This window comes from Arachis hypogaea, chromosome 2 (assembly GCF_003086295.3).
Source record: "Arachis hypogaea cultivar Tifrunner chromosome 2, arahy.Tifrunner.gnm2.J5K5, whole genome shotgun sequence".
Classification (NCBI taxonomy): domain Eukaryota; kingdom Viridiplantae; phylum Streptophyta; class Magnoliopsida; order Fabales; family Fabaceae; genus Arachis; species Arachis hypogaea.
Genome location: NC_092037.1, coordinates 68,772,866 through 68,844,954, shown reverse-complemented (window position 1 = coordinate 68,844,954; position 72,089 = coordinate 68,772,866). Strand labels below are relative to the sequence as shown.

The 72,089-nt window shown below is 32.9% G+C and overlaps 3 protein-coding genes and 1 long non-coding RNA gene across 17 annotated transcripts; 1 reads left to right on the top strand and 3 right to left on the bottom strand.

The window, feature by feature from the left end:
- Window positions 1–26,131: 26,131 nt before the first annotated feature.
- On the bottom strand, window positions 26,132–30,831 carry LOC112747303 (E3 ubiquitin-protein ligase MBR2). Of its 2 annotated transcripts, XM_029292389.2 has the most exons (9): window positions 30,591–30,831; window positions 29,315–29,430; window positions 28,837–28,937; window positions 28,662–28,750; window positions 28,029–28,096; window positions 27,374–27,424; window positions 27,098–27,196; window positions 26,652–27,020; window positions 26,132–26,573 (listed from the first exon to the last, which is right to left on the bottom strand). In XM_029292389.2, exons 3-8 carry the CDS (start codon window positions 28,911–28,913, stop codon window positions 26,850–26,852), a joined length of 555 nt encoding a protein of 184 aa, XP_029148222.1. In that variant the 5' UTR covers window positions 28,914–28,937; window positions 29,315–29,430; window positions 30,591–30,831; the 3' UTR covers window positions 26,132–26,573; window positions 26,652–26,849. The 2 variants fall into 2 exon arrangements, with proteins under 2 accessions (XP_029148222.1, XP_029148217.1); XM_029292384.2 differs by having other exon boundaries at window positions 28,837–29,430.
- A 1,545-nt stretch (window positions 30,832–32,376) lies between these two features.
- LOC112719563 (fatty acyl-CoA reductase 3-like) lies at window positions 32,377–47,505 on the top strand. Its single transcript, XM_025770248.2, is given in 11 exon segments — window positions 32,377–32,455; window positions 32,588–32,691; window positions 33,188–33,390; window positions 33,501–33,601; window positions 33,949–33,962; window positions 33,965–34,131; window positions 45,880–46,041; window positions 46,589–46,670; window positions 46,758–47,024; window positions 47,122–47,249; window positions 47,352–47,505. Coding segments are annotated over 11 exon segments (1,461 nt in total).
- LOC140177896 (uncharacterized) lies at window positions 33,799–40,897 on the bottom strand. The gene is made up of 2 exons (XR_011869485.1): window positions 40,432–40,897; window positions 33,799–34,031 (listed from the first exon to the last, which is right to left on the bottom strand). It is a non-coding gene; the product is annotated as an uncharacterized lncRNA (long non-coding RNA).
- Window positions 47,506–50,456: 2,951 nt separating the features above from the next.
- LOC112747282 (uncharacterized) lies at window positions 50,457–54,811 on the bottom strand. 13 transcript variants are annotated; one of them, XR_011873117.1, is made up of 12 exons: window positions 54,407–54,695; window positions 53,953–54,008; window positions 53,666–53,771; window positions 53,210–53,281; window positions 52,981–53,122; window positions 52,815–52,868; window positions 52,513–52,633; window positions 52,362–52,418; window positions 52,208–52,266; window positions 51,878–52,021; window positions 51,248–51,390; window positions 50,457–50,682 (listed from the first exon to the last, which is right to left on the bottom strand). XR_011873117.1 is itself a non-coding variant. In XM_072218533.1 (12 exons), the coding sequence occupies exons 6-9, from the start codon at window positions 52,831–52,833 to the stop codon at window positions 52,240–52,242; spliced, it is 330 nt and encodes a 109-aa protein (XP_072074634.1). In that variant the 5' UTR covers window positions 52,834–52,868; window positions 52,981–53,122; window positions 53,210–53,281; window positions 53,666–53,771; window positions 53,953–54,008; window positions 54,407–54,695; the 3' UTR covers window positions 50,457–50,682; window positions 51,248–51,390; window positions 51,878–52,021; window positions 52,208–52,239. The 13 variants fall into 13 exon arrangements, 12 of the variants coding, with proteins under 12 accessions (XP_072074634.1, XP_072074639.1, XP_072074645.1 ...); XM_072218533.1 differs by having other exon boundaries at window positions 52,513–52,739; XM_072218538.1 differs by having other exon boundaries at window positions 51,248–51,377; window positions 52,513–52,739.
- Window positions 54,812–72,089: the final 17,278 nt, after the last annotated feature.

Sequence of the window (72,089 nt, the reverse complement as noted above, 5' to 3'; positions counted from 1 at the left end):
GTCACCCAGCATCCTCCTTGCATTATTATTATTTTCGGCTGCCATCTCCTTCTCTTGTTCAAAAATCTCTGAAAGGTTGTTTCTGGATTGTTGTAATTTAGCTTCTCTCAGTTTCCTCTTCAGAGTCCTTTCAGGTTCTGGATCAGCTTCAACAAGAGTGTCTTTTTCCTTGTTCCTGCTCATATAGGGAAGAAGAGAACAAGAAAAGAAAGAGGAATCCTCTATGTCACAGTAAAGAGGATCCTTATTATTAGTAGAAGAAGAAAGGGAAGAAGAGTGAAGAAGAATGGGTAAGGATAGAAGTAGTGATTTGAGATGAAGAGAAGTGTTAGTAAATAAATAAATAAATAGAAGAAGAGAAGAGAGAGAGAATTTCGAAAATAATTTTGAAAAAGTAGTTAGTGATTTTCGAAAATTAAAGATAAGATATAATTAAAATTAAAATTTAAAAGAAATTTTGAAAAAGAGAGAGGTATTTTCGAAAATTAGAGAGGGATAGGTAGTTAGTTGGTTTTGAAAAAGATAAGAAACAAACAAAAAGTCAAGTAGTTAGTTGAAAAAGATATTAAAATTAAAATTGAAAAAATAAGAAGATAAGAAATTTAGATAAGATATTTTTAAATCAAATTTTGAAAAAAATAAAATTTTGAAAAAGATAAGATAAAAAGATAAGATAAATAGATAAGATAAAAAGATGAGATTTTTAAGAAAAAGATATTTTGAAGAGATTTAATTTTTAAAATTAAAATTAATTACTTAACTAACAAGAAACTAAAAGATAGGATTCTAAAATTTTAAAGATTGAACCTTTCTTAACAAGAAAGTAACAAACTTCAAATTTTTGAATCAATCACATTAATTGTTTGTGTAATTTTCGAAAATTTGAAATAAAATTAAGAAAACGATTTTGAAAAATATTTTAAAAAATTTTCGAAAATTAATAAGAAAAAAGAAGGAAAAGAATTAATTTTTGAAAAAGTTTTGAAAAGATAAGGTTTTTAAAATTGAAAATTTGACTTGACTTGTAAGAAACAACTAATTTTTAAAAATTTTTGATCAAGTCAACCCAAAATTTCGAAAATTTGGAGGGAAATAAGGAAAAGATATTTTTTTATTTTTGAATTTTTAAAGATGAGAAAGAAAAACATAAAAATGACCCAAAATATGAAAATTTTGGATCAAAACACAAGATGCATGCAAGAACACTATGAATGTCAAGATGAACACCAAGAACACTTTAAAGATCATGATGAACATCAAGAACATAATTTTGAAAAATTTTTGATGCAAAAAAAATATGCAGGACACCAAACTTAGAAAATTTTCATGTTTAGACACTATGAATGCAAGAATGCACATGAAAAACAAGAAAAGACACAAAACAAGAAAATATCAAGATCAAACAAGAAGACTTGTCAAGAACAACTTGAAGATCATGAAGAACACTATGAATGCATGAAATTTTCGAAAAAATGCAAGAAAAATTTTTAAAGCATGCAATTGACACCAAACTTAAAAATTGACTCAAGACTCAAACAAGAAACATAAAATATTTTTGATTTTTTTATGATTTTATGATTTTTTTTGAATTTTTATTAAATTTTTTTCGAAAATATTTTTTGGAAAAAACGAAAAAGAAAAGAAAAATTTTGAAAAAGATTTTTGAAAAGTTTTGAAAAGAAAATTACCTAATCTGAGCAACAAGATGAACCGTCAGTTGTTCAAACTCAACAATCCCCGGCAACGGCGCCAAAAACTTGGTGGACGAAATTGTGATCATCAATGTTGTATTCTTTGTTGTTGTATGGAATAATTATAATAGCTCTTTACTATGTGTGGTCACAACTCCGTTCAACTAACCAGCAAGTGTACTGGGTCGTCCAAGTAATAAACCTTACGTGAGTAAGGGTCGATCCCACAGAGATTGTTGGTATGAAGCAAGCTATGGTCATCTTGTAAATCTCAGTCAAGCAGATAATAATTGATTATGGATTTTTGAATATTAATAAATAATAAATAGTAAGCGTATATAATAAAATAGAGTGAAAGGTCCACCCCGAAAGGGGGTACTAACTAACAGCTGAGTCCTCTCCGAACCGCAGGAGATAGTTGCCCATCATACGGCTCACCAACTTCACTTGCCTCTATGGGAGACTCACTCCGGGCAGGTTCGGATCACTTACAATACACGGCTCTACGAAGGAAGGGGTTGGTGGGTTAGGAACTAATAAAGATAATTAAAATAGGATAGAAATACTTATGTAAATTAATGGTGGGAATTCCAGATAAGCGTATGGAGATACTGTGCCCTTTCTTTTTCTACTTTCCTACTTCTTCCTTCAATCCTTCTTACTCCTTTCCATGGCAAGCTGTATGTAGGGCATCACCGTTGTCAATGGCTACATCCCATCCTCTCAGTGAAAAAGGTCCAAATGCTCTGTCACAGCACGGCTAATCATCTGTCGGTTCTCAATCAGGTTGGAATAGAATCCCTTGATTCTTTTGCGTCTATCACTAACGCCCAGCCTTCAGGAGTTTGAAGCTCATCACAGTCATTCAATCCTGGAATCCTACTCGAAATACCACAGACAAGGTTAGACTTTCTGGATTCCCATGAATGCCGCCATCAATCTAGCTTATACCACAAAGATTCTATTTAAGGAATCCAAGAGATATGCGCCCGGTCTAAGGTAGAACGGAAGTGGTTGTCAGTCACGCACGTTCATATGTGAGAATAATGATGAGTGTCACAGATCATCACATTCATCAAGTTGAAGTGCAACGAATATCTTAGAATAGGAATAAAGAGAATTGAATAGAAACAGTAGTAATTGTATTAAAACTTGAGGTACAGCAGAACTCCACACCCTTAATCTATGGTGTGTAAAAACTCCACCGTTGAAAATACATAAGTGAAAGGTCCAGGCATGGCTGAGTGGCCAGCCCCCATGATCTGAGAACTAAACGTCCCAAGATTACTAATACAATAGTAAACTATCCTATTTATACTAGACTAGCTACTAGGGTTTACATGAGTAAGTAATTGATGCATAAATCCACTTTCGGGGCCCACTTGGTGTATGTTTGGGCTGAGCTTGATCTATCCACGAGCTGAGACTTCTCTTGGAGTTGAACGCCAAGTTGTAACGTGTTTTGGGCGTTCAACTCCGGGTCGTGACGTATTTCTGGCGTTTTACTCCAGATAGCAGCATGGAACTGGCGTTGAGCGCCAGTTTACATCGTCAATTCTCAAATAAAGTATAGACTATTATATATTTCTGGAAATCTCTGGATGTCTACTTTCCAACGCCATTGAGAACGCGCCATTTGGAGTTCTGTAGCTCCAGATTCATTTCGAATGCAGGGAGGTCAGATTCCAACAGCATCAGCAGTCCTTTGTCAGCTTCCTATCAGAGTTTTGCTCAAGTCCCTCAATTTCATCCAGAAATTACCTGAAATCACAGAAAAACACACAAACTCATAGTAAAGTCCAGAAATGTGAATTTAACATAAAAACTAATGAAAACATCCCTAAAAGTAGCTTGAACTTACTAAAAACTACCTAAAAATAATGCCAAAAAGCGTATAAATTATTCGCTCATCACAACGCCAAACTTAAATTGTTGCTTGTCCCCAAGCAACTGAAAATTAAATAAGATAAAAAGAAGAGAATATGCAATTAATTCCAAAAACATTTATGAAGATTAGTATTAATTAGATGAGCGGGGCTTGTAGCTTTTTGCCTCTGAACAGTTTTGACATCTCACTCTATCCTTTGAAATTCAGAATGATTGGCTTCTATAGGAACTCAGAATCCAGATAGTGTTATTGATTCTCCTAGTTAAGTATGATGATTCTTGAACGCAGCTACTTTATGAGTCTTGGCCGTGGCCCAAAGCACGCTGTCTTCCAGTATTACCACCGGATACATACATGCCACAAACACATAACTGTGTGAACCTTTTCAGATTGTGACTCAGCTTTGCTAGAGTCCCCAATTAGAGGTGTCCAGGGTTCTTAAGCACACTCTTTTTGCCTTGGATCATGACTTTTTTTTGTATTCACTGCTTTTTCTTGCTTCAAGAATCATTCTTATGGTTTTTCAGATCCTCAGTAACATGTCTCCTTTTTCATCATTCTTTCAAGAGCCAACATTCATGAACAACAAATTCAAAAGACATATGCACTGTTCAAGTATACATTCAGAAACCAAAAGTATTGCCACCACATCAAAATAATTAATCTGTTATAAAATTCAAAATTCATGCAATTCTTCTCTTTTTCAATTAAGAACATTTTTCATTTAAGAAAGGTGATGGATTCATAGGACATTCATAACTTTAAGGCATAGACACTAAGACACTAATGATCATGTAATAAGACACAAACATAGATAAACATAAGCATAAAAATTTGAAAAACAGAATAATAAAGAACAAGGAGATTAAAGAACTGGTCCACCTTAGTGATGGTGGCTTGTTCTTCCTCTTGAAGATCTTATGGAGTGCTTGAGCTCCTCAATGTCTCTTCCTTGCCTTTGTTGCTCCTCTCTCATGATTCTTTGATCTTCTCTATCTTCATGGAGGAGAATGGAATGTTCTTGGTGCTCCACCCTTAGTTGTCTCATGTTGGAACTCAATTCTCCTAGGGAGGTGTTGATTTGCTCCCAATAGTTTTGTGGAGGAAAGTGCATCCCTTGAGGCATCTCAGGGATTTCATGATGAGGAATCTCCTCATGTCCATGAGTGGGATCTCTTGTTTGCTCCATCCTCTTCTTAGTGATGGGCTTGTCTTCATCAATGAGGATGTCTCCCTCTATGTCAATTCTGACTGAATAACAGAGGTGACAAATGAGATGAGGGAAGGCTAACCTTGCCAAGGTAGAGGACTTGTCCGCCACCTTATAAAGTTCTTGGGATATAACCTCATGAATTTCTACTTCCTCTCCAATCATGATGCTATGAATCATGATAGCCCGGTCTATAGTGACTTTGGACCGGTTGCTAGTGGGAATGATTGAGCGTTGGATAAACTCCAACCATCCCCTAGCCACGGGCTTGAGGTCATGCCTTCTCAGTTGAACCAGCTTCCCTCTTGAATCTCTCTTTCATTGAGCGCCCTCTTCACAAATGTCTATGAGGACTTGGTCCAACCTTTGATCAAAGTTGACCCTTCTAGTGTAAGGGTGTTCATCTCCTTGCATCATGGGCAAGTTGAATGCCAACCTTACATTTTCCGGACTAAAATCTAAGCATTTCCCCCAAACCATTGTAAGCCAATTCTTTGGGTCCGGGTTCACACTTTGATCATGGTTCTTAGTGATCCATGCATTGGCATAGAACTCTTAAACCATTAAGATTCCGACTTGTTGAATGGGATTGGTAAAAACTTCCCAACCTCTTCTTCGGATCTCATGTCGGATCTCTGGATATTCACTCTTTTTGAGTTTGAAAGGGACCTCGGAGATCACCTTCTTCATGGCCACAACTTCATAGAAGTGGTCTTGATGCACCCTTGAGATGAATCTCTCCATCTCCCATGACTCGAAGGTGGAAGCTTTTGCCTTCCCTTTCCTCTTTCTAGAGGTTTCTCCGGCCTTAGATGCCATAAATGGTTATGAAAAAACAAAAAGCAATGCTTTTACCACACCAAACTTAGAAGGTTTGCTCGTCCTTGAGCAAAAGAAGGAAGAAGAGAGTAGAAGAAGAAGAAATAGAGGAGATGTAGGTGGCTTTGTGGTTCGGCCAAGGGAGAGAAGTAGTGTTTAGGTTGTGTGAAAAAGAAGGAGTGAAGAAGGGTTTATATAGGGGTGGAGAGAGGGGTAGGGTTTGGTCATGTATGGGTAGGTTTGGGAGGGAAAGTGGTTTGAATTTGAATGGTGAGGTAGGTGGGGTTTTATGAAGGATGGATGTGAGTGGTGAAGAGAATAGTGGGATTTGATAGGTGAGGGGTTTTTGGGAAAGAGGTGTTGAGGTGATTGGTGAATAGGTGAAGAAGAGAAAGAGTGGTGGGGTAGGTGGGGATCCTGTGGGGTCCACAGATCCTGAGGTGTCAAGGAAAATTCATCCCTGCACCAAGTGGCGAGCAAAAATGCTCCTTCTGCCAATTCTGGCGTTAAACGCCAGGCTGGTGCCCATTTCTGGCGTTTAACGCCAGCTTCTTTCCCCTTCCTGGCGTTTAACGCCAGTCTGGTGCCCCTTTCTGGCGTTAAACACCCAGAATGGTGCCAGACTGGGCGTTAAACGCCCATTTGCTGCCCTTACTGGCGTTTAAACGCCAGCAAGTTTTCCTCCAGGGTGTGATGTTTTTTTTTTCTGTTTTTCATGCTGTTTTTGCTTTTTCAATTGATTTTGTGACTTCCCATTATCATCAACCTATAAAAAAAACATAAAATAACAAAGGAAAATAGATAAATATAACATTGGGTTGCCTCCCAACAAGCGCTTCTTTAATGTCAGTAGCTTGACAGTGGGCTCTCATGGAGCCTCACAGATACTCAGAGCAATGTTGGAACCTCCCAACACCAAACTTAGAGTTTGAATGTGGGGGTTCAACACCAAACTTTGAGTTTGACTGTGAGGGCTCTGTTTGACTCTGTTTTGAGGGAAGCTCTTCATGCTTCCTCTCCATGGTTACAGAGGGATATCCTTGAGCCTTAAACACAAAGAATTCTTCATTCACTTGAATGATCAATTCTCCTCTGTCAACATCAATCACAGCCTTTGCTGTGGCTAGGAAGGGTCTGCCAAGGATGATGGATTCATCCATGCACTTCCCATTCTCTAGGACTATGAAATCAGCAGGGATGTAATGGTCTTCTACTTTTACCAGAACATCCTCTACAAGTCCATAAGCTTGTTTTCTTGAATTGTCTGCCATCTCTAGTGAGATTCTTGCAGCTTGCACCTCAAAGATCCCTAGCTTCTCCATTACAAAGAGAGGCATGAGGTTTATGCTTGACCCTAGGTCACATAGAGCCTTCTTGAAGGTCATCGTGCCTACTGTACAAGGTATTGAGAACTTTCCAGGGTCCTGTCTCTTTTGAGGTAATCTCTGCCTAGTCAAGTTATCTAGTTCTTTGGTGAGCGAAGGGGGTTTATCCTCCCAAGTCTCATTACCAAATAACTTGTCATTTAGCTTCATGATTGCTCCAAGGTACTTAGCAACTTGCTCTTCAGTGACATCTTCGTCCTCTTCAGAGGAAGAATACTCATCAGAGCTCATGAATGGCAGAAGTAAATCCAATGGAATCTCTATGGTCTCAGTGTGAGCCTCAGATTCCCATGGTTCCTCATTATGGAACTCATTGGAGGCCAGTGGACGTCCATTGAGGTCTTCCTCAGTGGCGATCACTGCCTCTTTCTCCTCTCCAAATTCGGCCATGTTGATGGCCTTACACTCTCCTTTTGGATTCTCTTCTGTATTGCTTGGAAGAGTACTAGGAGGGAATTCAGTAACTTTCTTACTCAGCTGACCCACTTATGCCTCCAAGTTTCTAATAGAGGACCTTGTTTCAGTCATGAAACTTTGAGTGGTTTTGATTAGATCAGAGACCATGGTTGCTAAGTCAGAGTGGCTCTGCTTAGAATTCTCTGTCTGTTGCTGAGAAGATGATGGAAAAGGCTTGCCATTGCTAAACCTGTTTCTTCCACCATTATTGTTGTTAAAACCTTGTTGAGGTCTCTGTTGATCTTTCCATGAGAGATTTGGGTGATTTCTCCATGAAGGATTATAGGTGTTTCCATAGGTTCTCCTATGTAATTCACCTCTTCCATTGAAGGGTTCTCAGGATCATAAACTTCTTCTTCAGATGAAGCATCCTTAGTACTGCCTGGTGCAGCTTGCATTCCAGACAGACTTTGAGAAATCATATTGACTTGCTGAGTCAATATTTTGTTTTGAGCTAGTATGGCATTCAAAGTATCAATCTCAAGAACTCCTTTCTTCTGATTCGTCCCATTGTTCACAGGATTCCTTTCAGAAGTGTACATGAATTGGTTATTTGCAACCATTTCAACGAGTTCTTGAGCTTCTGCAGGCGTCTTCTTCAGATGAAGAGATCCTCCAGCAGAGCTGTCCAATGACATCTTGGACAGTTCAGACAAACCATCATAGAAGATACCTATGATGCTCCACTCAGAAAGCATGTCAGAGGGACACTTTCTGATCAATTGTTTGTATCTTTTCCAAGCTTCATAGAGGGATTCACCTTCCTTCTGTCTAAAGGTTTGGACTTCCACTCTAAGCTTACTCAATTTTTGAGGTGGAAAAAACTTTGCCAAGAAGGCATTGACTAGCTTTTCCCAAGAGTTCAGGCTTTCTTTAGGTTGTGAGTCTAACCATATCCTAGCTCTGTCTCTTACAGCAAAAGGGAATAGCATAAGTCTGTAGACCTCAGGGTTAACCCCATTGGTCTTGACAGTGTCACAAATTTGCAAGAATTCAGCTAAAAACTAATGAGGATCTTCCAATGGAAGTCCATGGAACTTGCAATTCTATTGCATTAGAGAAACTAATTGAAGCTTAAGCTCAAAGTTGTTTGCTCCAATGGCAGGGATAGAGATGCTTCTCCCATAGAAGTCGGGAGTAGGTGCAGTAAAGTCACCCAGCACCTTCCTTGCATTGTTGGCATTGTTGTTGTTTTCGGCTGCCAAGTCTTCTTCTTGTTTGAATATTTCTGTTAGGTCCTCTACAGAGAGTTGTGCTTTAGCTTCTCTTAGCTTTCGCTTCAAGGTCCTTTCAGGTTCAGGGTCAGCCTCAACAAGAATGCTTTTGTCTTTGCTCCTACTCATATGAAAGAGAAGAGAACAAGAAAATATGGAATCCTCTATGTCACAGTATAGAGATTCCTTGAGGTGTCAGAGAAAAAGAAAAATAGAAGGAAGAGGTAGAAGAATTCGAACTTATCACGAAAGACAGAGTTCGAATTGTGCATTGAGGAGGAGTGTTAGTCCATAAATAGAAGGATGTGAGAAGAGGGGAAGAAATTTTCAAAAATTAAAGTGAATTAATTAAAAGAAATTTTGAAAAAAAATGGTAATTGATTTTTGAAAACTAAGATTGAGAAAGAAATAAAGTGATTTTTGAAAAAGAATTTGAAATTAGAAATTAAAAAGATATGATTGAAAATTAATTTTGAAAAAGATGTGATTGAAAAGATATGATTTAAAAAACAATTTAAAAAAAAGATTTGATTTTGAAAATTAATGACTTGGCTAACAAGAAATTTGAAAGATATGATTCAGATATTAAACCTTTCTCAACAGAAAAGGCAACATACTTGAAATGTTGAATCAAATCATTAATTATTAGCAAGTATTTTTGAAAATGGAAAAAAATTGATTTTGAAAATATATGATTGGAAAGATATGATTTGAAAAAGATTTGATTTTGAAAAATTATGGAAACTTGAAAAAAATTTGAATTAAAAACAAAATCTTCCCTCTTGTGCCATCCTGGCGTTAAACACCCAGAATGCTATCCATTCTGGCATTTAACGCCCAAAATGTTACCCTTTTGGGCATTAAACGCCCAGCCAGGCACCCTGGCTGGCGTTTTAATGCCAGTTTTCCTTCTTCACTGGGCGTTTTGAATGCCCAGCTTTTTCTGTGTAGTTCCTCTGCTAAATGTTCTGAATCTTCAATTCTCTGTATTATTGACTTGAAAAAACACAAATTAAATTTTTTTTTGGATTTTTAATAATGAGGAATAATCAAAATGCAACTAAAATCAAATAAACAATGCATGCAAGACACCAAACTTAGAAGTTTGTATACTACTGACACTAACAAATTGAGAATGCATATGAGAAACAACAAAACACTCAAGACAAGAGAATTTAAAGATCAGAGCAATGAAATCATCAAGAACAACTTCAAGATCAATGAAGACACATGATTGATTTCAAAGAATGCATGCAATTGACACCAAACATAAAATGACACACTAGACTCAACAAGAAACATATAATATTTTTGGTTTTTTTTTGTAATTTTTTTTTTGGTTTTTTTGAAAATTATGTGGAAAAAGAAAATAAAGAGATTCAAAATTTTTAATAAGAATTCCAGGAATCATGCAATGTTAGTCTAAAGCTTTAGTCTAAAGAAATTAGACATGGCTAGCCAAGCTTCAGCAGGACATTGCATTCAAGAGCTAAATTGATGAGAATCAATCAGCTTTGGTGATGATAAGAACATCACCTTGAAACTCTAGAATTCATTCTTAAAAATTCTGAAAAATACCTAATCTAAGCAACAAGATGAACCGTCAGTTGTCCAAACTCAAACAATCCCCAGCAACGGCGCCAAAAACTTGGTGCACGAAATTGTGATCATCAATGGCGCCATCAACATGGTATGCTCAATTGCAATCTCAACTCTGTATCACAACTTCGCACAACTAACCAACAAGTGCACTGGGTCGTCCAAGTAATAAACCTTACGCGAGTAAGGGTCGATCCCACGGAGATTATTGGTATGAAGCAAGCTATGGTCATCTTGTAAATCTCAGTCAGGCAGATTCAAATAGTTATAGATGATTTATGAATAAAGCATAAAATAAAGATAGAGATACTTATGTAAGTCATTGGTGAAAATTTCAGATAAGCGCATGGAGATGCTTTGTCCCTTCCGTCTCTCTGCTTTCCTACTGTCTTCATCCAATCCTTCTTACTCCTTTCCATGGAAAGCTGTATGTTGGGCGTCACCGTTGTCAGTGGCTACAATCCCGTCCTCTCAGTTAAAATGTTCAACGCGCTCTGTCACAGCACGGCTAATCATCTGTCGGTTCTCAATTAGGTTGGAATAGAATCCAGTGATTCTTTTGCGTCTGCCACTAACGCCCAGTCTTCAGGAGTTTGAAGCTCGTCACAGTCATTCAATCCTCGAATCCTACTCAGAATACCACAGACAAGGTTTAGACCTTCCGGATTCTCTTGAATGCCGCCATCAATTCTAGCTTATACCACGAAGATTCCGATTAAGGAATCCAAGAGATAAACATTCAAGCCTTGTTTGCTTGTAGAACGGAAGTGGTTGTCAGGCACGCGTTCATAAGTGAGAATGATGATGAGCGTCACATAATCATCACATTCATCATGTTCTTGGGTGCGAATGAATATATTAGAACAAGAATAAGATGAATTGAATAGAAGAACAATAGTAATTGTATTAATACTCGAGGTACAGCAGAGCTCCACACCTTAATCTATGGTGTGTAGAAACTCCACCGTTGAAAATACATAAGAACAAGGTCTAGGCATGGCCGAATGGCCAGCCTCCATAATCTAAGAACTAGACATCCAAAGATGATCTCAAGATCTAAAGTGATCAAAAGATGAAAATACAATAGTAAAAGGTCCTATTTGTAGAGAACTAGTAGCTTAGGGTTTACAAAGATGAGTAAATGACATAAAAATCCACTTCCGGGCCCACTTGGTGTGTGCTTGGGCTGAGCATTGAAGCTTTCATGTGTAGAGACTTTTCTTGGAGTTAAACGCCAGCTTTTGTGCCAGTTTGGGCGTTTAACTCCCATTCTTGTGCCAGTTCCGGCATTTTACGCCAGAATTCTTGAGCTGATTTGGAACGCCTGTTTGGGCCATCAAATCTCTGGCAAAGTATGGACTATTATAGATTTCTGGAAAGCCCAGGATGTCTACTTTTCAATGAAATTGAGAGTGCGCCAATTTGGCTTCTGTAGCTCCAGAAAATCTACTTCGAGTGCAGGGAGGTCAGAATCCAACAGCATTTGCAATCATTTTTAGCCTCTGAATCAGATTTTTACTCAGGTCCCTCAATTTCAGCAAGAAAATACCAGAAAAGTAAATTTTAACTAAAAACTAATAAAAATATAATAAAAACTAACTAAAACATACTAAAAACATACTAAAAACAATGCCAAAAAGCGTATAAATTATCCGCTCATCAATACCTCATGTCACGCATATGCGTGGGCATGCTTGCTGGTCCATCACGCGTAAGCACAAAGCTACTCGCATCGTGCAACCAAAATTTCCTTTCCAAGCATACGTGAGGACGTACTTTTTTTCAAAAAAATAACGGTAGTTCAACCAAAGAGCTGCAACCTTACAATTTTCAGCTGCATCATCACATATTTGTCACCCAAACTTTCGACATGCATAACTCAATCATTTTAAATTGTTTTCCTTTCGTTATTCAAACGGCATAAGCTTCATGAATCCAATTTTCATTTTAAAACAAGTTGGAAGCAAATTGAGGGTCCGGAAGCCAAGTTATACCTCGCCGAAGTTCGGCCAAAACTAAATTTTAAAAAAAACTTGCAAAACCTCTTTCCTTATTCAAACAATTCTCATGCTCCCAATACATTCACCTGCACATACAAACATCAACAAGTCCTATTTCCTCAACACCATATCCACCATAAACATCATACTTCACACCCACAATTATCACATAAACGGTTCACTTGGCTCAGGAAATATCAATATGGGTGCAGTAGTCAATTTGTGCTTCAATGCTTGAAAACTCTTTTCGCACTCCAAAATTCAGACAAAAGGCGTATCCTTCCTAGTCAACCTAGTTAAAGGTAAGGCGAGCTGTGAAAATCCCTTAATGAATCTGTGATAATATCCCGCCAAACCTAGGAAACTCCTAATCTCTATTACTGAAGTTGATCGCTTCCTTTTCATCACTACTTCCACCTTTAGCAGGATCCACAGTTATTCCCTGCTTCCTCATCATGTGACCCAGAAACTTTACCTCACTCTTCCAAAACTCGCATTTAGACAACTTAGCATACAACTTCCTGTCTCTCAGAATTAGTGGCACAGTTCGCAAGTGATTAGCATGCTCCTCTTCAGTCTTAGAGTAAACAAGAATATCTTCAATGAAGACAATGACAAACTTTTCCAGGTACGACCGAAAAATCTTGTTCATATAATCCATAAATACTGCCGGAGCATTGATTAACCCAAAAGACATCACCGTATATTCATAATGACCATAACGTATCCTGAAAGTAGTTTCTGGATTATCTTTATCTCTAACCCTTATCTATTTTAAACCTAACATCTCTCCAAACCGGTCCACCCTTCTAAGTTAACTAAACATTATTCTGTCTTAACAACTAATAGCCTTCAACCAGTCATCGACTTGGGCTTTATAATTATCAACGTGCATCATATATTACGAATGAATATCACATGTTAATGATATGCAAGGAAGTTTGAAATTCAACTGCTAATTTATGGTTACCTCGGGTCTGAGAATCAGATTCAGCTGCATCCTGGCCTTTCTTGTGTGGATAATCCCGAGCTATATGCCCTGACTTCCCACACTTGTAGCATACACCTAGCCCGACTCTGCATGGTCTGTTCGGATGGTACTTCTTACATCTTGGGCATCTTAAGTCTTCCGGTTGAGTACTAATTTGTCCTTCTGAATTTAGATTCGGAAAGTTGTCATTCCTTCGGTCATTGTTCTGGCGTTGAGAGCGTGAAGTAACAGAACGACCCCTCTTGAAGTTTTGGCTCCTAGGTGTAATATTTTCTCCTTTTCCTTTTTCTCTGTAAAATATTCTCAGTGATTATTCCTTGCCAACACAGTTCTTCTTGAGCTTTATCCTGTTGCTTGACCTATATTAGTTAACTCTGGATAATTTGTTATCTCCACTGGTACCACTGCACTTGGGACATTATTCCTTCCTTCACGTTTACTTCCACCATCATTACCAATTCTAACTTGTGGCTCCATCCTATCCATCGCTCGACTGGTCGTAGCAGCAACAACACCAATGGCAGCAGCAGCACTCGTCATTGCGGTCACAAAATTGGTCAAACTATCCATCGGTATAGTTATCTCATTACCTCCCCGTCCTCGACCTCGATTATGCCCATGACTGCGCTCACAAGATGCCATTTGGTTCCTGTTCACACTAAACAATTGATATTAAGGTGATCAGTCTTAATATCTCAAGTTTAATACTTTAAAGTCCCAAATGCATGTTCACGAACACGTATGCTACACATACCAGTCTGATATCCTAAGTAGCACATAAACTCATATACAGAGAATGCACAAAAGCACAATTAGTCCGTCTTTCATGCTTTATAGGAACGAACTACTCTGATACCATAATATAACACCCTACCACACAAAGCATTACACCTAGGATGTAACACAGTGGTGGTGAGCCGCTACGACCTCTAAAATGAAATGTGTACATATAATAGCAGAGAGAATATAATAAACTAGGAGCCTTGGAAAAATGGGTAAAACAAAATCGCGAAATAAAAAGCGCAACGCTCTGGAAACGGAATAACTTGCGTGTCAAGAAAACTATATCTATCAAACATAACATAATAAAAGTAGGAATAGAGAGTCAAAGATACAAAATAACAAGCTCCTAACTCAGCTTGGGAAGTGAAGGCTGGTCGAAGAATACTTACACACACACACACACACACACACACACACACACACACACACACACACACACACACACACACACACACACACACACACACACACACACACACACACACATATCCAAAACCTAAATGTACAAAAACAAAATCCTATCTCTCCATAAACCTCTAAGAGGATCAAAAGGAACAAGTTATGTGGAGAGTAAGCTAAGTACATACATATACACAACAAAATAAGTCAGTAACCACTTCGCTTCAGGAGCTCAGACGCCTAAAGAGACGCCTCTCGACCTGCATCTGAAAAATAACAACATAGTATGGAATGAGAACCGGAGGTTCTCAGTATGGTAAAGGTGCCACACACATAATAGATAAGGTCCTGGGAATGCCAGAGGCAATCTTAGAACGCCGACACTCAGATTATAGAGCTTAAAGTATTAAACAGAAGCTATAAAAGGTCGTTTTCTAAGAGTATCTAAACCTAACTTAACTTAATCTTAAATCTAAGTCTCATATTGCCATTCTCCATACCTCTAACTCCATCATGCATTTTACAGACAAATAAACAGATAAAGGTAAGCACAGGAAGGTTACAAATACTGCAGGTAACACATATACATTTAACATGGCAAGTACATTTAAGCACACCCAATTACAACACAAGCAATTAATTCAAGTAATATGCATATGATGCATGCCTGTCCTATGGCTGATGAGGCTCATCTGTTGGTTATCCAGCCAACCCGACAAGTCCAAAAACCTATACTGTCCCCCGACGTGCATCCCCAAGAGTCTATGCATAGCTTTTTCTAAAATAATCAATAACGCTCAATGGGGGTTACATTCCCGGGAATTTATAGTGTCTGGTCACACACCGTGGGATCAACAGAATATCGAGTTTTCAATCTGGTACACGTGGTGGCAAGCCACGACATTTTTTGTAGGAAATCTCGTATATCAGATCATTAAATCATTCAAGCCAAATTTCATACATAATCTTTCATCAGAATATCCCGTCAAGTATCATATATGACTTATCCATAACATCTCATAATCAATTCATCACCTTTCAACTGTACTTCACCTTCAAGTTATCCTCATTTCCTAACTTCATCTGATTATCAGGTTTAACACTATTATTTATGACCAACGGAATGAAAATAGAGGTGTAGAAGTTTGAAATAGGTTTTTAAAACCTTAAAAATCATGTTTACTGGAACAGGTGCCACGTGTACTCGTGGGCATGCTTGGTGGTCCATCACACGTACGCACAGGGATACTTGCATCGTGCAACCAAAATTTCCATTCCATGCGTACGTGTGGGCCACGCGTACGCGTGGCTGTACTTTTTTTTCAAAAAAACAACCATAGTTCAACCAGAGAGCTGCAACCTTACAATTTTTAGGTGCATCATCACATATTTGTCACCCAAACTTTCGATGGGCATAACTCAATCGTTTTAAATTGCTTTCCTTCTGTTCTTCAAACGACATAAACTTCATGAATCTAATTTTCATTTTAAAACAAGTTGGAAGCTAATTGAGGGTCCAGAAGCCAAGTTATACCTCGCCAAAGTTCGGCCAAAACCAACTTTTAGAAAAAACTTGCAAAACCTCTTTCCTCATTCAAACAATTCTCGTGCTCCCAATACATTCCCCTGCACATACTAACATCAACAAGTCCTATTTCCTCAATACCATATCCACCATAAACATCATACTTCACACCCACAATTATCACATATACACAAGCCAAAACCACCGACAACAATTGCATATATACAAGCCAAGTCTCACAACCAAACCATAGTTTACGAATTACACATTTGTGTCCTCAATTCATTGATTATCATTTCATTAATCCTTCGACTAATCAATACCACATCAATCCATATTTAATAACAAAATACTAAACCACAATATACACATACTTTCCAACTTACCCTATGGTCATCTAGCCTAAGTTTTCACAGAACCTTATATATTAAATGCAAGAAACCTAAACCATACCTTGACCGATTTTCACGTAACGACCAAATCAATTTATTCAAAACCAAGGCAGCTCCTCAAAATTCAACAAACTCTAAGCTCAACTTCCTCCAAGTTCCAATATTCACAATTTCAAGCTCCAATTATTTATTCTCAACCTAATACACATTTATAACACATATATATCCAATTTAATACTCAAAGCTCAAATTTAATAAAATTAAAATAGAATTATGGTATCCTCACCTTACCCAAGCTTCACATAAGCAAGAGTGTACATTTTTCTCGAGCTAATTGGATCCTAAAACATCAAAGAACAAAGAAGTTTAATATCCCCGCTTAATTTTCCAAAATTGGGGGAAGAGATGGCTGGGGATAGAAAAAAATTACCTATGAAATTGTTCTTGTAGAAGTGTAGAGTTTGACGCGGTGATCGCATGGTCGCAAACGGTGCTGCGATCGGAGCTCGGACGGAGGAGTTATGTGAGTCAGAAATCACCGTAAGGGTTCGGCATTCTTCTCCTTCCCTGAAGCTTTCAATCTCATTTCAGATGAAATGAGGATGAAGAAAGGACGTGGGTCCATTTAAAGATTGGCCCGGTTGGGCCCAGTTCAACCAGTTCGGCCCGTTTGGTCCGATCTTGGACCGATTTCTTCAAAATTGGTGTCAAAATTCTCGTTTCGATGAGCTCTATCCTAATTTAATATCATCTTCGCATTTTTAATCTTCCTTATTAAAAACTAATTTATTGATTAATTATCTACTAATTTATCGGGGTTTACATTTACTGCTTCTCTTTGTTCAAAATCAGAAATCAACCAAATGAGGAAGAAAACTATTCCTTAAAAGCCTCCTTGTGAAAATATTTTCAAGCTTCCTGTAAAACTAAAATCCTCCACTCATTCACAATACTGAACATTTACGCCTTCTCCTTCTCCTCTTACATCTCCTCCTCGCACAGACACCATGGCTCGCACCAAGAATCCTTCGAGGATTCCCTTTTCCTCTGCCAAGTCTACGCCACCACCAAAGGAGCCTCCTTCCAAACCCAGTTCATCCAAGGGCAGACGCCCTGCTACTAAAGAACTAGTCCCTAAGTCAACTTTGCCTAAGCCAAGGTCTGTTCCTACTCATCCTCAGAAAGGTAAACCACGTATGCCTCTTAAAACTGTTAGGGAACCAGACACTGATCTCTTTGCACACAAATCACACTTCATGACCTCTCACTCAAATTATAACCCTCACAGATTTAGGTCTGCCATGAATAATGATTTTTATGAAGGAGTTATTAAGTACCGTACCCTATGTCCCACTTTTCTTGCTGATTTACCCAATCCAAAAAAGAAAGGTTTTCCTTTTGTTAAAAATTTAAAATTTCTGGACTGGAATAATCTTTTTAACATCAAAAAGCCTGTCTACCCACTTTTAGTAAAAGAGTTTTATGAAAATATGACTTACCATTAGGGCAGTGTTCATTCTTATGTCAAGGGCCGAGACATTGTGCTAAACAATGAAACTATCAGTGATTCTTTGAAATACACTGAGTAAGTGAGATGAAGGAGTTGGTATCTCTTTCAATGATGCTCTGGCTCATATTTGTGAATATATTTCTTTAATTGATGGCATCACCCCTACTCACAGAGTCCTAGGTTATGAACGTGCTCAATTGCACCGTATAGTAAATCATGTCATCCTTCCTCAGAGTGGTTCATATCAAAGGGTATCTTACATTGACACTCTTTTTTTGTATGCTCTTCTAACAAAAACAGAAATATCTTTTGCTTATTTAATGGTTAGATTATGTTTGATTCTGTTCGAAGTGAGAAAGATAAAGCCCTCCCTTATGGCATGTTCTTAACTTGTATTTTTGACATTTTGGTGTTGATTTGTCCAATGAGTCATATGAAAATAGACACTCATATATAAAAGGAGGTGGTTCAGTGAAACAGCAAAAAAAGGGAGCCACTCGCTTTGAAAGGGTGGTTCTAGATGATGATGATAATGAATCTGTTCCTGAAGATTCTCTTCTACCTTCTACTGAGGGTACATTAGTATCAACTGGGAAAAAATCTACTTTATTTGTTTCCTATTCAAACCATATGATTGCTTTGAGTAGAGAACACAGGAAGCTAACTAGAAAGCATGAGAATTTCCTCAGAAAATCCAAAGATAGAGTGGCTGTATTCATAAAGTTCATTGATAATCTTCAACAAAATGAAGATGCTACCACTGATGCTGAAGAAGAAGCTGATTTTGAGGAAGATGGTTCGGATGCCTGAGATTGTCTCATGTTGCTGTTGCCTTGTGTTTACTTTTATCTCATGAAAACTGTTGTCTTTTATTTTTGAACTACTCTATGTCTTATTCTAGATGACTGTAATACTTTTAACAACTGTTGTACTTAGTTTTAGTTACCTACTGGTTTGGACTTAGCACTAACATTTTGTTGCAGGTATTGACTCTTTTGTTCCACCTTTAATGACAAAAGGGGGAGTAGTAGTATGAATCATGAATCTGGTTATCTGGTTATTTTTCTGGTTATTTTGCTGCTGCTGTGATTTTTTTGGCATCAGAATTTGAAATGATGGTTGCTGTTTTGCCATCGTTAGACTTAATGCTCTGTTTTGTTAATTGTTGAAAAGTTTTAAACTAAATATTAGTTTTCATGGACGATATGGTCGCTCAATTTTGGGATGGACTTTTAGATGCCAAACTCTTCAAAAACCTTGTCGTTTGCTTCATTCATGTTTAACAGGTTGCGTATAGTCAAATTGTTATGCTTCTTATGAAAATATGCAAACAGGAGAGAAGAGAAGAGCACAAATTTAGGGGGAGAAACCATTTTAAAGGAAAGGGGGAGCAACACAAAATCAAAGGGAAGTCTCTAAACTTTATCAAATTTCAATTCCTTTTGATCATTATTTCAATTATGTTTTTTATTAAGGGGGAGATTGTTGAGTTAAGAAATTAACTAACATAATTGATGATGACAAACATTATTTTCATTGGGTTAACTACCCAATTTGTGTTGATTATCTTTTATTAAGTAATGCAGGCCAAAGAAATAATATTGCAGCATCCCAATAGGATGGAGATCAAACCAGAAACAAAAATGGGCTATAAATCACTTAAAGCCCAAATTGATTGAGCAAAAAAATCACTTGGGCTGATCAGGATGAAAGCCAACCCAAGCCCGAATGAAAGTTTACTCAAGCTCATTCCTCCAAGTTGTTGCCTCTAAAGCAACGTTCATTTTTTCACTTCGGTCAGAACTCAGAGGAAAGAGAGAGAAAGTTTCGTTCTTCAACTATTCACCAAAGAAGAAAGAAAGAGAAGGATTAAGCAAGAAAGGTTGAGGTCTAATCACCCAAATCAAACCACATCAAGCTAAGTCAGAGGCTAAAGGTGATTCATTTTCTTTTATATGCATCTTACTTTCTTCCTTTCGTCTCCAGTTTTCTGCCATTCCAATCTGAGATAAATGGAGAAAGGGGTTTCTGAGATGCACTGCTGTAAATTAAAGGCCAAGATTATTTCTTGGAAACCAAGTAGTATCTCAAGGGTTCAGATGTCGGATTGCCATTGAAAAACTTTTTCCTCTTTGCTTCCCTAAAGCTTTCGGTCAAGAAAGAGGGTCAGAACCAAAGTTCCTAATTTAAGGATTAATGGAAGAAAATGAACGGCTAAGCTGGTAGCACACAGCTCAAGGAGTTGACTTGGTAGAAAGCAACTCAGCAATATGCAAGATGATACAAAAGGAAAGATTTTAATTTTCTGGAGCAAGGAGAGATAACCAACGTTTTGAGGTTTATGTTCCGAGAAGAGTTCTCTAAAGAAGTTCATCAACTTGGACAGTGTTTCCTAATCAAAGGAGCATTCCGCCAGAATGAGGAACTAAATTAGAGGCAAGCAAATTTGGTTCATCACATAGCAAAGAGGCTGTTGAATCATTAATCTCCTTCATGTTTTATAGATTGTAGTTTTCATTTTCAATGTATATTTTTCTGTAATTTCTTGAGTGAAAAAGAAGGCTGAAAGAGAGAGCTTAAGAAAAAGCCAAAGAGTGAGATAAAAGGCTGAGTGATACACTAGAGTGAAAAGCCTAGAGTGATTTCAGATTTTTTAGGTTGGTTTTGTGTCTTGTATCTTGTACCAGTGAGGTACCCTTTTCTTAGTTGGGTGAGCACTAAGAGTGAAGAGTTAGATATTAGCATAACCAAGTCAAGTTAGGTTAGAACTTGAGAGTGAAAGGATTGTGTCAATCCTATGAAATTGATGTATGTAATACTTTAACTATAGTAAAAATTTCACCACTGTTGTGGTGAAAACTGGATGTAGGTTGCATTGCAGAAGGCAACTGAACCAGGATACAAGATGGTGTCAGCTTCTCTCTTCCCTTCTTTGTTCTATTTTCTAATATTCATGAGATAAAATAAAATTGTCTCATAAATTTTTCGTTGTTGAGTTCAAACAGAATTAGACTGAAAGTTTGTTTTAAAGGGTTATTTTATTAAAATTAAAGAAGGTAATAGATTCAACCTCCCATTCTCTAAGCCTTCTAAAACGTTCAATTATTATTATTATTATTATTATTATTATTATTATTATTATTATTATTATTATTATTATTATTATTATTATTATTATTATTATTATTATTATTATTATTATTATTATTATTGAATCATAAAGCAATAGTTAGAATTATTTCTTGTTGTTATTGCTGTAGATCCTGTTGTTGTTACGAACGGTGAATTTGTTGTTGGCATGAAATTCAGTTCTAGAGAGACTGCTATTGCAGCAATTAAAGATTATACCATTCGCAGGGTAGTGGATTACTGGGTGTGTGAATCTGAGTCAATCACTTTTTATGCTAAATGTGTACAATACGGAACAAGTTGCAATTGGCTTATTAGGGCTAGTCTTATTAAGAGAAAGTTTTGTTGGGTTATAAGGAGATACAATGGTAGCCACAGATGCATCAGAACTAGAATTTTTCAAGATCATGCCAAGCTAAATTCATACATGATTGCAGAGGTGATAGAGCCATTGGTTGAAGCTGATCCATCTTTGAAAATGAAATCTGTGATTTCTGAAGTGCAGTCAAAATTCAATTATACGACAAGTTACCGCAAAGCAGCGCTCGCCAAGAAAATGGAAATTGCGAACTTTTTTTGTGGTTGGGAAGCTTCTTATGAAGCTTTGCCATCGTGGTTTGAAGCAATGGCACAAAAAGAACCGTCAGTAGTAGTTGAGATCAAAATTACACCAGCATACCAAGGGGATGAGGTAGTCCAGGATGTTAGGATACTGATGCGGGTATTTTGGAGCTTTAATCCTTGCATTAGAGCATTTAGGACCTGTACACCAATCGTACAGGTAGATGGCACACATCTGTACTGAAAACATAAAGGAGCTCTATTAGTTCCAATTTCTCAAGATAGCAATGGTAATATTATGCCTCTTGCATTTACCGTTGTTGAGGGTGAGACTTCTGATGCATGGCACTTCTTTCTTACTCATTTGCGCACATATGTGATGACTCGAGATGGTGTTGGACTTATCTCTGATCGACATTATTCTATTACCTCAGCAATAGCTCGTAGTAATGGATTATGGGAGTCTCCAAGAGCTATCCGAATGTTTTGTGTTAGGCACATAGCATCCAACTTCTTGAGAAATTTCAAGGCACCGTATTTGCAGAAAATGATAGTCAACATGGGTACGTAAATTATTGTGAAATAATGGCGTCTTCGTTTTTACAAGGAACATATAGCACCCATCTTATTGATTTTGTTTTGTTGGTTATTTACAGGCTATTGTAGGATTGTGCGTGAATTTAATGTGCAGTATGCAAGATTGCGTGAGCGTGGTGAGGCTTACACGCGATGACTCCATCGAATCCCACAACATTAATTTGCTTTGGCATTTGATAATGGATATCGTTAGGGTCATATGACCACAAATCTAGTAGAGTGCATCAATGAAATTTTGAAAGGAGTGCGAAATCTTCCTATCACGTCACTTGTAAAGCAACTTTTTATTGACTAAATGAGTTGTTCACTAGGAAGAGGATTGAGGCTGAGGTTCGAAGGAATGCAGGGCATGTATTTTTTGAATATGCTAGCAACAAACTTCAATCAAATCCGCAAGTAACGGGAAACATCTAAGTTAACCTATTTAACATGCAGAATGAAGTCTTTGAGGTACGTGAAATGGCCAGTGGTATGGAGTTCGTGGTGAATTTCCGTCAACGGTATTGTGATTGTGGTGAGTTTCAGACAGATCAAATCTCTTGTCGCCATGTCTTTACATGTTATGCGAACTAACGACTTGATTGGCAACAATACGTTCATGAGGTATATAGGATGGATGAGATAAAAAAGGTGGATAGAACACGGTTTAAGCCATTAGAAAATCCAACAACATGGACGGTGTATCAAGAACCAAGACATATACCTAATCCGCACTTAAAGCGAGTCTCCAAAGGGCGTCCCAAAATAACCCACTTCTTGAATAAAATGGATATGCGTGATATGCGTGGTCCTAGGCGTTGCAGGCTTTGTGGAGGCGAGGGCCACAGTCGAAGTGGATGCCCATTGTGCAACATCTTCCAAGGTAATCGATTTCAATTTGGAGATCATATACATCTTGGTAGAGATATCTTGATCCCAAATCTCTTGAATTCTGAAACAAATTGAAAAATATAATGAGTAGTAGTAATAATAACAATAATAATCATAATACTATAATGAACAACAACAACAACAATAATAATAATAAATGAACAAAGATAATGAATACACACATATGGTGGGCGATCAAGGTATTCAACAATGTGATCTTCAGGACGCATAATGTCACGAACCATATTCTGCATTTATTGTTTTTTTTTAAATATTATATAATCTTTATTAAATCTAAATTTAAATATTGATATTTAAATTAAATTCGAATTTAAATATTTATATTTTATTTAAATTTATTATATTTAGATATAATAAATTATGTAAAATATATTTAATATGTTTAAAATATATTTAATCTAAAAAACGTTTAAAATCAAACTTAAATATATATTTAAATATATGTTAAATTAAAAATTAAAAATATTTCCAGTTTTAAATATACATTTAAATTATGAACATATTCAAATTCAACCTTAGATATATAGTTAAATTCGAAAAACGTTTAATTTATATCTAAATTCATAAATATATATTTAAATATATTTACATTCAAATTTAAATATATACCTAAAACCAAAATATAATTAACGACAGATTTAAATATCTATTTAAATTAAAAAAATATTCAATTTTTTAAATTATAAATATGTATTTTTATATATTTAAATTTTATTTAAATTCAAATTTAAATATTTAATTAAAACTAAAATATATTTAAAGTCAGTTTAAGGTCACATTTAAATATAAATTTAAATTCAAAATATATTTTTGAATTTAAAATATATTTAAATTCAAATTTAAATTTATAATTAAAACTAAAATAAATTAAAGTTAAATTTAAATATATATATTTAAATTCAAAATATATTTTAAATTCAAATTATAAATATATTTAAATATATTTAAATTTAAATTTAAATATATTTGAGATTTATTTATAAATTTAAATTTATAATTAAACCTCAAATATATTTAACGTCAAATTTAATATATATATATATATATATTTGAAATATATTTAAATTTAAATTTTTATAACATAAATTAAATTCACAATTATATTTATTTTTAGATTTAAATAACTTAAATTAAAAAATATATTTAAATATAAAATATATTTAATATTAATCACTAATTAACATCATTATCATTCATCTAAATATATAATAAAAATATAATTTCTAATTATATATATTTTTCCACCACTAATAAACACTATTTAATTTAAATAATAACATAAATATTATTATTATATTTTTTCTACTTCATATTAAAAAAACCACACAATTGATCTACTACTTACATTACTATTATTAAAATAACTTGTTTACTTTTAGAAAAAAAAAAGCTTGACAAATACACATTTATAGAACCATTAGAGAGTAGAAAAGAGGGTAGAAAGAAAGGAAACTCGAAAATGTAAAATTGGGGTTGAAGGTGTATGCAAATTGAAGAGAGATAGAGTAATTACGTACCGCATTACAGGTTTACAGGGAGTCAACGCGTGTCGACCATGCAAGCAATATGCATTTTGCATATTATCAGAAGAATACAAGCTTTGCGTATTGTGTTTTTGAAAATAAGTACCCCCAGATTCCTCTAAAACACTATCGCTTCTAATAACTAGGTAAATCTCACCTTCTTCTTCAATAATGAAATAAAAAATCCAAAAAATATAAACCGTGTCACTTTAGGTATGAAATTTTTTTAATGTGCTCAAACAAAATCTTCTATATAACTGAAGTTGTTTTTAGTAGACTCTATTTATTTTGGATTTGTTTTATCAACATGAGAATGCGATAATTACTCTTTCTCTCTCTTATATATAGAAAAAATGGACAAAAATATACATAGATTTTTATACAGTGGACAAATGTATACTCTAATTTTTTAATAAGTTATTTATATACATTAATATCAAACTTTGTTGTCATTTTTATTATTCTTTTGTCGCATGAGTAACTTTTTTGGCAACAGTGACTACTAAGTGACTCTGTACATGGTATGACATTACCCTTTTATAATACAGTAAAAACTAAATAATAAATTATTAAATTTATTAAATTCTAATAATAAAAAAAATTACAAGTGATTTAGAATCTTTATTATCTTCTTTTCTTATCCAAAATTTACTTCGAGCATAGTCCTAACAGCTATTTCTGAATTATATCCCATCCACATTCACTTTTTGGAGAAAAAAAAGAAAAGAACAAAGATTCTAAATTACTTGTAAAATTTTTTTATTTAAATTTAACAAATTTAATAATTTTATCATTTAGTTTTTAACGTCACCATCAAAAAGGTCACGTCACACGCACAGAGTTACCTGACAGTTACTACCGTTAAAAAAATTACTCAAATGATAAAAAAATAGAAATAACAATAGCACTTAATATTAATGTGTACAAATGACTCACAACTAAAAAATGGATTAATACAGACAGATTTACAGACAGATTTAGTCTTTATTACAGACGGATTTTTTGTTACCGACAAAATTACCGACAGATTTTGTCCCTCTGTAAAGGCCCCGTCGGAAATTATTTACCGACGGATTTTTTTCTGTCGAAAAATTACCGACGAATTTTTACCAGTTACAGACGGATTTTCTGTCTGTAATTACAGACGGATTTTCAGACAGATTTTCCGTCTGTAATTACAGACAGATTTTCAGATGGATTTTCTGTCTGTAATTACAGACGGATTTTCAGACAGATTTTCCGTCTGTAATTACAGACAGATTTTCAGATAGATTTTCCGTCTATAATTACAGACGGATTTTTCGACAGATTTTCTGTCTGTAATTTGAACTTTGGAAAATCATCTTACACTCTGATTACAGACAGAAAATCCGTCTGTAAATCCGTCCGTAAAGTAAAATAAAATTTTTTATTTTTCTAATTACAAAATAAACTTATTTTCATACAAAATAAATATAAATTTAGTACAAAATTTTATCTAATTTGTATTAGAATATTTATAATATTTCAAAATATAAACAAATTCATCGTATTATCAAACTAAAAGAAAAGTATTATAAACAAGCAAGTCAATGTAATTCAAAATATAAACAAATATATTAATCATCAACTATAATTTCCAGTATATTGTCCGACCAAACTAAAACTATCAGCTATAATCTTCAGTGTCATCTTCATCCTCATCATCATAGTCCTCATCTGAACCATACTAAAACTATACCATGTCCATTTTTGCCCTTGCTAGTTCCCTCTCCAATGTTTTCTTCTCCTCCAGCATGATGGTGCAACTCCAAGTTACCACACATACTAACCAGTCAGATATTATATGAGAAAATGAGTTCAAGATATGCCTACTAGCAGCTCAAAAATCCGCCGTTGGTAATCACGAATGGCATTAGTAGTGGCTCCGCTTGCTAAGATGGTTTCCTCGAGTTCTTAAATAGTTGGGCTAAGCTTTTCAACTTCCAAAATCTTTTGGCGGTGTGTTTTCTCTAGGATTTTATTTTCCTCCTGTTTATGGCAGCTGTTAGTTAGCTGCATTTCAGTTCACAACAGAATGAAAAAATGAGAAAGGATAGAGATTCTTACCTGAAAAATCTCAATCTGTCTCAACTTCAAATGGAGCAATGATGCTGTCAATTGAGAGAGAATCCCCTCTTTACTTTAAGGGTGTGTTGGGGAATTTGGGTCTTGGGAGGAAAAGATAGAATAAGAAAAGGGCTTCAAGAGTAAGACAGACTCCCTTTTACTCATTGAGTTGTTTCCTTCCCAACTTGTAATTGCACCTTAATTAGCTGAGACCATAACTTTTACCTGACAGATACAACAAGGTTCAAGATCTGTAGAAGACTCCGCCATAACAGACATGTATATTTGCTGTTTCATCGACTTCATAATGACATCCTCGCTCAATCCAGTGCTGACATCTCCAATTCGCTCCTCCAATGCCAACAATTCCTGCAGTTCGACTTGAAGTCAGAAGAAATCGCAGAGACATTGCCAATGTAGAGGAATAACAACCATTTGTTTTTTACCTCATAAGACGTGTTATCAACACCAAGGCGCATTTCTCTGTGCCTGTCATGCAGTTCAGCCATCCCATGATATATGAAAGGGTCAAAAAGCATATAATCCTGACATTTCACAAGTGGCAAAGGAGAACATTCTTAAGTTAGCATTTTCAATAGAGTAATACGAGGTCCACAAGATATCATTAAGGGTGATCAACCAAAGCAGATAAAATTTCCAAGATGGATTTCACAACACAACATATGATCAAGGGATATATGCTTATGCAATAAATTTAGAACCTCAGCCCTTAAGTTATCACCCCTCCGCATTGCAATCAAGACTTGGCAAATCTGGCAGAGAACAATTAAATTAGGTCAGTTAGACTGATGGTCGCATCAAGACGACTGTTAGTTGGCTAAAACAGTTGAGCAATCCTGTTGACAAGACAAGAATACTGAAAGAAAATGAAAAGATGAGAAAGAACTGCATACATAAATTAGATGATAACATCAAGTCAACAAGACCATAAATATTTTTACACAATGGTATGAATCTTGAAAATTCAAACTGTGTATAAACCAATGCATATTCCTAAGGTCTAAATTCTTAATTCATGGCTAAATCTCTGTTTTCTCTTTCTTTCATCCATCGCTCTAACCAACTCGAACTAAACCGTGCCAGTTAATATAAAAGTGTGATTAAATTAAAAAAGTTACCAGTTAATATAAAAGTATGATCTTAATTTAAACTATACTTTTTAAGTGTTGTCATAACTAGCATATTCATAGTTATCATAAGATTTACCATTTTAAAATGGGGGTATTTTAAAATGGTTTTGAGGGGCGAGGAAGGGGCATTAAAGCTCTAGCAGAAATCTGTCTCTGAAAGAATGGGCAAAAGATACTATTAAATAAAAAAATAAGTAAAAAAGCAATTACTGCTCATACTGCATACCTGATTTTTTTTCATCACTGGACATGCCACCAGACACTGCTTTGCCAGATGCACTAGAAGCCTGCTCTCTGCAATAACTTGGAAATTTCATGATGCAGAATCTATCAAAGAGAAACAGTTGGCATGTGTAGATTAAAATTCAAATTAGAAACAGGGCTCCAAAGAACACAGCTTATCTAAATTTTCTACTTTTGTATATTAACAGACGAAACCCAATAGATTTATAAATTATAATTAAAAAATGTGTACAAAAATGAAAGCAGTTAAATTGTCATATCATGTTTTAATTTTCTCTTGAAAGATATAAATAATTTAAAATAGATTCCAATAATGCAACATGCGAGAATATAAGACATTGTTAATAACTAACTCGTAGATATGCCTTTTTGTCCCTTACTATGGATGCTGTTGTTAACAAAATTGAGCTAAAAGGCTTACACACAATGCATCAAGAATCAAAATCAAGTAGGAACATAAAGAGAACCACATGAGGGACATTATAGGTTGTGCTTGTCTTTTAGGAGCCAAAAAGAAAAACAATAATAATAATAATAATAATAATAATAATAATAATAATAATAATAATAATAATAATAATAATAATAAAAGGTTATTAATTATATATACACATACTCTTCATGATACATATACACTTCATGATAATATGCTCCACTTGAGAGAAATTTATAACTCCCTTTTCACCTAAGGCCTTTATGAGTTCTCTGCAAAATAAATGAATATAGATAATAATTAAAAAAAGAATAAAAGGATGATAAAAATCAGAAGATAGAGATATGGATATACATACAGCAGTGTGGAGTCTCTAATGGATCCATTGAGATGAGTATGCAACTCCACCTTTGGCATTGACACCCACCACTTCATGTTCTTGTTTGTTAATTAGTGAATCTCACAAGAAGAAAAAGAATGGAGAGAATAATAAGTGAAAGAGCAGAAACAGATGGAGTAATATGTATATTGAAACAGGGGGCTAGCACTATATATATTTATAGAAAAGCATCAGTACTAACAGCTAACACCCACTACTAATAAACTCTTGTAACTAAGTTGCTCTTCTTAACATCGTTTACATTGCTTCAATTTGACCATACTAGCATCAACAATTTGACCACTCATTGACACCCATTTACTGGCTTCAATTTGACCATACTAGCATCACAAACAGGTATACTCCAGTTGCTCTTCTTAACATCGTTTACCTTGCTGCGAGTATATGAATTTTCATAATATAATAACTGCTTAAGTTGTAAAACATCTCTACCCACCTCGTACTTTTGTCTGTCCATTCATCATTTGTATCTGCTTCATCACTAGAACTCCCAACGAAAAAAAAAATCATCTTCACTCAGATCCAAAAGGCCATCATCCTCACTGCCAGTCTCTGTTACAAAAACCAAAAGAAGATGAATCGTATAGAGATACCAAATAATGCAACACAAATACAAACAACAGCATGCAAAGTTTAGTGCTACACGTCCATGTTCCAACTTCAATTTGAATACTTGTGCACTTGAATTTTACTTAAATGAGCTTTATATATATAGATTGGTGAATCTCAAACTTGCCTTGCTGAAAATGTCGGTAAATGTGACAAAACTAGCACATGTATTTCTATTTAAAATTCTGGAGTTTCTTGTTTAATTGATAAAAATAATGTCCAATATAAATTACTTAATATTCTCTATGTTCCTCAAATTACTCAAAACTTATTAAGTGTGTCAAAATTACTCAAAACTTATTAATTGTGTCAAAACTCATCTAGCATGACTAGAGATTCTATTTGTAATCAGTTTACTGCACAAACACAAACTAAATTAAGAAATGAAAATATAACCGAATGCATGAATTACGTATATATAATTGAAAATTATTATTTAATTATATATAATTAAAAATCTAGATTGATTATAATAAGAAAAGGAACAAGAAGAAAAAGAACAAAAGATGTGGACCGAAAGAATACAAGAATGAAAAATAAAAGAGCACATCCCTGTTGACAAAAATAAAGAAAGGTGCACCACATTAAAACTAAATAAATAAAGAAAGGTGTACATGTTCATATATAGTCCAACAGTTATGCATAAGTAATAAACACTAAGCAAGCATAAAAGGCATGAAGTCGTAAACATAAATAGCCTAAATTCTAATAATATACTAATCTATTGCTCATTATTTTCTTCAATGTAAACTTGATCATTAGTGGGGCATATTCCTCTTCCTCTTTCCCACTTTTTTCCCACACATTTTTCTTACACTCATATACCAATTATTGTCAAATGTGTCATTCCAAATCAATATCCCGTTTCTGAGACTTTTCATCAAACATCTTACGTGCATCATTCCAAATGCTTTGATTAAATAAAAAATTCATCATAGCAACTAAATAAATCACAAAATCAAAGACAAACGCTAGCTTAATCTCAAATTGAAAATGAAATTAAACATCAATTAAACTAACACGACATGAAAATTATATTGTAATAATGAAATTTCATGTATCAAAAACTGGGAGAAAATATAGTAGAAAATTCAAATACTCACCATCGGTGTTAGGTTTGAAGAGAAGAAAAATTCGTTGAAGGAGGATTAGGGTTTGTCCTCGTAAAAGAGGGGAAGAGAAGGGATAGGACGGGAACAGCGATGATTGACGACGACGAGAGTGATGGAAGTCCCAAAGGTGTTGATGATGGAAGAATGCGGTGGATAAAGGCGCTGAGGAGAAAGGTTTGGAGCGTGAATGGAGAGGAAGATGACTCTGAAGCTCTCATTTGGAGTGTAGAGCTCGAGAGGATAAAGGGAGAGTTAGGTTTAACTCAAAATTACCGACGGAATATTTTAAATTATAGACAAATTTTTTGTCCGTAATAATTTAATAAAATGCAGCGTTTCATTTATTTAATTACAGACGGATTTTTCGTTTGTAACTATTTCTTACGAAAACAATTAATTTTACAGGCAGAATTATCGATGAATTTTGTTTTCCGTCTATAATTTATGTTAATTTATATTTTTTATTTTCCGACAAAAAAATCCCTCTGAAATTCAATCTGTATTTCCGTGGGATAAAATCCGTCGAAAATATCACTAATTTTCTAGTAGTGACTCATATTAAAAAATTAAAATATACATCTATTTACCATATAAAAATTTATGTATATTTTTGTCCATTCTTACCTATATATATATATATATAGACTGGTGTTTTATATGAAAACATGAAATAAAATTATAATAATTCGATCAATTGTGTGGTGTAGGTTTAATTGTATATGACAATGTATTTTTGGTTTGATTGAACTAAATACTTGATATTAAGTCAAGGTTTTCTTGTGATATCTCACCCATTTCATTAAGGAAACGTCTGACATTTTATATATAGTTATTATCGTCATTTTGCATGCCGAGGCATATACAGCACATGTTAATGTCGTTATTAGTTTTTTTTTTTAAATGAATTAACTAGGAATACTATTCGAATATAGTAAATTCGTTAAACGCTTTTCTCTTTAATAATTGTTGATAACTTGGCTCAACTACTACAATAAATATATATTTTTTTTTTGAAAAAAAAAAGACAAAAAAAATCAAATAAAAAAGTGAAAATTGCACTTAACTTATCACCAACGGCTTAGAAGATTCGATAATGTTAGAAAATAAAAAACAACCTGAATTTATCTTTTTTTATTAATATCTTTTGATTTTCAAATATTTCTAAGATACACGCTATTGTCTCATAATTAATTGCTCTATTTACGAATATATGTTTTAATTTCTCTACCTATATCAAATGGCTGGCATGTCATTAGGTTATGGTGGTAAATTTTTTAATTTTTTAAAAATGATAATATTTATGTTTAATAAATCAAATTAAAAATAACTTTCAATAATTATACAAACAACAACTATTATATTTAATTTAATAAAATAATTTTTAAAAATTAAAAAATACTATAATAAATATAAATATAAAAATTAAATTTATAAATTAATTAATATATAAATTATATTAGACTTGTTAATGTAAAAAATATAAAACAATTTTAAAAAATTCTATCTTTAAATACTTTAAAAAATATTCTTAATTTTTAAAAATTATAAACACACACATATTTTTTTAATTTACCTGTTACAAAATAAAAAACTTATATTATAAAAAAATACAAACATTTCTGAAAAAAAAATAAACCAAGCCTATCTACCTATTCCACTCTACTTCACTATAAATAGCTTATGCTGCTATCCTTGCTTATATTCAAAATAAGCCAAACCACTTCAGTTAATTTCTCTGCCCTTCCCATCATATACCTTAAGCTTTTATTTTTCTTCAATGGAGATTGGAAGTGTACTCCAATTTCTTCAGGACAAGACCATTTTGGTTGTTGGAGCCACAGGCTTTCTAGCCAAAAGTATACATACATATAAATATATATGCTTCCTCTTCTCTGTCTCCCTATATATATATATATAACTTTTTTTTTCATTCATTCATATTTGTGATGAATCGATATGTCTTTTTATTATTTGGTTGTATGTTTCAGTTTTTTTGGAGAAGGTATTGAGGGTTCAACCGAATATTCAGAAGGTTTTTCTTCTCTTGAGAGCCGCAGATGCCCAATCTGCCACTCATCGCTTGAACAATGAGGTGCATGGACATCATACATAATATATGACCCTTTTTTACGTGCATGAAATTAAAGGCTGTTAGAAATAAAAAAACTAAACTGGAAGAAAGATTTGTATATTATTGAATATATTCAAGTGTCTAGAATGATATAATATAAAAGAATATATATAAGTACTAAGAGAATTTTAATAACAAAGACGTAATCTCTTATAATAAATATTCAAATATACTAAATAATACTAATTGATTCTAATTGATCCTAATTATATTCTAACTAAGGCAATACAAACAAATCATGTTTATTGAATATCTTTTTTAATTATTAGTAGATCAAATAAAAAAATAAAGAAAAAAATGTAATACGATATGATGAAAAGGGAAAATAAAGAAATATTAATAATGATGGTTCTCACATGATTTTAGTAAGCATATACTACTTTTGCCGGTTTAGCCCCTCGTAAACTTATCATTGTTCAATTAATTAAATACTATATTGATTTAATTTTGCATGCAGATCTTAGGGACGGACTTGTTTAATTTGCTAAAAGAAAAGCTAGGTGCAAATTTGAAGTCCTTTATATCTGAAAAGTTGACTGTGTTTCCTGGGGACATTTGTTATGAGGACATGGGTTTGAAGGATTCAATCCTAAAGGAAGAGATTTGCAACCAAGTTGATGTTATTGTTAATTTGGCTGCAACCACTAACTTTGATGAAAGGTTTATATAACTATAACGATCATAATTAATTAAACTATTATTCTATTTGTATTCTCCTTCATGGGGGAATTGAAATACTATTTTTTACTTTGTTCCCTTTGAAAATGCAGATACGACATAGCGTTGGATCTAAATGTTATTGGAGTTAAGCATATTATTAACTTTGCAAAACAATGTATTAAGCTGAAAGTACTAGTCCACATATCAACAGGTTTAATTCGTATATATCCATTAATTAATGCATGTGGTTATTATTACTAATATAACGTTACTAGAACCTTATTAATTACTATATAATTTGAGATATATTATCCATATCACGTTTAATTTAGAGTGGAACGAGATGGGTATAAATCCATAAGATGTTCGTGAATATGAATTTAAAATGATAAGTAAAATATTTGCAGATAATGAATCGGATAATACAACTAATCAAAACGGATGTGAATATTAAAATATTCACTATATCTTATATATTCCATTATTATCCCTAATCTATTTCGACAAATTAGATTTGTTATATATTAATAAATTATAATTATTTCATATCTCTATCAGCTTATGTCTGTGGTGAGAGAGAGATGGGCTCATATTAGAGACCCCATATCACTTCAATGATGTACCTGGATTAGACATCGATGCTGAAAAGAAAATTATACGTGACAAGTTAGATGGCCTACAAAAGCAAGGAGCTACTGATAATGAAATCAAAATGGCCATGAAGGACTTAGGTATTGCCAGGTTTGTCAATTTTATTTCTTTACTTGTTTTTACTTATCATCGTTATGTTTTTCTTTTCTTTTTGTGGGTTCATATCTTCTGTAAGTATTTAAGAAGCTTCGTTGTTGCTTTTAAATATGTCATAAGTTAGTGGTGCATTAGTCCATTATTACTTATAAAAAGTGTATATTAGATTTAAATCCGTGCATTCTATGAAACTAAAATAAATTAATTTTTGGTAAATTATATCCAATTTTTTCCTTATCTTTTGTAGTGGTCAATCATAATTTTTTTTTTTTATTTATATGGTGGTGTTGGTAATGATTATGATCAAAATAATTATAGTGGCAAACAAATTGTGAATAGTACCTTTCATTGTTATATTGTATGGTGAATTAATCAAAGCATATAAGAGAAACTTAATAAAAAGGATGCTGGAAAGGGAGAGAACATTGATTTACATGGAGCATGGGAAGAGAAAGACTTAAAAAGTTTTCTGGAAGGAATGGAGAAGATTTTTGAAAAGAGGAATGTGAGGAGACTAATAAGTTTTGTGATTTGTAGTTATTAATTAGTTATCATTAATATTTTTAATGATGTGAGATTATATTTAATAATGTGGGACTACTTACTCTTTTTTTACTGATTTAGTGTTGCCAGATTTTAATAAAAATGTTGGCCGCTAAACTTTCTCTTTTGAAAAAACTAAGAAAAGCAAGAAAGAGTTATGATAGAAATAGTTTAAAATCTTTTAAATTTTTATACTTGTATTTTCTTTTTATATGTTTTTTTATTTTTTATTTTGTGATTAGAACTAAATTAATAGGTATATAGTATGAAAAAATGGAATTCTCATAGTGATTTTATAATTTGCAAAAAAAAGTTATAGTATGATTAAGTGGTTAGGTTATTAAAATTTAGGTTAAATTAAGAATTAAAGATAATTATGATAAATTAATTAATTTTATCCAATAATTATTAGACACAGAAACGGATTTAAAGGGAGGGGTAAGTAGTGACTTTGGTCCCCAACAAAATTTAAATTCATATACGATTATAATGGATGTATTGTATAGAGTACAACTTAATAGTGTAGTGATAATAATAAAAAGAGTTGATATTCTTTATATATTAGAATTTAAATTTTTCTACGTGTATTTATATTATTTGTATTTTTTATTTGATTTAGAAGTTTTGTTTACATTTTTTTTAATTAATTTTAACATCTATAATTATATAAAAAGTATTTTAATATTAATATTATTTATAATAATAACATTGTTCTTTTTCTAATTTTAACATCTAATTTTAATATTATTTAGCTGTTTCTTTTTTATTATTTTTTATTAATTTTAACCCTATTATTATATAAAAATATTTTAATATATTTTAAAATTCATATAACAAAGTTATTAGTGCAATTGATTTATATTATTTTATGCCATATTTTTTAATAATGTAAAGTATAAAAATATAATTCACTATAACGTAAATACTTAACAAAGTAACTTAATAAAAAAATATTTAAAAATAAATAATTTTATATTTTATTAGATCTAAAACTACAAAAAATTATAAATATTGAGATAATTCTTTTATTTGATAAGTATTTATTAAAAACCTAATTATAATTATATTTATTATCAAATATACGTCATTAATATTTGATAATACAATATTTTAATTTTTGACTCTTTTTTTTTAGATTTCTGAATCTGTTCTTAATTAAATATATATCATAAAAAAATTATCTTTTATTTTAAAAAAGGATTAGATAGAATTTATCTTAATTTTTATATATAAAAAGTTATTTAATAAAAAATTTAAAAAATAATATTAATTTTAAATAAAATAATAAGAACATTGTACATTTTAGTGTTTAAAAGGGTTTATCACGCACGTAATATATATATTTATCAAGCTTAACGATTATATTGCATGAATAAAGCTATTTGATGTAATGTAAATATGAATATATGTTTCAATAATTAAAAATAATATCTATTTTTTATGAATTATGATATAATGCATTTTTAGCATCATTATTATAATTAAATAATATTAAAAATATAAATTATTAAAAAATTTATATATAAATGACAAAAGATAATATATAATTGATAAACACAATTAAATTAAAAATAATAAAAAAATTAAATATATTGTAAGAACATCACACATTAGTGTTTTAAGAATTCGTCATCCAACATATAATGAGCAAATTATTGAGCAAACTAAAGAACTGTGATCATCAACTAATTTTTTAAAATAATTGTGCAAAACATTAACAAGGATGGAGAAAAAAGAGTGAGAGAAGATAAAAAAGATGTGTGAAGTGAATGTTAATTTACATAATAAATATAAATAGAAATAAAAATAATCAAAGAAAATGAATTAAGTTTTATTAACCACTTTATATCAATTAAAGAGATCAAAAATAAATAGCATTACTATTAAAGACATAGAGTATGTAACTAACAGAAATATTAAAGAGTAGAGAGAAATTTAAATATAAGACTAATTAATACTTTATAAGAAGAATAAAAAGGGCTGATTTTTTTAGATATGATATTAGGGTGTGTGTAATGCGGGAATATGATGATTATAGGTGATTTACACTGTTATGGCGGCGGTGAGTTTTTGGTATTTAGGGGGAAGAAATCGGTGGCACCGATTTGAGGTAGGGGAAATCGGTACCACCGATTTGTGTGTGAGAGGGGGGAAAAATCGGTGGGACCGATTTGTGGAAGGGGGAGGATGTTGGGTATGAAATCGGTGCCACCGATTTGTGTGTGGTCTAATTTTTTTTAATCCGGGATCAGAAATCGGTCCCACCGATTTGGGTGTGCAGCGGTCGGTCCCTCCGATTTGCCATTAGTCAACACAAAAACGGATGTTGGTATCACAGAAGCCCCATTTCTTCCTCGTTCGCTAATGATCATCCTCTTCTTCTCTCTTCTCTTCTCTTCTCTTCTCTGATTCTTGTCTTTCATTTGTGTAAAAAAAATTTCTGTGAGACTGGGAATAGATAGTGTTATGGATGATAGAGTTGTATTGAAGATTTATTACTACGGGCAGATCTTATTACAAACATATGAGGGAGTTCAATTCGTGTGTGAAAATCCATTAGATGTTGTTATTCCATTCACATTGTCATTTGAGGAGTTGAAAGGTGTGATTTGTGAGAAGATAGGCACGCAAAGATGTAGGAGAATATCGTGTATTTTGTACAGGTATCCTTTACCTGTGTTTGGCGGGTTTGTTCAATTTCAAACCAAGTATGTGATGGACGAAGCGAGTATGCAGGAAATGTTTTCAATGTACATGGAAAATCGCCACCGAATATCGTGCATCGAGTTATATATTGAGTTTGAGCAATCTGAAGCAGACCGTAACATTGAGTTGGAAGATTATAATAGTGAAAGCGAAGATGAATTTGAAAGTAACTATGAGATCGTCGGTCCAGGCGAGGACGAAGAAGAAGCTGTTGGCGACATGAACGCAGATGTGGCGGAAGTTGCAAATGCACTAGCAAACCCGCATCCGTTTCAAGAGCCTTCTTTCATGCGGTCGTTGGATTTGGGGGCTATGCACGCACCGGAGTTTCCGGAATATATGAATACAGGTGCGTAAACCTAGCTAGCTACGTGAATCTCTGAATTGTTGTTTACGTAGATGGAATAGAGAAAAATAAGACTATAACGATCTTACCTAGTAAAGTATGTTTATTAATTGAGTTGTAATGAAGGACTTCTTACTGAGTACATAATGAAGCATTTGTTACTTTTGATGTATGTAGCCCCTCCTGTTGTGGCGGATGGTGAGTTCACAGTGGGGATGGAATTCAGCTCAAGGGAGGCAGTGATCAAGGCAATGAAAGATTATACCATCCGGAGAGGTGTGGACTATCGGGTATATGAGTCGGAACCGACGACATTCTATGCCAAATGTATAGAATATGGGAATGGTTGTGACTGGTTGATCCGGGTAACCAAAATGCAGAAGAAGTACTGTTGGGAGATAAGGAGGTACAATGGAAGTCATACTTGTACCAGGTCTACTATTTCTCAAGACCATTCGAAGCTGGATTCCAAGACAGTTGCAGAAGTAATAAAGCCGTTGGTAGAGGTTGACCCGTCTATAAAGGTAAAATCTGTAATTGCTGATATCCAGTCAAAGTTTAACTACACCATCAGTTATCGCAAGGCTTGGTTAGCAAAGCAGCAGGCGGTCGAATCAATTTTTGGAAGTTGGGAAGCATCGTATGAAGCTTTGCCGATATAGTTTGAGGCCATGTGCCACAAAGAGCCATCAGCAGTGGTTCACTTTGAAACAATGCCAGCTTACCAGGGGGATGATTTGGTTCCTGATATACGTGTTCTACATAGAGTCTTCTGGAGTTATTACCCCTGTATAAGGGCCTTCAGACACTGCAAGCCAGTGGTGCAGGTGGACGGGACTCATTTGTATGGAAAATACAAGGGTTGTTTATTGGTTGCAGTGTCACAAGATGGTAATAACAACATCGTGCCTATTGCATTTGCCATAGTGGAGGGAGAGACTTCTGATGCATGGCACTTTTTTCTGAGCAACCTGCGTCAACATGTGGTGACCCGTGATGGTGTCGGTCTAATCTCCGATCGACACGATTCGATTAGGTCAGCTATTGAACGAAGTAATGGGGCGTGGTCTCCTCCAAGAACTTTCCATATGTTTTGCATCAGGCATATTGAGTCCAACTTCTTGAGGAAGTTCAAAGCACCTTACCTGCAGAAGCTTATCGTCAACATTGGTAAGTTTGTATACAATGAACTTTTAATTTATTGTAAGCATGATCAAATAGACTGGTGTTCATAGCTGACTGAATGTTTTTCATAGGATATTCAAGGACGACCAGGGAGTACCAGATGCGCTATGAACGATTAAAGGAACGGGGTGAGGCTTACACCAATTGGCTTGATCGGATCCCTCGTGAGCAGTATGCTTTGGCATTTGATGGTGGTTACCGATGGGGTCATATGACCACCAATCTTGTGGAATGTATCAACTCCGTCTTAAAGGGTGCACGCAATCTCCCAGTCACTGCACTTGTTAAGGCGACATTTTACAGGCTGAATGAGTTGTTCACTAGGAAAAGAGCTGAGGCTGAAGCCCGAATCAGTGCTGGACTTATGTTCTCTGAGATGGTGACAACCAAGCTGAATGCAAATCAACGAGCATCAGGTAACATACAGGTTAGCTGTTTTGATAGAGAAAATGAAGTCTTCGAAGTACGCGAGATGCCTAGTGGGGTTGAGTATGCAGTTGACCTGCGCCACTATCGGTGTGATTGTGGTGAATTCCAGGTTGACCGAATTCCGTGTAGGCACGTGTTTGCGTGTTGTGCAAATCAGAGGTTGGATTGGAAAGTGTTCGTTAATGACGTTTACAAGATGGACCAAATTCGAAGAGTATACAGGGCTAGGTTTCGACCACTGGGAAATCCGGCAACGTACATGTACATACTAATCCGGCAACGTAGATGGACCAAATTCAAACAGCATACATACATGTACATACATACATACATACATACATACTAATTTTTCTATTATTATGATTATTATTATTGTTATTATTATTATCATAAAACGTACCATACTCATTTTTTATTATTATTATTATTATTATTATTATTATTTTTATTATTATTCAAATAACATACATACTAATTTTTCTATTATTATTATTTATTATCACTATTATTATTATTATTATTATTATTATTATTTATATAAACCAAACAACATACTAATTTTTTATTATTATTACTATTCTAACAGTATATATACTAATTTTATTATTAATCATAATAATTAACGATCATAAATAAATTAACTAATAAAATTTTCATTATTAATCGTTACAGTTAATTAAATTCGATTTCTAATACTGACAGACACAACAACAATATATTAATATCTCCCTATTTCAATTTATTAGGTACAGATTTTCTTTTCTTTTTTTCTAATGTACTATTTTTTCAAATATTTTTTTCCCTTTTTCTTACATTAAAATACACTACCCAGAGATCCAGAGAGCTTCATCTTCATCACCATTACAAACAAAACAGCCACAAACATTCATCTCAACAAACAAACATTCATCTCATCTCCATACATACATACATACATACAAGGTTTATTCCTATTTTTATTTCTATTTCTAACCACCTAATAATAAAATACATACATATATGTTTAATTTCTAATTTCTACTTATAATAAAATCTAAAATTATCACTATCATTATCATTAAATAAAATTATGAAAAAAAACTTACATGATTTGGATCTCCAAGATAATTAACAATATGAAGCTCCGGTTGATTTACTTTCTTAGTTTTTCTTTTTTTTGGCATTTTTTTTTCTTTTCCTGATCTGTGGTGGTCCAACAATGGGGGGTGTGTGGAGTTGAGAGGAAGAAGAAAGGGAAAGTTGAGAGTGAAAGAGAGAGTGTTGGTGAGTGAAAGAGAGAGGGGTATACGGGGATAAGGGTCACGGGCTGCACCACGGGAGCCACCTGCATGCGGGACATGTGGCAACGGGCCACCAATCGGTGCCACCGATTTCGGCACCTCCCTCTCCAACAAATCGGTGCCACCGTTTTCCTTCCCCCCAATCGGTGCCACCGATTTCCTTCCCCCCGCCGTCACATCTCCGTCAAACACCCCAAACGCCCATAACGTCGCAAATCACCAACGCCATCCCCATATCAAAATTAAAAAAACTCTCCTCTTAACATTTCATTTTTTTTTATTTGGGTTCTCTTTAAAATGTTCACTTTGTCTCTCCGAAATAATCTTCAATGACTCTTCCACTCATGCACTTTAAAAAAGGAAATCAGTTTTTTTCATGAGCTTTTTATTTTGGATTATTCTATTTTTGAACTGAATATGGTAAAGATGGGTACCAAAAAAATAGATTATTCTATTTTAAATTTTTTGGGAGTTGAAGGTAGTATTACGAGGTTAGGATTATGATTTGTCACTTGAACTGTCATGTCAATCTTCACATTTGCCATCTCAACAAATTAATTAGATAACTCAACGTTTTTTTGTTAATGAATATGGTACTTAACAAGCAGTCATTCTTGTCACATTTAACTATATTTAAGGGACTTTTTTGTCGTTCATATTTTTTAAGCTTATTTTTATTAGCGATAAACTTTTTCGAGTATTATTTTGTTGATTTACTCAAAAATTTATAAAATGACAGTTCCACTAAAATGTTTATTTAATATATCAAGTGTTCATTGTGTCATTACTTGATTTTTCTTTTTATACATTATAAGTAGATAGATAGATTTTTATAAAATAAAATTTATTCTCCAAATAGGATACGTTATATTAGAATACAGACTATTAATATAAATTAATAGTCTTTATACTGTAATTTTTTTTATAAAATTATATAATTTAGTGTATAAAATTATGAGATTAATGCTAGATTGATTATATAAATGCTATTGTCTATAGTAATACAAATGTAGTTCTAAGATAGCTGATTTTTTCTATGTTGCTGCAATGGATAATGCAACAATTTTAAATGAAACTTAAAACCTATGCATCGTCCATTCACTATAATACTATTTTTGGCTCTCCTTTTATATATTTTAATAGATAATATTACAATATTATTTAGTTTGATCTTTTAGAGAGTTAAACAACTCGGTTTATATTACATAGTCAGTCTTAAAGTCCGAATAAAAGAGGAGGACTGTGTTAAGTCTTTCACAACTAACATAAAAACTTAGCCGATTTTTCATAACATGGACGAAATAATTTTTACTCTAAAACTAAGTCATTATCCCTAAGCAGTACGCTGTATGACTTAAGTACAGTGTCAAATGAGTAAGAACCATTGCATCAGTGTCTATGTGTAGTGAGTAAAGATTTTCATACTTTTATAAAGGGGCGACGGTAAATAAATTAGTTTACCAAAAGTAAAAGATAAAGATAAAAATATAGACAACAAAAAATTATGGTTTGGGACATGAAATATAGGTATACTAACAAAAAAATTTATTGAGATGGAGGACACCATGATAGGAAAAAAGATTAACATAATGTATCTACAAAAAATAAAATGAATGGAGATGAAGGCAAAAAAATTAGGTACTTCATGGTTTAAATTTTGGTATACAAAAAAGATGAATAACAGAAATATAGTAGGCATTATTATGGATAAATAGTAGAAAAAATGTATAGTAAAAGTCAAAAGGATGGTGATCCAATCATCACTATAAAATTTGTGATAGATAATAGTACTTTTTCATGTGATTAGCATACTGCATACATGCATTATAAATAGGTTTGGAAAAACAATAACATAAGAAGAAATTTTGGGAAGAGCTAAAAAGTTTAATCCAAAATATACTTTTTGCAAGATAATATTTTTTTAGGAAGAGATTTAGTGGTCATGTTAGGAATGATGTGAATGCATATGTGAGAATACACGGGATTTTGATTTAGAGTTGTTAATATGTAGAGTAAAATCATCTTAAAATTTTTTCAACTTTTGATATTCTCATCGCAAATAACACTTTATAACTAATAAGAGTCGTGTAACAAGTTTTCAAATTAATTTCTTTTGAATAAGAAGAGTCAACCAAAAATTTTATAATAATTATAAAGTTATTCATTCTAATAGAAAGCTTGACAATATAATATAGGGTGCTTGTCATGAATTTTTACATTGAACAAAAGGCGAGAAAAAAATACCAAGAGAAGAACCAAAAAATAAAGTGGTAGTAGATGATGAAATATGAGAAGTAAAAAAAATTTTCAAAGACGAATAGAAAAAGAATCAAAATGAAAGGATATGAAAGTGCAAATGAGACATGAAATGAGATGGCAAAAATTATCAAAAAAGTGACAAATTTTTTGGTGAAATTAGAGAGATCGGAACAAGAGACAAAGAGTGATGGTGGTGGAACACAAGTGTACAAGAGGAGATAAAGGTAAACATAAATGTTTTAAAACAATTTTTAAGATACAATGTTAAAAACTGAAAAAAAATATAAGATTACTAAGAAAAAGATAAAAGTGGTAATAAGAAAAAAAAGAGCAATAACATATGAGTATCTTTATTAATCTTTGGGTAGGAAGGAAGGAAAAAAAATATACATAAAATCACAAAGAGTCAAAACAAAAAGAAAGTTGGATCAAATTAAATGCATCAAGAACAAGAATTGTGAGGTTTTGATTTAAGACGAGAGCATTAACGAAGATGGAAGAATAAAACTTCAACTATTATCGAAAGATTCAATATTTTAAAGTAAGGGAGGCTTTAAAGCAGATAAAAAATGAAAAGGTAGTAGAATTAAAAAATATTTCGATTGAAGTTGGAAAAGATTAGGAAGTAATGACGTCGTTTGGTTAGCCAAACTTTTTAACGAAATTCTAGTGTCTAAGAGGATACTAGATAAATGGAAGAAAAGCATCTTAATCTTTATATATAAAAAATGTGAAAACTATAGGAATCAACTTTATAAGTTATACGTTCATGTTGTAGAGGAGAATGATAAAATGGAGATTGAGATAAGAGACACGAATTTTAAAGAATTAATTTGATTTTATATCAGATAAATCTAACACTAATACTATATATTTATTAGAAGAACGCATATGATAGGACACATATGATAGAATACCAAAAAAATTCTATAAAAAATCTTAGAAAAAAAGTATAAATATTGTATATATTTGTGCACTTTTTTTTTCTGAATTATCATTTTTTTTAGGAAGTTATGTTTTTAATATAACTTTATAAATTAGCTACTTTAGTGTATTAATTATCAGGCATATTTATTAGTGAAAAAGACTAACAAGCATGTTCAAAGGTAAAAATATCAAATCCACAGGATTTAAGACATGAAAAAACAGAGGAAGGGATGGGAGAATTATTTGTTTCTAGTTATTTATTTATAAATGTTTATATGAACTGGCCACATCTATAATTGAATCAATTTTTAAAGTATTTAATTAGAGCATTAATTTTTTCAATCAATATAAATTAATTATTTAAAATTATTTTATTTTAAATTTTAAATTTTAATCCTAGATTTTAAAATTTCCAATAAATGAGAGTTAAAAAAATAACTTCTTAATAAAAAATTAACTATTGTTAGTTAATTAAGCGAATACAGACTTTTTTAACAAAATTTTCAAGTAATAATTTTCTGCCTTTGAGCATGTATGGATCTTTTTATTATGTCTCGTCGAAAATCTGGTTGTTGTGTATATGATATGGGATTGATTGAGCCGGCATTCTTGTCAATGTGGGCATTTATACGCACATACCATACATAGACAAATGAGCGGCTACCACATACGAAAGATTGAATAAAGGATCGAAAAGAAGGCCAATTTTAAGAAAGACCGATTATTTGTGTATTGATTTCCTACTATTAATTCCACTTCCTTCCTATGAATCCTGAAATTCTTCTCGGATACAAGAAAATGATTCAATTTCATAGCTAAAGATCGTAGTTCTCGAACGAGTAATCGAAAGAATTCTGGATAATTCAACAATGTCATATATACATTAAAATCAGTTACTAATATAAAATATGTCAAAAATCAAAATACACATTAAAAATGAGTTAAACAAAATATGTATTTATACACTATATATAATAACTGATTTTTATAACTGATTTTAATATACAAATAATATTTTTAAAATTTATTATTTCCTATATATATATATATATATATATATATATATATATATACACTGAACTTTTTAAATTACTTGTTATGTTGATGAGGTTCTAAAGTACTTGTTATGTGCATATATATCTAATAACTAATTTATCAAAGTAATCATGAATCATTATGTATATGCCTCAAGATGATGCCTACACGAATCCGTAGTGTACCATAATGTTATTTGATTTCTCTTCCATATTATTTGTTTATTTAATTTTCATGATAGTTTGTAAATGAAAATAACCATGCAAACCATAACAATGATAAAGCTAAGCGAATAACGAGATAATAAAGAAGTGGTTACGTAGCATGCAGTGAAGCAACTAGTCACTACTAATTTTCTTTTCTGTTTTAAGCAACTAAACTGATCTACAGATTCTGTTTTGTTAGTTAATGTGCACATGCTTTATTAGAGTGTTACTTCATCATTTTGATTAGCAGTGCTTACTAGTATTTAAGCACATATGATCATTCTGTAATCAAACTTACATTCACAAACTCACAAAACCTTGTATTCTGCAGAATTCTTTTAGGCTGTTTTTGTTTTCTGGGACTGAAATTGGAGGATTAGGATTGAATATTGTGTTTGATAATTAGAAACTGGAACTGAACCAATACACAAAATTTCAATTTCTTCCATATCTCCAAAAAGGATATAGAGAATTGAAATTTCTAGAAATAGTAACTGGAATTTTAATAGTAATTTTTTTAAAAAAAATATTTTTATTTAACTTTTTTCTAAATCTATCTCTCAATCTCTATATTTATCTTAAATCAAACATAATATTAAAACATAACTCAATCTAATACATTTTATACATTTTAGAAATAGCTTAATTTAGTTTCTATTTCTCAACTTTTGTCTTTGAGTCTCAGTCTTAATTTTTCAATCTTAGTCTCCTCTCCAAACGCAGCCCAAGTGCTCTGCTCTTTGCTTTTCTCAATTCTCATACATTGTACGGGTGGTTCAATCATCAGCTCCATTATTCATGTATTATGTTTTATATCATTGATCAGGGCAAAGGTGTATGGTTGGCCAAATACATACGTATTTACAAAAGCAATAGCTGAAATGCTTGTAGAACAAATGAAAGAAACTATTTCGGTTGTTATTTTGCGTCCTGCCATTGTTACAAGTACATTCAAAGAACCTTTTCCTGGCTGGGTTGAAGGTGAAAGGTAAATAATAAAATCAATATCACTTTTAATAGGAGTGATTATGATGAATACGATCTTATTTATCCAAGTTTGATGAGGTGTCACTTTAAGCATGTAATAACAATGACTGAAATTGCGTCTTTATGCCAAAAAAAAAAAAAAAATAAGCTCCAACCATATAATGCACCAAATAATAATCATTCATATACTTTGTTTATTGTTCTGGTTAACTGTCCACTTTACCTATTTTTTAACCAAATAAAGAGAAAGGACAATTAATTAAAGAAAGATGCTATTTGTCTTTTAAAATTCAGCATTGGTCCGTTTTTTTAAGGATTTATTATTATTTAATTAATTTGAATATCTACTTTTACATACTAGATGTTTAAAATATCAAAAAGGTTATTTATTTTTTATTTCTCTATCCTCTAAAAGCTGAATAAAAAATAATATTTAAAAGATATCTAGTTGCACTGTTAATTAAAAACGAAAATAGTATGATACATAAACATAATAATACATTAATGAAAAGTAACATGAATTCTTTCATCTCTTGTGCTTGTTACAGAACAATTGATAGTTTAGGTGTTGCTTATGGGAAAGGAAAACTAACATGCTTCCTTGGAAACATCAATGGAGTTGTGGATGTGGTGAGTTAGTTGCTTGCATGAAACTATTATATTGTCCAAAATATGTGACATGATTTTTGATAAGCTGCAATGTAATATCACAAGCAGATACCAGCAGACATGGTGGTGAATGCAATACTGGTGGCCATGGTGGCCCACGCATATCATCCAAGTGATGCCATATACCATGTGGGTTCTTCTGTTAGAAACCCTGTTAGATACGCTAATCTCCAAGATTATGCATTTGGGTATTTCACTGCAAAACCTTGGATAAACAAAGATGGAACATCTGTCAAGGTTGGCCAAATTACTGTCCTCACCAACATGGCTAGCTTCCGCAGATATATGTTCGTTCACTACGTCTTTTGGTTGAAGGTTCTTCATCACAATCACTCGACTATATATCAATGTTTGTCATTGTTATCTTTTCTTAATTAACTAGGCTGACATTTTTTCTTTTACAATTTAATAGGGACTCGAACTGGCCAATATAGCATTTTGCAGGTACTTCCAGCGAACACATGAAGAGCTGAATAGGAAGATCCAAATTGTGATGCGGTTGGTGGAGCTTTATAGGCCTTACTTGTTCTTCAATGGCATGTACGTAGTATTGTTTCTTCCTAACACTAGTCATTATTGGTTAATATATATATATCTTGGTTGGTCGTGTATGTAAGAGAGAAAATGTGTTATGGGACGCAGATTTGATGATATGAACACAGAGAAGCTGCGAGTGGCAGCAACACAAGGAGGGGTAGAGACAGATTTGTTTTGCTTCGATCCTAAAGTGATCAGTTGGGATGATTACTTTATGAACACTCATTTCCCAGGCCTCGTCAAGTACATTTTCAAGTGATCATTATAATTAATTAGCACTATCCAATAAAAAAAAATTAAAGTGATTATTTAAGCTGGTATATATATAGTGTTGTATATGTCAAGTTCAAATTTGTGCTAGAGTGATTGAATCCATCTGTATGTTATTTATTTTTTAAAGACAGTGTATGTAATTGGTATAAGCTAGCTGCCTTAGCTGCCTAGCTCCCAAATAAATTTGAAAACTTCAACACTGTATCATTGTATTATTTGTTGTCATTTACTACATTTAAATAATGCAACTTGCCAACTACTTTTATAATGTGTGGGGAGTCATTTGAAAGCAGAAACCAGAACATGATCTTCACATACATACATTGAAGAGGTAAAAGGAAGAGGGCACTGAATCCAAGTTTGAATAGCAATAACTATTATCAGTGCCGGATCCAGAAACCTTATAAAGGGGGGCCAAAAATAAAAAAAATTTAAAAGTGTCATATTAAAACAAAAAGTTTTAATAAAAAAATAATTGTATATTTTAATATTATTTTAAATTAAAATTAATTTTAAAAAAATCATTTATATCAAAATTTTTTTATAAAATTCTAATTTTTATCCTTATTATAAAAGATATAACATAAATAATATAAATTTGTTTCTCTAATACTTTTAATATATGTATTTAAAATAAATTAGTGAATATAATATATAAGATATATTCATATTAATAAATAATTTACTTAATACATTTTAATTTTACTATTATAAAAAATAAAATTTAATTTAATTTATTTTTATGTATATATTTTCTTATTACATTTAATTAGGAATTATTATAAAAACTAAAATATTTTTATATAATAATTGATAGAAGAATTACAAAAAAGAAAAAAAATTGAAAGAACAAAAAAAAATAAATTTAAAATGCATGCGATGGGAATTGAACCCATGCTATGAAGTATAACATGCTTCTCATTAACCATTGAACTAGAAAGTATATTGTTAGAAATTTTAAACATTATGTCAAATATATTTTGAGTTTCGAAAATTTAGGGAGGTCATGTCCCATACTGGTCCCCCCTAAATCCACCTCTGACTATTATTATTTGTTCATAAATAAACTACTGTCTATTCCAGATCTTTAATAATTTGAATAGTTACTAAAATGCCTAGAGTGAAACTAAACATACCAAGTTAGCAGTTGTAGCTTGTGTAGAGTTTGTTATATAGCTGTTAAAGTTAGTTATTTATCCTAGAGTTAGTTATGCCATGTGGCAGAGTCTGTTAGTATCAGTAGTGTATATTGTAGTTATCGGTTACTTAGTATACTAAATATACCTTTTAGTCTCTTTGTAATGACACACTTTTGAATACAATTTTCTCGTTCACACTAATCAATACTTTCACTCTCTTCTCCATCATTTTCTCTAGTTCTTTGGAACCCAAATCACCTGCAAATCACTTATATCTTTCAGTGAGTTCTGAACTTTGTGTCTATTCCACTTTCATTTCATATCAGGGACTCACGGTCTGCTAAATAAGCTAGCATAACTCAAAACCTGGTTAAAAATTACATCCAACTATTTATTTATTTATTTTTATAGTTTTAGTCTTGGAGTAGAGTATCTTATATATGTTAAAAGTTTTTATTGACTTGGATGCAAAATGGGATTGGCACAAGTATTAAATGTCTGGAACTAATCCCGGAGTATATAAGAATTTTGATCCAAACATGAGTCCTTTCTTTTGTGAGGATTGAGGAATTTTTTAATTTAGTAGGTGATTAATATATAACTAACTATTTTTATAAGTCTATATCACTATAAAAAAAGTCGATGGATACCATTAGATTTATTGGTGGATTTAATAAAAAAAATTAGCTGATAATTTGTTTATCGTCAAATTTAGCGGCAGAATAAATTCGACAGTATAAAACTCGTCGGTAATTATTTATTGGTGAATTATTTTGTCTGCCACTAATTAATAGCTGATATAAATTTTTAATTGAAAAAATTCTGAAAATTATTATTGTCAGATATTCTCCCGATAAATTCGACAATAATATATTATTTATTATTAATAGTTAAATTAATAGTTACTGACGAAAAATCTGACGATAAACTTAAATTTTAATTTTTAAAAAAAAATATTTAAAAATTCAACATATAATTTTAAATATTTAAATTTAATAATTTTTAAACTAACAAAATTTAATACATAACCAATTTCTGACATCATATATAAACCATGTTAACTAATGGATACTGAAATTTTTTAGTGTTACATATCAAGTTTTAGGAACCAGTATATATATATATATATATATATATATATATATATATATAAACATCAATAGTGTTACATATCAAGTTTTAGGAACCAGTATATATCACTACAAGATTCTTGCCATTTTGTGGCGTTTCTTTTTGTGTTTTGTGGTGGTTTTAAACCCCCACAAAACGAATTGTGGCAATTTCCAAAACCTCTAAAATTGGAGGTGCCACGAGTTTATTTGTGGCAGTTTTTAAAAACCGCCACAACGTGTTTTAGTGGCGGTTTTTTTTGCTGTTCTGTGGGAGATTTTACGTTAACAGCTTCTGGCAGTTTTTTGTCATTTTTGTGGCGGTTTAAAACCCCCACAAAGTTCATTTTCAAATTAAAAAAAAGGGCCACAAACTGAACAACGGCAAACCACTACCAGACTGCTATTCCTAATTTTGAGCACTGCCAAAAAAGAGGTTCGTAGCAAGCCACATTACTAATCATATTAACTAACCATAACTATACAAATATAAGTAAATAATTGAAATATTAATACATTGATAGAGTATAATTCTTGGTAGTGGATTTACAAAATTCCAAGTACAAAACAAAGATATCCCAGCACGAAATTCTTAGTATAAATTAAACCAAAATCAGCTCAACCAAAAGCAAGATAATATTACACTAGCTAAGGTAACATTATCCTAGGATCATAACTATATGATAATCTTCCATAAATTTGCACTTCATATTAAGTTTATATTTGAATATTTACAAGAAAAAAAAAGGAGCTTAATCACATTTAATCTGCACTTCATACATAATTAAAAAGAAAAAAAATAACTTAAAAATTTTTTTCAAGAATAATCAAGGCCTACCCTGTAACCACCATCAAACCTTGCTCGAAATATATCTGACTTGACTAAACAAACTCGATGAGCATAGAATCTTTTTCCTGTAGAAGGAAAACAGGGCAAATTAGTACATAAACTAATTTCTGACATTAGTTGACTTAATTATATAAATTATAATCAGTATTTGATCAGTGATGGAAACATTTAATTCTTTGATAAAGGATCACTATGAGTCAGACTCAATAGAATTTGATCAATCCTTTTTTCTGTCGTTAAGGTAGAGAATGTGTTTCCAATGCCAGTAAAAAGTAACCCAGCCAATCGTATTTAACATCCAGAAAACTGCCAAATCGATCTTTCTTTTAGTTGTTGAATCTCTCTTTGATTGGTCAATGCCCTTTTCTCGCGTTACCCGAAATCCATTTGCCTTCTTTCATCCCATTTTAACGAAACTAAAAACTAAAATTTTGTCTGAAATGTAATGCACGCATATCGCAATATATACCTTATTATCTTCAGTAAACATTTTACAAAAAAACCTCCTTATCACTTTATTTATTTATTTTCTTTGACATTAGTATGTGTATCTGCTCATTTAGGTCACTAAATTTCTTAAAACTATGTGAAGAAGAAAAAAACAACTTCGAAATGCACATATATATATACCTGACGCTTTCGAACCCTTGCAACAGAGCTTTGAAGTTCTCCTTCAAGCTTAGTCAATTCTTCGTATTGGAGAAAAGCTATGCCTTTTCCAAGGTAGCGCTGAATCCTCATCTCAAGGTAGTCTCTTTTTCTATCAAAAGCATCTAGAATAAGATATATTATTCATTTATTCAGCTTAAAAACAGAATTTAAATAGCTTACGATTCAAGATTAGCTAAAAGCAAATGAGATTTAGAGTTTAAAATTTGAGTTTAATTATAATATATTATATTCAATTATATATATATATATATATATATATATATATATATGGATGATAATTTATTAATTCCTTTATGGTAATCAGATATCCATATACAACTAAATTCTCAAAGTTTTATATATGACCCCAAGAAGTTGGCATATAAAGCACCAAAGTCAATTTGATCGGATATGGTCTCATACAAATCCATATATGCCATCAATTTATACTGTAGGTGTATAAATTTAAGTTTTCATAGAAGATTTTTATATTTGACTCCAAAAAATGGGTTTCATCAAGTATCACTAACCCCAAATCTATATAGACATAATTAAGAAACAATAATGTTGTCGGCAACCCAAAAAAATTGGAAAGGAAATATTTAATACCGTTTAGTATGGAGAGCCTTGCCAGCTTTCATGAGAAAAGGAACTCCATCCCATATTGCATTGTCAATGAAAAGCACGGCCCTTATATTGACCAACAACAACATCTTCTAACTGAATTGGTCTCATTGATTTAAGAACCTTCACCTGAGTTTGAGACAACAATCTTAAGTGTAATCATTGAATAGAATTGATCAATTAATAAAGCATCATCAGCAAGTTCAAAGGTTATCAAACTCTAGAGTTCACCTAAACTCTTGGAGCTTTAGTGATCTTGAATCATAAAACTTAGCTCATAATCTCAATTTCGAGGCTTAAACTTATAAGACTTACCTTTTCATTTCTGATGTCCTCGGCATCCAAGCTCACAGGAGTTTCCATTGCAAACAAGGCTAGTATTTGCAGAAGGTGATTTTGCATTATATTATAAGGAATTTATTAATAGAACACTAAGATTATATTATAAGGTAAAATATAATAAAAATACCTTTAGGATATTGTGCAAAGCAATGGCTAATGCAAGGTTAAAACCAACCTGAAGGCCCTACATAATTACATATAAAGAAGAATTAATGGCATAAAGTTACAATATTAAGGCAATAACATGCAACAATAACACCAAAATTGAGGTTTATTACCTTCACGGACCCAAGGAACACTGCCATTCCTTCAGGAAAATTATGTAAGCTAATACAAATGGCAGTGATAATTCCGCTGAATAAAACTTCACGGCTCTGCCTTTTCATAATGTCCCTGTTTCTACGCTCCAAGAAAAATGTTCTATAACTACACTCACCTGGCTCATCACCCCACTCCCTAAAAAATTGATAGAAAATACCTACAAAATGGAGTCGATAAAATGGATCTGATTAACCATAGTTTAGTTTTTTACAATCTTCTTGTACTAAAAAGTAGTGTATTATCATGGTTTTTCAACTACCTTTGAGTCTACAAGTCATATCTTCTTGCGAGTTTTTTCTATTGGTTTCTTTGTCTGCACAAAGAAATAGAACAGCCCCATAGATTGTAATTTAAAATTCACTCCATAAATCAACATAAGACTACTGGGTCAGCAAGCTTTTATGATAGTCAATTTGTTATCTCACCAGCACCGAGGAATAGGAAAGTGTGGTCGGCCAAAGTTCAATGCTTCAATTATAGTACTTGAATATCATCATTGAAGACTAGATGAGATGTGCCGTATTTCGCAAGCAACTCGAAAGCATTGTGATTTGCAAAATCTTCAAACTGTAGAAAAAACATTTTAAGGTAACAGAAACTCAATTGAATGATTCAGGTTCATAACATCATAAAAACTTGTTTAAAATTCACAACCTGCACAAGAACTTTTTCCCCATAGTTCTGCTTTACAGCAGCCATGAACTCACTCAGAAGTTCAGAATATTCCTATATAGAAACCAGATATCATCAAAATCACTTCATATCAATGCAAATGAAAGTGATATGCAGATATCAAGGCATGTATGTAATGTTATAATGAGACATATATAATGGTATAATGAGAAGAAAAATGTTAGTAGAAGATTGAAAATGCAAACTGCTGATGGACGAAGCCCTCCTAGTGCTGTGTACAAAGCCAATTTTCCAACAGGAATTCCCATTCCTTGAAATGAAACGCATCTAACATAAACTATATGAAGCCTAAGTTACTTATTTTACTATATATCATGTTTTCATTGAATTAATGTATCTATATACTAAAAAGTAACAGCTTCAGATAAAATAGAATGATAGGAGTCTAGTAGTTATAGTAAATCAAGGAACGAATACCTGACATCCAAGGTCTCTGAGTCCTAAAATTCGCTCGCCATCTGTGACAACAATAACTTGAATACTCCTCTCAGGCCAATTTTTCAGTACCTCAAGGATCTTGCACCTGAAAGAAAGCCAAAAGCTCTTATGATGATACTGAATCAAACACAGTACAAAGTTGCATACAAGAAAGAAATTTATTATATACTTCGCTTTCAAACTATGAACCCTAACATCCTTTTTACTTCAAGAAAAAACCAAAATTTTCAATAGAGAATAACAATTTTTCATTTATGTCTCTTCACCTTTATAATATATCAAATCAACTTAACAAAATCTATATCAAATTCTTTGCCTTGACCTGAAAAATTTACAGAAGAGAAAAGTACATTAGAACATAAAAAACAGAATTTGTGTATAACTTTGCCAAAACTATATCATCAAATTATCACAGAAACTAATATCTTTGAAAAATTTTGAAAAATTGAAGAAAGCAAAGAACAAGAAAAAATTAGGAACAAATCCTAATTGTAATGACTCGACATGACATAAAACTTGACTCGACTCAAAGCTTATAGAGACTCGCTAGCTCGCCTTCTTGATCTCCTCACTAGCACCACCAAATCTGCGCCCAAACCACAACACCGAATCCGCGCCCAAACCGCACTTTGAGTGCTTCAAGCCACCGGAGGAAAAGCAGAACCAGTGGCACAATCCGCAGTGGAAGATGACGCAGAAGCAGAAGATTTAAAGCATTACCTCAACAATCTGAATGAAATTGTCACTCTGAGAGGTCAACGAATTCATAGGCTCCACGATCATCTCGTCCTCCATTCATAACTCTGCACCGGCAACGCTTTGACGGAGGAGACGACGGCGGTAAGGAGATGAATGGCGGCGGCAGGGAGATCGAGATTTTAGGGTTTCACAGAGGTCCCTCTCCCACTCTCTCTTTCTCTTTCTCGCAATCGCTCGAAGCCCCCTCTTTTGAATGTTTTTTTTTCAATTTTTGTTATGGGCTAATATTTATTTGGGCTAGAAATGTTTTTAGTATTGATTGATCTGTGGGAGTTATTGTTAATATAATTTAGAGGAGTTTTACAAATTGTCACTATTAAAATATATTATAGAGGTTTATAATAACTCCCACTAAAAGACTACCACAAATAAACAAGAATTTTGTAGTATATATATATATATATATATATATATATATATATATATATATATATATATATATATATATATACTATTAATGTTAAAACGTACTTCCACACTGCTTTAGACTTTGAAAATTTTTCTTAAACCACCAACGGAACCCCACTTTTATCCTGAAATATCAAATACAAAAGTTGCAATGAAAATGAAATAAATTATAAATATATAATAATATGTTAAAAGATTTATTTAGTGATCATGATATTAGAATAGAGGGTAAAATATAATATACAGTATGACCCATTAAATATAGTTACTTCTAAACTACTTACTCCCTTTCCAGTTTTTTATAATAATTAAAGTCCCATGTAAGTTGTTTCAAAGTTGAAAGTTCTGTTTTATTAATCAAATGCATAGTAAGCACTAGACAGTAAAAAATAAAACTTAAAAAATAGAATAAGTGATACATCAAATAGTTAACTTTTTTAATGACAAAAATATATTTTACTCAACAATATACCACCATCAACAAAGTACATGACTTATATTTATTTTCTTTGATCTTGTAATTAACATACACAATTTGAATTATACCAACCTCCAAAGTTACTATGCTATTCATTTATTAGAACTGTATCTTAGTTTAATAAAGATATCACTCAGAGTATGTTAACTAATGGTCATTACCGAGTGCGCACGCAAATCATACGTAGACCTATTTACAATGCCAACACACTTAATCCAAACGCAGGAACACTCAAATAAGTGAAATAACTCAAGTCTCACTCAATTCCTCCTATAATACACACGCAAATTTCAATCCCTCAAAAATATTTCTATCTAAAAAAAGACAAGGCATTTTTTCTCAAATTCAAAATGAAAATAAATTTCACAAAAATGAAAAAAAAGAAAAAAATATATACAAACAAGCACAAAACTGAAATAGTAAACTAAACCTTTACTTATTTTTATGAAGTTAGCTTTTCTTGATTTCCACAAACAATCACAAAAACTGAACTTTTATTTGTTTTTACCGTGAATTTCTACTGCTATACACACACATAAATTAAATTAAATTAAAAAAATAAACAGAGATATAAACTCAGAAGATTAACAATTTTAAAAAAAATTTAAACAACTAAATAAACTCTTAACCCCCAAATGTTAAAAAAATCAAAAGAAACTAATCAGAGAAAGGGAAGACCGATTAGAGGAGGCCGCGACGGTGATGAACAAGTGTGGAGCAGAAGGCATCGATGCTGTTGAACGAGCTTCGTGTTGGACGTGACAATGTTGAGGAGGCGATAGTGGCTGATCGATAGTGACCAGCAATGAGAGTGAGTGAGGTGGCAGTGGTGGTGGCGAATGGTGGCGAGGGGGCTGACGGCGAGAGACAAAGAGAAAGGCGAGAGATCAGAAGTGAGGTTGCTGATGTTGCACAGATGAAGGGGAGGGGTTCAAAAATTCGAATTTAGGGTTAATTGTACAGGCGAACTTACCGTAAAAAAAATTTGCTGGTAACGCATAGCCTGTGACCAAAATGGCACGTTTTATTTAACTACCTTACCATTGTATTTTTCTACCCTAAATTTGACGGTAATAATCACGCCAATTTTTCTTTTTTTGCTCCAATTATTTTCGGTGAATTTACCGTCGAAAATTGATTTGACGGTAACTCTTTTACTCGACAAATTTATTGTCAAATCCGTTAGTAAATTCGCTAGTAAACTCGCTGCTAAATTTTGACGCTAAATTCGACGTTAAATCTGATGGTATTAAGCATTTTTCTTGTAGTGTACGCAGTGGTTTTGGAGTCATATATCATACTTTGGTGAAATGATTGGTGTTGAAGCTAATTACTAAGATTGAAAGGGGAAATGAATACGATTTTTTTTAATATTGGCCAAGTGTTGGTGTTTTTACTAAAAATGACTCATTTGTTGTGTAATCTAAGTTTATAGAAAAAAATTTTTCTCGGGCCAAAATCATCGGAACCAGTCAATAAGCCGAGATGGAGGGGGCAAATTGGTACTTCGCCAAAAAAAATGAGGCCGGCTTTGGAAATGGAGGTAGAATGTTAGGGGCATTGTCGTCACTGAAAGACAAGGCGTTGGGAGTGCTTCGACGTCCTAAGGGTGCGAATTGTTGAGGAGATGTCAAGTGTCCAACATGTAATTGCGTTGGAGGAGAGATACATGAATAGTTCAATGTTTCTCTCTCTTTCCTTTATCATACCCTGTGAAAGTGAAACCAAAACCAAAACCAAAGGAAAGAGAAATCACTTTGATCTTCACTCACCAAATTAACAGAGATAAAAAGCTCTGATTGTAGTGGTCTTCACCTTCACCGTGAGTGAAATCATAAAGTTGAAAAAATAAAGTAAAAATGGTAGTTCATGATTTCACTAAACTTAAAGAACACATTATTTAATTTTTAGATCATCTTACATATGTAAGTTAGTTTATTTAATATTATTTTCAATTAGTATTAGTGTTGATTAGTATTAGTTCGTGTTGTTTAAAGATTGTTAATATATTAGAATTTGTTAGTGTAGTTTAAAAACTTAATTTAGTTAAAATATTAGTAATCAATTATCTCATTTTTGTAAATATATATGTTTTGGAATAACTAGAAAGTGTTTGTAATTAGTTAAAATCTTAAAATATGTAGAGTAAAATCTTTTGAATGTATTTAGAGTTAATATAAAATTGATGTGATTAGTTAAAATTTTAGATTTTGTGCTATAATTTTTTTGTAATATATCAAGATATAATAGAAATAATACATGATTAATAAGGGTGACGTATTAAAAATTGTAATTAATATTTTTTTAAAAGATTGTTACTAACGTTAATAATATATTTAGAATTGAAAATATTAAAAGTTATAATTAATATTTTTTAAAAATATGTTTACACATAGCTTTGAACCATGTTGCTAGAATCTCATATGCTGCCTCCTAACTACCAAATATCTTTTTTATTGTTTTTTGCTTTGTCAACAATACTTTGTGGTATCTTATTGTGTAATTGAACTTTGCCTGAATATTTACAATCACAGATCACACCTTCAGAGATTAGTCAGCTTTCACTAATGGGTTTATTACTTCTGCAATTGTGTTTGAGTCCAATTTGCAGTGGTCTTGAGAAATGATAGATCTGGAGTAGGTGTGGCTACCATTATAACGTCTTATTTTTCAAAAATATTCCTTTCAAATCAAACTAGTCCTGATAAGCCAATCATAATCATTTTCATATTGTACACATTTGGCATAAAATGTCGTTGATTCAGACTCATATATCCAATAGTCAACTTTCCTACGAATCACATAGTCTTTGATGGCTGCGATCACAATCTCGCTAGAACTGAATTCCATCCCAATAACAAATTCACTGTGTGCAATAATAGATGGGTCTGAAACAATACCACAAAAAGCAATTATACATTACAATTAGCAACCACAATATAATCATCATCTTATAGTATAGAAAATATAGATATACTCTACTAATACCAAATTTACATACTAGCATTCACATACTCAGAAAACTTTGGTGCATTCAAAGTGGCAAGATCTAAAGCGCGCATAAAAGATGGCTTCCCGAACGGATGTTGACTTGCTATTACATTTGCCACTTCTTCTACATATACTTCATTAGTGCAATCAACATTGTCACCATCTATATTTGGATTGTCTATTTCATAGTTGTCTTTAAATTCATTTTTGCTTTTACTATTATAACCTTTTCAATTAATGCTTCCATCAGCTTCGTTAACGGTAATAACTTTAGGGGAAAAAAAGAAAAAACAAAGAGAAAAGAAATTTGTGGGACCCACTCTACCTTCTTTTTTTCCTAATCCTAGCCTCACATTCATTTTCCACCATGACAAAATTGCATAACCAGAGAGAGAGAGAGAGAGATCGGCAACGGTGATGAAGGAGGCCATCGCTGACGTTATTGTCGCGGGTAGTAATCACCGGGTCCAAGAGAGGAAAGAAGAGAGGGGAGCGTGAGGCAGAATAATGCGAGGGAGGAGAGAACCCTTCCGCCACCTGGGTGCTGGAGCTACTACCATTGAAGCTACCGAAGCTTACGTAGGATGCTTCAACGCACGTAAGCTGGCAGATCTGGTATTGTTGCTGTTGTTGGAGTCATTGAAGTTGTTGTTGCCGCCATGGTTGCTGCTATAGAGCTTGAAGGAGGCCATTGCTGCTATTTTGGTTCCGTTTACTTCGCCGGAAAACTACTAATGCCCCTTTATCCCATTGCTGCTATTTTGGTTCTGTTTACATTGATGGATGTTGTCATGAAAGATTTTCATGGTCTTAGTGTTGCTGTTGAAATCGATGGCACCTTTCGTCATGATCATTGAATCCTTTGTTTGGTGATTCCTTTAACCCCCCTCACAATCTTCGTATAGAGGGACCTATTGAAAAAAAAAAATTGGTGCAGGAACCCATTTAAAAGGAGAAAAAGTATAGGGAACTAATTAAAAATTTTGCAAAACTATAAAGACCAACAGAGTAATTAAACCTTTGAATTATATATTTTGAATTTTTGGGAGACTCGTATTAGAAAATCATACTTAACGATGGTCTTGACATTAACCTAGATGCATTTGGCTTAGACTTCAGCTAGTAGGGGTGTTGCTAGTCTAACATTAGATCTGTTATTCTGTATTGACACACGAGAGGAAAGGACTCCATTTTTCAAAAAAAAAATTTTAGGAGCAACTACCCGAATAAGGGAGCGTTTCTATTCAAGAGTAATGACTGCAATGAGTATCTATTCTTTGTTGAGTTCTTAAACATTATATGCTCCATATATTACTAGCAGGATCCAACTATATTTATTTATTTTATCTTCTTGTTAAAAATTGTAACTATTCATTTTAGAACTTGTAAATTTATTAAAAATATTTGCAATATTTTTTATTTAACTTATATTTGAATATGTTAGGCTGGGACTATTTTTCTGAGTGCCAGTCATGGCTCATTTGGATCTTGACAACATGGTATCAGAGCTTTTTATTAACCTGGGTAATATGGAGCAAGTGTCCTATGGTAAAATTACATCTGTAAAAGTAGAAGCACGCGTATTTGTACAAATTATAGGACTATCAGAGGTCCATAGGATATTATCCTTGTCTTTTATGTCTTTGTTATCTTCTGGTCATAATTTTCATGTATCATCTTCCTCCTATTGCCACCTCTTTTCTCTTCCTTGTACCCAATATTGACTTATCCTTTGGTAGGTTTTCTTGAACATGTTTTTTTGAAATGTTTTTATTTTTAGTTCCGGTTCACGATTTTTCTCGTAGCTAGTTCTAATTTTCTTCGTTTTTATGAATGTATGCTTTAATTTTTCTTCTTGTTATTCTCTATGGTTCCCAATTTCGAGATTTCATTCGTGATGTGGGAGATTCGATTGGTGTTGTGTGAATTAATATCTAGATCCTTTATTGAACTGTATTCAAATTTGTAGGTTGCATAGATTTGCTTAGCTATTGATTGATATAACGACTCAACTTCCAGCACGTCATGATCGTATCAAAATTAAGGCATTACTAACCTAATTTCCTTTATTATCTATTTATTATTGAGCCTTTACGCGTTAATCTGTTGACAATTTTTCTAAAAATTTAAAACTGTTCCGTCAAGAATAAATAACACATATATTCACACATACTTAATATTAATAATACGCTATAATATTACATACAAAATCAATTATAAATCCTACCCCTCTGAACAAAACTTCAACTAACAAGGTGAGGGAAAAAATATAAATTCTAATAACAACTCAACTTGCAAACATATTCTTCTATGCTCTTGCAGCTTCACAATAAGCCTTCGCACCTGTAGCTAAAAGACGTGGAAAGAGGGGCTAAGAACTGGGTGTTCTTAGTAGGATTGGGGTTGGAAGTTAAGTTCATTTTATTCTTTATTATACTTAGACAACAACAACAAACTCCGGAATACAAAAAACTTTTAACAAACCAAAGATACAAAAAGAAATAATCAGAAAGCACTTATGCACAGTCATAACAAACCACAGAATGCAGATAAATCACAAGTCAAGAAGCGCATACACAAAATCTCAGAAAAGTATGTGCAAATAAGTATGATGCATGTCTGTCCTATTCAAGCCATAAGCTCATGTGACGGTTACCTACTCGCTCCCGACATTATCTGGGCAGAAGTCCTGGATATGGCTTTTCAAATGCATACAGTGTATATATAAGTCTTACGGTCAGGTTGCATAAAATGTGACTTTTAAATGTGTTGTAATATACTTACATTTGGAAAACAATTTACAATATGTGGCCGTCTCCACATAAGATTCAATTTAGGTTCGTTTTTCTTCAACTTTTAAGTAAGTTACTATTTAACGCTTTTATTCTATTATAATATAAATTAATAATATTTAATATTTTGAAAATACATAGATAATAATCTTAATATCAAAGTAAGAGCAATATTTTTCTTTATTATTCAAAACTTATTAACTTGAACTTTAAATAATCTTATTACTCAAAACTCATTAACTTAAACTTTATTATTAAACCTTTATAAATTATTCTGTATCTCTGAGCTTTTTAAAATATTTATATTTTTATCCCAACATAGTTATAAATTACCAAAATATCCTTATATATATAATATAATTACCAAAATAACTTTGCACTTTTTATAAAATATCTATTTTACCCCTGAATTTCTTAATTATTATCCAAAATACCCAAAAACTTATATAATTATAAAACTAACTTCAATTTTTATTAAATTACTATTTCAATCTCAAAAATAAATTTTTATTTCCGTGATATATCTTTACCAAAGGATTGAACCCCATTCCCAAAATTCAAGTTTTCTGCTTCATTTTTAAGTCCATTTTTGAGCTTTATGGTTACTGACTAATTTAATCTTTTAAGCATCAAACCACATCGAATTTATCAATATTTCAAACCTAAAAATAACCCAAAAATACCCACAATAGATCTGTTTTGGCAGCCCCATCAAAATCAAACATAAAAAACTAGATCAACAATATTTCATCGAAATTCAAACACAAAATCATTCAATTTCAAGTCACAATAATCCAATCAACAATCACACATGAAGAACACATTTAATTATTTTAAAATTACTAAATCCTACCCCCGTATGACAGTCACAACAACCAAAGCTCTAGAAAAAATTTCTGAACAAGAAATTGAAGAAGAAAACATAAAAAATTGGTTATTCCACCAGCATCATCTTCGGCTGAACCATGCATGAGAGGCCAGTGAATTTACCGTTGCTTTCTCCCAAACAAAATTAACATCACGTGAAGAGGAAAAAGATATGAACTTGGATTAGATTTTTTATAGAAGTTATGAAACTCAAAAAGTTAAGCTCGAAAAGTTTTTGGTTCCATGGAATCTCTCTCTCTTACTCACGGTCTCTCTCTCTTTTCCCTCTTGGTTTGGCTGAATGCGGAAAGAAGAATGAAGTGATAATGATGTGGTGGCAAGGAAGGGGTTAGGTGGCTGCAGAGTCAGCGGTTTAAGTTATAAATATCTTAAACGGATAATTATGAAAGCTGGATATATTAAACACAAGTAATAATATACATAGGGATGAATATATATAAATTACGAATATAAATGACATTAGTAACATAATGATTATAAAAATAAAAGATATACGATGAAGCATTAGCAAAGCTAAGTTCATCAAAAAATACCAATATTTACTCATACCGGCAGATTTTGAACTCGATAATAATATTATTAAACAAATCTTTATTTTAATTAAAGCGGGTAAAAATAAAAAATCAATATAATAATAATTATTATTTTATTTTTTCTCAAAAAATTTTATTATAACAAAAACTATATAAAAATTCTAATTAATTTAAACTTTAGCTATCATAAAACTAATTATATAAAATATCTTATTATAGTAAAATTATATAACAATCTTAATTAATCCAAAATTAAATGATAATAATAATTATAAAAAATAATTTAACTTTGCCTATTAAAATATTTTCTAATAAATAGTTCAAACTAATAAAAAATTCATAATTAATTTAAACTTTAATAATCATAAAATTAATTTAATTATTCTTAATAAATTAGCTCCTAAAAATAAGGAGCTCTAATTAATAAAATAAATTATAACTTATTTATATTAAAATTTAAAAAATACAGGACGTTACAATTGAGATATTTTGTTCTGGATTTTATAAGCGATATTGAAGTTTGTTCTTCTTATGTTGATAATCTTTAAAATTATGACGTAATTTTGATTTGTTTGTGATTCTTTCTTTCAAGTCTATAATTTTGAAAGCTGTTATTCAGTTGCTCAAGAAGAAGAGCTATACAGTGAACATATGAATAGAGTGTTATTGTTATTTGTTGGGTTGGTGATTTTCTCTATTTAGGTGTAGTGAATTATTTGGGTGATCAGTTAGCTGGATCGAAGGTCTTTTTCGATCTAAAAATTCGGTTAAACTTTTCTAATTTAATGATCTGGTTTTATTAGTGTATTGTGTTGTTGAACATGGCTTTCCTATTACGGAACTATTTTTCTGATGGATACTACGAGATCTAGACTGTGAACACTTGCTTTTTGTTAGTGATTAAAGAATGAATTTTGCTATTGGCTAAGATTTGAATCCTGAGAATTTTTTTAACCCTTGATTTTTTTTAAATTTTTCTGTTCTCAACTATTATTCTTATTTTCAGATATTTAAGGAGATTAGTTTTCTCGGTTTATAGTGCCTTTTTGAGATTGGGATTATAGATCTTAGATATTGAAAAGAATTTCTGGCAATTTCTGACAGAAATGATTAGATATCTAATTCCTTAAAATTGAACGAATTCTTTATATGAGTTTTTCCATTACATTTAACTAATTATTATAAAGCATGCACTATGAGTTTTAAAAAAAAAACTTTGATTGCTTTTCTAATTTTAGGATAGCTTTGCCACTTGTTTGCAATATATGAAGATTAGAGATGCTAAACTCTAAACAAACTGATGAATGAATTTTTGTACTATGTGAGTTCTTTTTGAGTTATTGGGTTTGATTTTGAGTTGGTTCCAACATAGTTTGTTAACATGAGAAATGATGGGTATGGATTGATCATAGTTTGATCTTGGAGATATAAATTTATCAATATATTTTTTTTTCTTTTCATGAGTTTTCTATTTTTAGTTAGTTCATTTATTTCGAATTTTATCATATGTTGCATTGCTTGATCTGAATCTTTCTTTTATCACTATACTTTGATTGATTGTGTTTATATTTTCTTTCGTTATTATTGTTGATGTTTAGTAGAAATCTCCAAGTGGTACTATTTTCTTATATATGCTAGCTTCTTATTTTAGATGCAATATCTATGCTCTTCTCCTAATCTTCTCCCTCAATTTTTTGCAACACTCATCATTTTTGGGTTTTTAGAGTCTTAATGATGTAGTTGATGAGAAATGGTTATGGAATAAGGAATAAGATGAAGCTCTTTTGGTGATTTCAACACTTACTTATGCTCTAAATCCTATTGTGCTATTATAATATTGCTTTGTTGGACTTTATTTCATTTTGTTCGCTTTCTAGTTTTGTTGTATCTAAATTATTTTGTGCTCCTTTCTCCTATTGTTTTAATTTTTTTTTTATTATTTCTTTACTTGACATGTATGTATGAGTTTTCTTCCTCCTTCAGAGTTTTGTTCTCTTTTCTTTTGTTCCTCCTTTTCATAGCCATGTAAATTTTGTCTCTCATGCCATGCTTCCTTATATTTTAGCCCATTTGATCGATATTCTTCTTCTTTTTTCTCTCTAACTTGTTTAGAGGATATTATGTCCCCTTACATTTTCTTTGTCTTTTTGTTACCAATAAACCCATAAACTTTATAGCCTTTATTAAGAGAAGCTACTAAGTCTTAATAATTAAGTCTATTCTCTAATTCATAATTTATAATTTTTGGTTTATCCATCAAAGTCTTATTTTCCTGTTAGTATGATAAGCGAAAAGTGAAGCTCATGGATACTGACAAGTGCACCTGATCATTTAAGTAATACCATGGTGAGTGGATATCATTCTGGTGCACGAAATTGTGATCAATACTTTTCACAACTCAATTAATCCCCGGTGATGAACCCAAAAACTTGGTGTTCAATACCATGGCATAAACACAATTTCGCACAACTAACCAGCAAGTGTACTGGGTCGTCCAAGTAATAAACCTTACGCGAGTAAGGGTCGATCCCACAGAGATTGTTGGTATGAAGCAAGCTATGGTCACCTTGTAAATCTTAGTCAGGCAAACTCAAATGGTTATAGATGATGAATAAAACATAAAGATAAAGATAGAGATACTTATGCAATTCATTGGTGGGAATTTCAGATAAGCGTATGAAGATGCTTGGTCCCTTCCGTCTCTCTGCTTTCCTACCGTCTTCATCCAATCCTTCTTACTCCTTTCCATGGCAAGCTGTATGCAAGGGTTTCACCGTTGTCAGTGGCTACCTCCCATCCTCTCAGTGAAAATGTTCAACGCACCCTGTCACGGAACGACTATTCATCTGTCGGTTCTCAATCAGGTTGGAATAGAATCCAGTGATTCTTTTGCGTCTGTCACTAATGCCCAGCCTTCAGGAGTTTGAAGCTCGTCACAATCATTCAATCATTGAATCCTACTCAGAATACCACAGACAAGGTTTAGACCTTCCGGATTCTCTTGAATGCTGCCATCAATTCTAGCTTATACCACGAAGATTCCGGTTAAAGAACCCAAGAGATATCCACCCAATCTAAGGTAGAACGGAGGAGGTTGTCAGGCACACGTTCATAGGTGAGAATGATGATGAGTATCACGGATCATCACATTCATCAAGTTGAAGAACAAGTGATATCTTAGAACAAGAACAAGCGGAATTGAATAGAAGAACAATAGTAATTGCATTAATACTCGAGGTACAGCAGAGCTCCACACCTTAATCTATGGTGTGTAGAAACTCCACCGTTGAAAATACATAAGAACAAAAGTGATCATTGGCCTCGGCCCAGAGAGGGAACCAGAAGAACCAAGATAGATCTAAGAACTAGACGTCCAAAGATGAAAATACAATAGTAAAAGGTCCTACTTATAGAGAACTAGTAGCCTAGGGTTTACAGAGATGAGTAAATGACATAAAAATCCACTTCCGGGCCCACTTGGTGTGTGCTTGGGCTGAGCATTGAAGCATTTTCGTGTAGAGACTCTTCTTGGAGTTAAACGCCAGCTTTTATGCCAGTTTGGGCGTTTAACTCCCATCCTTGTGCCAGTTCCGGCGTTTAACGCTAGGAATTCTGATGGTGACTTTGAACGCCGGTTTGGGCCATCAAATCTTGGGCAAAGTATGGACTATCATATATTGCTGGAAAGCCCAGAATGTCTACTTTCCAACGCCATTGAGAGCGCGCCAATTGGGCTTCTGTAGCTCTAGAAAATCCACTTCGAGTGCAGGGAGGTCAGAATCCAACAGCATCTGCAGTCCTTTTTAGTCTCTGAATCAGATTTTTGCTCAGGTCCCTCAATTTCAGCCAGAAAATACCTGAAATCACAGAAAAACACACAAACTCATAGTAAAGTCCAGAAAAGTGAATTTTAACTAAAAACTAATAAAAATATACTAAAAACTAACTAGATCATACTAAAAACATACTAAAAACAATGCCAAAAAGCGTACAAATTATCTGCTCATCACATTCCCACGAGAATTAAAGGATTGAACATGCAAATATTGAATTAAATTAATAATTAGATCAATAGAACCTAGAGTTGGTAATTGTTGAAAACCATATAATGCTTGAATGCCTGGAAACTTGAAAGTTGAATGCTTTGGATAGTGCTTGTTGAATTGGAATAAATAAATGGTGGTGAATGTCTACGATTTTGAAGATACTCATGTTCTCAGGAAACTCAAACCTTGTTAACCTAATTCTAACGTTTGTAAATCTCTGTTCACGACGAATCTAAAGTAACCGATTTCTGATGTCTCGGTTCCTCAGTTTCTCTTTAATTAACCAACCGCCAATGTCTTGATTGATCGGTTAATACAAGAGGTTAAGTTAAAAAATCTGATTCAGTTTCTTAATAAGAAAATAAAATTTTTGAGAATTGTTCTAATCTGAATTATATGCCACGTATTCAAAACTAGGGTAATAAAAAAATCATGTATTGTATCATACACTTAGAAAACCACTACGTCTAGTTGATTCAAAAAGTTATGTGAAAGAGTTTTCAAGCATGATTTGAAAATGAGTTCTGTCGTATCAGTAAACAAATCCAAGACAGGATTAGTGACAGAGGAAAAATGTCTTTTCACAAGAAAAATATTGTGTTATAAGTACAGTTCTAAACCGAAAATTAAGCCTCAATCAATATTTAAATTGTTTGTCACAAATACAAACCTAATAAAATTAACCGAATTATTTAAACCTCGAGTCGTCTCTCAAGAAATTGCAGGGAAGTGTACTTACTATTGGTTATGGGAAAGCGTTTTTGGGGTTTTTGAATTAAGAGACAAGAAAGTAAAATGAAAATAAAATAAAATAAAATAAAGTAATAACTATGAAAACTCTTAGCAAGGAAAGAGGATTAGAAGTCCTATCCTTGTTATCATTGTCAACTGTGATGGTAAATGTAATTGCCTTCACTTAGTTAACCTCTAACCAATGAAGGAAGGTCAAGTGCATACAATCAACTTGAGTTCACAAGCTCTAGTCAACTCATAGAGAGAGAGTAGCTTTGGTGAAGTTCAAGCTAACCGGCAATCTTCAATCACCAATCAACAAAAGATTTTTGATAACTCAAGAGTCTCTAAAAAATCGATCCAAGTCAAGAACATAAAAATCTAATTTAAAATCCAACCAAGCATTTTATGAAACACTTGAAAGGCATAAAATAAAAGTATAGAAAAGTAACAAAGAATATTAAATCTAAACAACTAATTGCAAGCATCAATAACTAACAATAAATATGGAAGGCATAAATTGTATTAAAAGAAATCAAATGTAACAAGAGCTTATAAACATAAAAATGGCAGAAAATTAAGAAATCAACAAGAAAAGATAAACTACGATGCTAGAATATTAGAATGTAGAAGAAAAACTAAATTAAAGCAAGATAAAAATCTGAATTCTATAAGAAATAAAACTAAAGGAAACCCTAAAACTTAGAGAGAAGAGAGAGCCTCTCTCTCTAGAAAACTACATCTAAAACCTAAAGTGTATGAATGAAAGTGTGAATGATTGATTCCTCCCTCCAGCCTCACTTTGTAGCCTCTAATTAGTATTTTCGAGCCTGAATCTAGGTCAAAAGTAGCCCAGAAATCGCTCTAGCATTTTCTGCAATTGCAGCACGTGATGCTCTGTCACACGTACGCCTCGCCCACGTGTACGCATCGCTGAACAATTTCCTGGTCACGTGTACGCATCATCCACGTGTACGTGTCACTTGCCTGCTACACTGGTCACTTGTACGCGTCGCCCACGCATACGCATCACTGCCAGCTTCTCAAATCTTCAATTTCTTGTGTTCCTTCCACTTTTGCATGCTTCTTTTCCATCCTCTAAGCCATTCCTGTCTTATAAAACCTGAAAACACTTACCACACATATCACGGCATCGAATGGTAATAAGAGAGGATTAAAATTAGCAAATTGAAGGCCAAAGAATCATGTTTTCAATCATAGCTCAAAATTAGGAAGGAAAATTAAAACATGCAAATTATATGAATAAGTGTGAGAATAATGGATAAAATCCACTCAATTGAGCACAAAATAAACCATAAAATAATGGTTTATCAATTAGCACACTTGTCGATGCTACTAATCCTTTAGTGATGAAGAATGAAATACTCAATCATGAAACAGATCAATGCAAAGCTTTAAAACAAAGGGAAACTTATATTAACAAACCATTGAAACATGAATAGATCTTCTAACGCTTTGACAAAGGTTTAGTGAGTCATTTTGGGTGCAAATTCAAAGATAAAAAGTGTTGCGGAGGAACTAGGTTATGGCTGTGAATGCAATTCACTTATTTATACCTAGGTTTTCTCTTATTCCATTCTTAAAACCTAATCTTATCTCAATCAGAATAATTAAGATAAGCTCCAATTAATTGAAATCCTATAATTCAAAATATAATCAAATTAAATTCAAAACTAATTAACTATAGAATCTTCTTCAATCTCTAATTTGAAATCAAATCTTTGAAGCTGGACATTGGAGGATACAATACTGGAAGTAAAACTGGGCTAAGCAATTTGGACAGGCGGCACGCCCTCTTTGTCTGAGCCAGCACCTGGCACGCCCTATATCTCACGTGTGACACGCCCTTACCTAGGCGTGGCACACTAGTACTTCTTGTTCAGGGTTTGGCATGCCCCTGTTTGGCTCTCCAGGGCGTGTCACGCCTCATCCTCTCTTGTCTCTTGCATGGCTTGCATGACTTAATCTTAGGTGCATGGCTCATGACTCTTCATAAAAAGATTTGCCTCTTGATTAACCTTTCTTTACTACTTGATTTACCTTCCATTTAACTATATTTCCTTAAAACACTTAGCAAATACCTTAGTACCAAAAGATAACTAAAAGTAATGAGATTAAAAGATGAAACTATAATTAAATCTAGGAAAACAAGAATTAAAAACAAGAAAAATAATAAAAGATGCGAATGCATCACAACACCAAACTTAACTTTTCTTGTCCTCAAGCAAAAAGAAAAGAAATGAAAGGAATTGGTTTTAATGAGGAAGAATTGAATATCTTTTAGGCTCATGTCCTTGTTGATAATGGGGTTTACTAAGCTTGATATCATTCACATATTCTCTTCTTTCTTAATGAATCTTGAAATTCAGGGAGCGAAGAATTCTCAGGAATAAAGGCTTGAATGATATTATGAGATCCTTCTTTTAGGTCTTAATTGATCCTTGAATTATTTATTTATAACAGAGAGAAGTTTTTCCGTCATTAACTCTAAGTGTTTCGTCTAAAGGTAGCTCTTGATAGTGGGTTTTCAATCGATATCCCAAGCCAGTTGGCCTAAGTTACTGGATGATAAAGCAACCCTCAGATCTAATTACCCAAGCCTCTCCTTGACATGGTTGCACCACAATCATAGAGCTAAAGAATTGATCTCCCAAACATCGATACCCAGAGCCTCTTTAGACCTCTAAATATTTTGTTTCAAGTTAACTCTTGATTGTGGGCTTTCGATCGATAATCCCAAACCAGTTGGCCCAAGTTACCGGGTGATGAAGCACCCCTCGGATCTAATCGCCCAAACCTTTCCTTGGACAATAAACACCACAGGTACATTATTGGGCTCTTCCCCCGATATATGCTTAAATAAGAATCACAGAGGGGTAGATTGATACAATAGAAACCTCTAGTAAAATACCCACCCCTAACCTGATAGAGTACATTACATAGTCCATTTTAGGAATTGGTGACTTACCCATTCAATTACTTTTGCACCGGACGTTTCCCAAATGGGTACTCTCGGGTTGGGTGAATTCCATAATAGACGCCTATTGGCATTCCAACCTTCCTTCTCCTTTTAGGGCTATCCAAAATGAAAGAGAATTCAGTACTTCTTGGTGGTAAAATATAAAGTTAAGAGAGTAAAAGTGAAGTTTTAAGGGTGCTATAGTCATTTTGAAAAAGTATAAAGTTAATATGGTAAGACTTGAAAGTTTAAAATATTGAGGACAAAGAGATAATTATGAAAAAGAAGGACATAAAAGTCTTTTAAAAAAAGATCAAAAGATAACATGATAATTAACATAAAAGATCAAGGGTAAAGATATAAGGTAAATAGACTAAGGACATAATGGTAATTTATTAAGAGATTAAGGACATAAATATCACCTTAGAGAAGATTTAGAATGCGATTGCATGATAAAAACAAGAGAAGGGAAAAACTAAACATTATTAAAAGATTGAGGGTAAAATGGTCCCATATTGAAAATAAAAAAGGCATTAAAAACTTATTATTAGAGAAAGGGTTAGAAACAATAAAATTTCAGAGTGTATGTGGTGCACAAATCCCCACACTTCGTACAACTGTACTAGCAAGTGCACTGGATCATCCAAGTAATACTTGAGCAAGTCAGGGTCGATCCCATGAGGATTGTGGTTTGAAGCAAGCTATGGTTATCTTGCAGATCTTAGTCAGGCGGATAGACGAGTTGTTGGTTTGAATTTGGTTAAAATCATAAAAGGAATGAAAAATGAAATTACAAGGTTTGATTATAAGCAGTGATAAGAAGATAGTTAAGGCTTGGAGATGCTTTGTTCTTTTGGATTAACTCTGGTATTACTGTCTTCTTTAATTGTGAATGATTTCTTCTATGGCAGGCTGTATGTGATCAACGCCATACGGCCGCTGTTGCTAATCTCCTCCAGATATAAACCCCAGAGTTAGTGTAGATCTATTCTGATTGAGGGTGAAGCTCCTGCAATCCGTTCTCCTTAATGATCCTACTCAAAACGCCGCAGACAAGGTCGAATCTTCCGGATCAGAGAATGCTGTACCTTTAGGTTCTAGCCTCTACCACAGAGACCCTAATCTTCTCATACCTCGGTTGAACTGGTGTCTCGAGAAGTCCCCAACAAAGTCGTGGATTAGCCGTCTAAGAAATGTATAATCAAGCTGGCAGTTTGATGCTTTCCAGTCAGGTATTCACACGACCCAAGAAGAACACGGGTGGTTGTCGGGCACGCAGTCTTAGTATGAAGAACGGAGCTGATTGTGATGGATCATCCCATTCATCAAGTTGAAGAACGAAGATACATCTTAGAATTGAATCAAACACGGATTGAAGAGAAACAGTAGTACTTTTATTAATCCATAAAACTCAGCGGGGCTCCTCCCCTCAACCTAGGAGGTTTAGAAACTCATACTGATAGAAAATACAATGATAAACGAAAAATATGGCATATAGGTCTGTGTCCTCTCTTAATGAGAGGTGTAAAAATCTTTAAATACTAAACTAATGACTAATAATTACACAAGAAAGGGTAAAATAGTCCTTTAGTGCTAAAATCCACTTCTGGGGCCCACTTGGTGAGTGTTTAGATTGAGCTTTGATGAGATCCACGTACTATGAGGCCTTTAGGGCATTAAACGCTGGCTAGGGAGTCCTCTTTGGGTGTTTGAACGCTGGTCTCCTTCTTTGGGCGCTGGACGCCTGGAATGGGGCAGGAGGCTAGCGTTGGAAGCCAAGTATGGACTATTATACA

Bases quoted from the DNA above. Each gene is read 5' to 3' on its own strand.
- LOC112747303 (XM_029292384.2), bottom strand. From the start codon at position 28,913: ATGAAGTGGTGGGTGTCAATGCCAAAGGTGGAGTTGCATACTCATCTC. The intron at 27,425-28,028 runs GTATGCAGTATG...GTTCTCTGCCAG, and splicing joins CAGTGATGAAAAAAAATCAG to ATTTGCCAAGTCTTGATTGC. The intron at 27,197-27,373 runs GTTCTAAATTTA...GTGAAATGTCAG, and splicing joins GTGATAACTTAAGGGCTGAG to GATTATATGCTTTTTGACCC.
- LOC112747282 (XM_072218536.1), bottom strand. The intron at 52,419-52,512 runs GTAATAAACCTC...GTAATTATGTAG, and splicing joins TGTTCCTTGGGTCCGTGAAG to GGCCTTCAGGTTGGTTTTAA. The intron at 52,267-52,361 runs GTATTTTTATTA...TGCAAATACTAG, and splicing joins CTTTGCACAATATCCTAAAG to CCTTGTTTGCAATGGAAACT.